At 33.2% G+C, this 72,089-nt stretch overlaps 2 protein-coding genes and 1 long non-coding RNA gene across 3 annotated transcripts; 1 reads left to right on the top strand and 2 right to left on the bottom strand.

The window, feature by feature from the left end:
* Window positions 1–4,705: 4,705 nt before the first annotated feature.
* LOC104647602 (uncharacterized) lies at window positions 4,706–8,839 on the bottom strand. The gene is made up of 3 exons (XR_003246980.2): window positions 8,693–8,839; window positions 8,229–8,414; window positions 4,706–5,025 (listed from the first exon to the last, which is right to left on the bottom strand). It is a non-coding gene; the product is annotated as an uncharacterized lncRNA (long non-coding RNA).
* A 34,630-nt stretch (window positions 8,840–43,469) lies between these two features.
* Window positions 43,470–45,019, bottom strand: LOC138348438 (serine/threonine-protein phosphatase 2A 65 kDa regulatory subunit A beta isoform-like). The gene is made up of 4 exons (XM_069297630.1): window positions 44,851–45,019; window positions 44,211–44,350; window positions 44,061–44,127; window positions 43,470–43,901 (listed from the first exon to the last, which is right to left on the bottom strand). The coding sequence occupies exons 1-4, from the start codon at window positions 44,869–44,871 to the stop codon at window positions 43,671–43,673; spliced, it is 459 nt and encodes a 152-aa protein (XP_069153731.1). The 5' UTR covers window positions 44,872–45,019; the 3' UTR covers window positions 43,470–43,670.
* Window positions 45,020–46,741: 1,722 nt separating this feature from the next.
* On the top strand, window positions 46,742–47,593 carry LOC104647706 (uncharacterized). Its single transcript, XM_010323343.2, has one exon. The coding sequence runs from the start codon at window positions 46,742–46,744 to the stop codon at window positions 47,591–47,593; it is 852 nt and encodes a 283-aa protein (XP_010321645.2).
* Window positions 47,594–72,089: the final 24,496 nt, after the last annotated feature.

The following is a 72,089-nucleotide window of genomic DNA, read 5'->3' as shown; positions in this document are numbered from 1 at the left end:
AATAAATCAACATCCATTATTCAAAGAAGAATTAACAAACAAAGACGGTAAATCACTACTCAGAATTCATTTAGTTGTCGCTTTACTCCCCCCAAAAAATCGATATAAAAGGGAAAAAAAGACAAAAAAAATATGATACAAACCTGTTGAATCCCAACAACCCCGTGATGAATCAAAATGAGTACAAATCACTTTTCATGTTGCTTTGAAAAAAATTTTCCCAAAACAATCGTAAAAAGAAATAAGAAAAAAATACAAAAAAAAGAAGTATCGTTGAAGAATATTTAAACCGATTGGAGAAATATAAGTGTCCCATTTTTAAAATCAGTTGTAATCCCTTAAAATATGGAAAACAGTATGTAAATATCAATTATGTGATTATATATTAATTATCTTTTAAAAATTTAATATTGAATACATATTTTAATAGTTGTTAATTGTGGTAAGAATTTTACTATTACATATTGAAATCTAAAACCTCCTGTTACGACTAATAATAAGTTATATTAAGTATGTCATTTGTTAATTTTTTCCAAATTATATGACTCAAATGAAGTCAATTACATTAGGGTCAGTCTATTATTGACAAGATGAACCCGTCTCATGTTCTTCAAGCTCAAAGTCCTTTAAAATTATTTGGAGACTAAAATATCCTCAAGCCTAGCTCACAACTATATAAAAGTGTCTAATAAGACTAGAAAGAAAAAAAATAGAGAAGTTTTGTTCTTCGGTGGTGATCCCTAAGCCTTTCTCGTACAAAATAGTCTTTGTCTCCAAGTGGAGAGCTGCAAGTTGTCATACCTCCACGATTGTAATCAAAGCCCGACTCCACATTTGTGGCGAAATTCCAACAAGTATGCCATTAATTCAAGAGCAAAGTAAGCTCTTGAGTTTGCGGTCATGAGTAGAAGAATCAGTGAATCACATGCTTTTTTATAAAATTTTACAAAAATTGTAACCCCTGCATAAATTATTAAAATCAAATATTATTACTAATCGCCAGTTTTCTCGTCTTGAATATTATTTTTCAAGAATAAAATTTGGTTGTTTATAAATTTGGCACGCCCATTAAAAAAAAATTTACTTCTCATATCTTCTCTTCAACAAACAAAGTTCAAGTACCCTACAATGGATTCAAGGAAGGTCAAATTGAAATTCGCATCCGCAAGAACTATTGAATCTGAATTCTCTACTATAGTGGAAAACATCCTAGTTTTACGGAGGTAAGTATGAGATCAAACAAAGAATCAATCCAAATAGCTAGCACAACAAGCCTCACAAGTGTAATCTGAATCTACTATTGTCTTTGATTCATCTTCAAAATGTGTGAGATCCCACGCAAACACCACAAAATAAGGGGATGACATTGTCTAAATGGTCAAGAAGGTCCTTGCCAAACTTAATTTATCTATATCTAAAAAGTCCTTACTCTAGTTGATTGTGATGTCTCAGACACTAGATCTACTCGCATAATAAGTTTGCATCTAATCTCCAGAAATCTCCATGTTATTTATCATCTAAACATGATACATACAATGATGATTAATGCTTCATATGTAGAGGAACAACTAAGGAGCTTGAAAATAGCTATTGAATAATTAACCGATTATGTTTAAGATCAAGGTGCTCAAATTGTTAAAAATAAAAGATAAAATTGAAGACGGGATGAAAGAAGAATTTAGTCTTGCACATGAGAAGTGTCCGCAAACACAAATTGATTAGTCGTCTAGCAAAACAAATGGAACATTCTAAGGAGATCCAAGTTTTCTCTGAAAGGATGACTTCGATAAGTCAAATAAAGGAGTTCATCATGGCTACCATCAAGGATAAGTATGAGGTTAGAATAGAATCCTCTTTTATATATGTAAATTGTACATTATAAATTGATAACTTGAAGATGTTTGTCGATTGTCAACCCAAATATTCAGCTATTTTATGGTAAGGGCAATCAAAAGTAAAGGGTGTCACACTTCCATCGAAATGTGCAACAATGCTGGAAAATATCGTGAATACCCCTTTAAACATTTGTTCATTCCCTTAATAGTGATGCTTTTGATTGGTACACAGACCTCGAATATGACTGCATTAATAGTTAGGAGCAAATGAAGCAAAAATTTATCAATTGTTTTCATAACACAATTAGAGGATGGTAAGTCCATGCAAGCACGGGCCTTAGGTAAATAAAAATTATTGTAATTCAATTAATTTAAATAATACTTATTAAATTAAATTCATTTGATTTGAATATGAAAATAGTTCTATAATTTCATGTTCAGGTTAATGAGTTGATGAGTGTACGATCTATCATAAATAAAAGGTTCAAATTTCAGTATGTTTTATTTTTAACATTAATTACTTATTACCTAAATTAGTTTTCAAGACTTAATGCTTGTTAGAAAAAAAATTTATGAAATATAATTGACGAAGAAGATGGCTTTGAGGTGTTGACACCCAATTTGACCATCCACAATATAAATGAATAACCGAACTTCTAAAATTTCAAATGATTTGAAATAATTGATTTTATAAAATTCAAAATATTTTTCAAGTTATTTTAAATAGTTTTGTCGCTCTTTTATAATTTTTAAGTAATATATATATATATATATATATATATATATATATGTATGTATATATATATATATGTACGCGCACACACGCGCACACACGCGCACACACGCGCACACACGCGCACACACGCGCACACACACACACACACACACACACACACACACACACACACACACACACACACACACACACACACACACACACACACACACACACACACACACACACACACACACACACACACACACACACACACACACACACACACACACACACACACACACACACACACACACACACACACACACACACACACACACACACACACACACACACACACACACACACACACACACACACACACACACACACACACACACACACACACACACACACACACACACACACACACACACACACACACACACACACACACACACACACACACACACACACACACACACACACACACACACACACACACACACACACACACACACACACACACACACACACACACACACACACACACACACACACACACACACACACACACACACACACACACACACACACACACACACACACACACACACACACACACACACACACACACACACACACACACACACACACACACACACACACACACACACACACACACACACACACACACACACACACACACACACACACACACACACACACACACACACACACACACACACACACACACACACACACACACACACACACACACACACACACACACACACACACACACACACACACACACACACACACACACACACACACACACACACACACACACACACACACACACACACACACACACACACACACACACACACACACACACACACACACACACACACACACACACACACACACACACACACACACACACACACACACACACACACACACACACACACACACACACACACACACACACACACACACACACACACACACACACACACACACACACACACACACACACACACACACACACACACACACACACACACACACACACACACACACACACACACACACACACACACACACACTTGGTATAGTTTATGAATATTCGAAAATCATCTCCAAAAAGATTTTGTTAAATATTTGGTTAATTAGTCTACTTATATAATATTTTATATTTTAATTTATTTAGCTTATAATTAGGTTAATTAATTTATTTCGTTAAAATTAAGAAGCTCGTTAATTAATCTATATTAATTCGTTTTGTTTAAGTCTTAGTCAGATTTCCTAATTAAACTTAATTTGGCTAATTTCTTAATTCGATCGGCTATAATTAGGGGTGCATATCGATCGGTTCGGTTTTGAACATTATCGGTTTTGCTTATCGGTTATCGGTTTGTAGACTAGCTAAACCGTTAAAGAACCATTCCGTTATCGGTTAATCGGTTATTGGTTAATCGGTTGTCGACCCTTATCGGTTCGGTTATCGGGTTAATCGTTAACATATCACACATTTTTTAAAAATAAAAATCACATGAAGAACAGGAAAAAGGTCCCGCAGGCTGCAAGGCTGCAACGGTGCAACTAAAGTGACAACATACTAGCAATTAGCAAACACTTACACTGCCTTTCTTTTACTTGCTAAAGCACAAAGTCACACACTAAAACACAAACAAAACAGTACATGATTTAATATTCATCGCAACCTTTTTATACTATGGTAGGTGAGCATGGAACCCAACAATCTGGTGGACAAAAGCAAAGACTTGCAATAGCAAGGGCTATCTTAAAGAACCCAAGAATACTACTCCTTGATGAAGCTACAAGTGCACTTGATGCTGAATCAGAGAGTCTTCACAGTAAGGCTATCACTATCAGTAATTCAGTATGCATTTATGCTCAGTGCTCACCCAACTCTCAGCAGTCAGCACAACATAACATTTTCTACTATAAAACACTCGACGCAACAGCCACAGCAGTCAGCACAACACAACATTTTCTACTATAAAACACTCGACACAACAGCCACAACAGTCAGCACAACACAATATTTTCTACTAGAAAACACTAGACACAACAGCCACAACAGTCAACAACTCCCCAACAACTCACACAGGCGCAATCAAAATTTCAAAAATTCAAAATAGCAGTCACACAAACTGAAAATTTAGTCCAAACATAGTACTAATATTTCACATTCAAGTAAACAAAATAATAGCTAGTAATCAATTCTTGCGAGTTAACGATTCTGGTTTCTTGTTTCCAAACAATGTTTGACATGATTTCTTAAGGAGGCAGTTCCATTATAGTGCGAATGGTAATAAGCAACACGACCACAATGAATACATTTCACTGTCCACGATCCATCTTCTTTTTCTTCAAGTTTTTCATAGTGATTACAAATAGGTGATCGAGCATTAGAACCATGAAGTTGAGGCATGATGAAATCTGATGAACAAAGAAACAGAGAAAGCATTAGATATTTTAATGATTAAAAGGAAAGATTAGTCAAGATAAAGTGATAAACTGATACAGAACACCAAATTCTACTGGGAGCTTTGCACAAATATTTGTATCAACCATAATATTACATACTCATTACTCATTAGTCATCAGAAAAGAGAAGTCAATCATAAATCATGCATAAAGACAAGATAATAAATAACACATGTATGATGTAATATAAGAGACCACCTCAATAGTAAGACATCTACCTTCCTTTTCCTTTAGTAGAGTTAGTGAAGGAAACCTCCAATTTTACATGTCATCAATGCAAAGTTCGTTTCCAAGTTTTGCCAAATCTAAAGGCAAATATAACAAGCCATGGATCAAGACTTAAAAAATAAAAATATAGAATAAACTATTCACAGTTTTACATCAATGAGGTTCTTTTTTTACCTTCTTCAAGTTGCTCAAGAAAATCTAAATCTTCCTCAATACTTATGGGTTGTGGCTCACTTCGAAGCCAATCTTGAAGGCACACTAGAGCTTGTACCAATTTAGGAGTTAATGAACTCCTAAACGAATCAAGTATGCGTCCCCCAGTACTAAAAGCACATTCAGACGCCACACTTGAAACGGGAATAGACAACACATCTTGAGCCATCTCAGAAAGAATTGGAAATCTAGGGGAGTAAACTTTCCACCAAAGCAATACATCAAAATCTGATTTTCCAACTTCAATTTCTTCATCAAGATACTTAACTAATTCTGACTTTGAACTTGCTCCTCCTTTTTCAATGCATGTTTTTGTAATTCCTCAAAAAAAATTCCAAATTCTCCTCCAGACCTTGAATCAGAAGTATCCACCTCAGTTGAAGAAAATTGGCCATTTTTATCAGAATCAACAGGCTTTGTATACTCATTAAACAAAGATTTCATGTATGTTCGCACACCGATTTCTAAAGCAGCCCCTTTTTCTCCAAACATCTTCCTAAGTGCAAAGCCAAGAGTGATAAATTTGTGACGAGGATCCAAAACACATGGTATAAAAACCATTTTATTCATTTTTTCAGTATCACCCCAATATTTATCAAATTTCTCCTTCATATTTTCCGCCATTTTAGCCAAAGCATGATCTTTATTTGATATCAATTGATTCAAGTAAACACCAACTTGACAAATTTCAAGAAAATGAAGATTTGATGTAACATATCGTGATCCAGATATCTTCAAAGTAAGATTAAAAAACATTTCAAGAAATTTTGTGATTCGCTTTACGCTCTCCCAATCACTACTCAAAAGTGTACCTGTAGAATTTTTATCCACCATATCAACAAACTTAAGATGTAGTGTCAAGCCAATATCACGATCGGCGTACTCTACAATTGCACCTTCATATTCAATTACCCGCTTCAACATCATGTAAGTTGAATTCCACCTTGTAGGAACATCCAAGCATAAAGACTTTTTAGAGAGATTTTCATCTTCACAACATTCTTGAAACTTTTTCCACCTAGCAGGAGATTGTCTGATGTATCTCACTGCTTGCCTAACTCGTTCAATAGATACATTTGCTTTTTTTGTACCGTCTTGAACAATAAGATTTACAATATGAGCCATACACCTTATATGAAGGTGACTACCACCCATTAGGTTGGTCCTCCATTTAGTTAATTGCTTAGACAACTCAGTTATTGCCACACTATTTGAACCAGCATTATCAACTGTAACGGTGAAAATGTGATGCAATCCCCACTCATGTAAGCACTTACTAATAGACTTTCCAAGATCTTCACCTCTACGACTAGTGATTGGACAAAAATTGATAATTCTTTTATGCATAGTGATTGGACAAAAATTGATAATTCTTTTATGCAAAGTCCAATTTTTATCAATCCAATGAGCAGTAATGACCATATAATTAATTCTTTGGATGGAAGTCCAAGTATCAGTGGTTAAAGACACCCTTTGTTTTGTTCCCTTAAAAACAGCCATCAACTTATTTTTTTCTTCATCAAAAAGATTAAAACAATCACGAGTCACAGTGGTACGAGAAGGAATGTGGAAACAAGGTTGTGCTACTTTCATAAATTGTTTAAAACCTTCTTTTTCAACAAATCTAAAAGGAAGTTCATCAATAATTATCATACGACACAAGACCTTTCTACACTCTTCCTGATCAAATTTCCATGGAACAACAACTACATCACCCTTGTTACCACCTATCATTGGTTGAAATGCTAATCTTGATTGTCTAATATCAATGTTATAAGGCATCTTAGGGAATTTGGATATATGAGTAAGCATTGACGACGTACCATGTTCTTTTGTATCAGCAAAATACTCTTTCTTACAGTAGTTGCAAACACCCTTTTCATTTCCATCAGAATCAGTTTTATGAGAAAAATGATCCCACGCACGAGATCTTTTTTTTCTCTCTTTCTTTACTAGAGACTCAACAATTTGACTTTGATCTATTGCATTTGAATTAGAAGCTCCACTTTCACCAACAACCTTATCAGTTATGACATTTTCAGCCATGATACTTTCACCAAAAAGTGCGAAAAGATATGCCATAATCGTTTATTGAACTATTTTTTATAAAATCTAGATGAAGCAATGAATTATTGAAACCTTGAAGGAACTAAAAAAAGAGTAAGCAGCTTTATTCAAGCAAAAAATACCAAGTACAATCAGTTGGCTAATTAGAGTTGTTTTGCGACAGGACATAGGATTTTTTGACACAGAACTGAATATTGGTGAAATTATGCATGGAATTTCGAGTGATGCACCCCTAAATCCAAGAATTAATGGGAGAAAAGGTACATTTTTTGCCTAATGCTAAGTGCTAACAGATAAGTTTTCACTTTTTATAGTGCTCCCAATGCTAAGAAATAATCTTCTTGGGTTAAATTAAACCCACAAAAATGCATTTGGCAAAGAACAAGAAGACATCTGATATCACGAAGGATACAAACTACACTTCGTTAAACAAGTTAGAGTTCCAATTTGTGAACTACTGATCATATTGCCCCATCTAAGCTCAGCACACATACCATAATCAATTAAATTGCTTCACAAATCCACATGTTCTTGTAAACAAATAATGCAGCATGAAATCATATACAACACAGCGCGAAGGGTAATAGATACAACACAGCGCGAAGGGTAAACAAATAATGCACCATGAAATCATTGTTAGTCGTTACCCTGTGAGACCGATATGCACCCCTAGTTGTCTCCTCGCCGGAAGCCTGACGGCCTGAGTAACTCGTTGGTTAGTTGAGTTCCATCCTCGCCTCACCAGAGTTTCGAAATTGGAGACTGGAGAGTGGAGACTGGAGAGAGTGGCGGAAGCAGAAGGACGAAGGTTTCTCCTTTCTAGACTTTGTAACCTAATTGTGAATTAGAAAATTAGAAAATTTAGGGGGAAATAGTTGGGTAATCGGGTGACCCGGGATATTTCCTTCCCAAACCCGTCACCCGAACCGGTAATCCAATTAAAATAATTAGTGAACCGGTCCCCAACCCAATTACCCAATAGCCCGACCCGTTAACCCAATAAACCGAAAATCGGTTCGGGTTAATGGTTTTACCCGTTTTTTCACAGCCCTAGCTATAATTGTAATCAAATGGATCAAATTCTCAATGTCAATGAAATCTCTTTTCTTACCTCACTTTAAACCCATTTGGAGATCAATTTTGGTCTTTTTTAGTGTCATTTCCAGCAGCCCAGTTCTCTTCTTTCTCGTGCAGTCCAGCAGAACGAAGAAACCGAGCGATTCAAGCGACAAAGCGAACTGTACAAAATTTCAACCTTATCCTTCCGTACCAAGAGTGTCTCCTCTCTCCTTATCCTTTCGTACCAAGAGCGTTCGCAAATCAGTATATGTGTCTTTATCTCCGTCCTTCATCATCCTTTGCTCGAATCGGACGGTCCCCTCTTTGAATCCTTTGAGAACTGTACAAAATTTCAACCTGTTTCTTTCAGGGAATTCGAATTTGAAATTTTAAATTCAATCTATTTCCCTCCAAATCAAATATTATCTTATTCTTTTTAAAGTCCTCACTCTCTCCGTTCTAAAGGTTGGAGATGGTTGATTTTAAGTTTGGAAAAGTTTGAAACAAAGTTGGAAAAATTGAAGGGACACAGTGAGAAAGAACTAAAGAAAGAGTTGTTCGTTTACGTTAAGACGATAGTATTCAAATAACTATTTTTTGATTTGTTCGCTTAGGCTATCCAAGTTTTCCATTGGAGTCCCTCTCTCATCACTGCTCATTAGTGTCTCAACTTGTTAGTCTCAAGTCTTTCTTTGCTCTGTTCGTTTATTGGTCGAGTCTAATTGAGCAGGTCTTGTAAAATGTGTTGGTGATAGGAGTTTCGTATTAAGGGCCTTAAGTCTCACTGTTTGAAGCATCTTATAGTTACATGATTGTTATGTTAATTAGATTTTAGTCTCATTTGTCTGATTCAATATCAGTTTCATAACTTCCTTTACTTGATTTATGTCTCGTGGTTGCTTGGAAAGGCTGAAACCTTACATCTTTGTCCAGTGACTTCATTGTTTGACAATTTTATTTTATTTTTGTAATTTTTTTTCAGATCTGTTATGTTTCATTTTGTAGTATTTCGACTTTAGCATAACTTTGGTCTCTTTAGTAATGGTATTACTGAGTTATGTTGTGATTTTGCTTCAAATATCTCGTTTATTTCGAAATTGTTAAGTGTACCACTTTGAGATTGAGATTGTGTTTTATGATTACATTAATGTTTATGAAGTTGGATGAGGAGACAAGACTGTTTTGGCTTAATAACATGACTATTGAATACTAGTTTGTTCTGATAATATAGATGTAAAATCTTGTTTTAGAAATTATCTTTTTTAAAAAAAAAAAAATAGACTTGGGCTATGATTCTAAACATTTTTTACTATCTTCCTCTGTTATTTTTAGTAGTATGTCAAAAGATTTGATACCCAGGGCATGATCACATGCTCTTAACTAACCAACCTTCACTTTGTGTATTTGGATATATGCTTCACTTCCCTGTTATGTATGCTGGTAGTTTTCTTTAACTATTTCTTATTTCTTATTAATTATTCTCATGGTATAGTAGTTTCAAGTGTGAATGCTAATGTTTCACTCTTTATTTGCATGTGATATCAATTCGAGTCCACTTTTGCATTTCTATGAGTTAAACTTTTCTTTGAGTCACCCTCATCTTGTTTAAGTGAAGGGGGAGAAATTACAGGGGCAGGAACTGATTTACAGGTCTTGGAATAGTCCAAAACGGACTATATAGATGTGAATATACACCGGGATACATTGATATACAGAAGTATATGTGATATACAAGGCAAAAATCAGCGTATACATGGTTATAAAACGGAATTACGGGTGTTCGGAGATGAAATATATTATATTCATTTAATTTATGTGATGATATGCAAAAAACACGTCAGTATACAGACTATATACATGAGTATACACTCAGTACACGTGCAGATTTTTCTGATGGAGAAATGGGCTTAAAGCCCAATATTTTACAGCAGGTTCAGTAGAAACTTTTGGGACCTATCAAGCCATTTTGGACAAATTTTTTAGAGTTAGGACAGGTGGGTCAAAGGCCCAACTTAGTTGAAATTGGGCAATTGACCCAAGTTCAAACATTTTCTCCTTTTCCCTCTTTACTTATTTATTGTATTTGACTAACACTTTTGGTTTTAATTTTAATTATATTCCCAAGATACCAATTTCTCTTCATATTCAAAAATAAAATAAAATAATACAAAATATTTATTTTTGTTATAAACAATTTGTATTGTAAAGAATGTCTAATTATGTGGAGTCCTAGTAGGATATGGTTAAGAATCCTACTTGGGGACCATGTAAGGTTTTCCCTATAAATAAAGGATTTTCCTTTATTGTAAAGAAGATTGATAAAAAGTTTATGAATCCTGAATATACTTCAAGAGAAATAAGAAGTCTTTTCTCTTCTCCCTACTTTCTTGTTCTTCTAAATTTATATAGTTTCATAACACGTTATCAGCACGATTGTTCTATTCTTTAAGAATGATGAAGAAGCGGAAAAAGTGCAAAAGACATCTTGCATAAGTTATGCAATAAAGTTCTTATATCTTTAAGGTATGATTTGTCTTTATGTTCTAATTATTTATGTAACAGACTTGGAGGTACCATCTAAAGTAAGTATTTAAAGAGACTTGTCAACTTTCTATACATTTAATTTTAATCGACTGAGAAGAAAATTCTTTAATTTATTTTAATAATTAAATAACCACAATTTAGTGAAAGATATGTTTTCAATCTTCATATTAGGTACGTGATCTATTAAACTATATCTATTAACTGCTAGTGTTGATTATAAGAAATCAATATTCTCAATTTTGTGTGTAATTATAATATGTGATCATATTAATGATCATCAAAAGTGATAAATTTGTAATTATTTTAAAGGCTTGAGGTTGAGCCTCATTGTGGGTAAGACGATAAATTTAAGTTTTATCGCACCAAAAAAAGATAAGACGATGGATTCAAGTCCAATTGCACCAAGATGGTAAGACGATAGATTCATGTCTAATCGCACCAACAGGGTAAGACATCAGAATTCTTGATGCTTTGTGATGAAAGATGTTGGATTCAAGTCCCTCATTGATTTATGGCATAAGACGTTGAGTTTGAGTCTCAATGCACCGTATTGATGATATTATGATGACTAAGGGAAATAACGAGTTTTTGATAAAATTAGTCATGAAATATATCTCGTTAAGCAGATCCATTCCCTAAAGTGAATGTAGCGGTGCATAAATGTCTAAAAGAAGACAATTGATTGAATGATGCACATGAATATTGAATGAGGTACTAAGTTATCAGAATTTGATGTACTTAGATGATTGTGTTCCATTCATGAAGAATGAGAGTCTTTGATAAATGGTAAAAATACAGATCCACTCTTTAGAGTGAATGAGGTGATAAGCCACCATGCTAGACGTGAATTTTCTTGTACTCCTTGTTAACAAGGCAAGTTAATTGTGAGACCATCATAAATGAAAGTTGAGATTGAATTCATTCAATGATGGAATCACGACTCACCTAAAGGGTAAAGCAATTGAGAAGAAATAAATCTAAAAATTACTCTTGGAGTAATAAAATTGAAATTTACTCATAAAATAGTAAATCATAAATTTACTAAAGCAAAAGGCACATGGCGTAGTAAACTTGGAGTTTACGAGTACAACTAATTTTATTAGTTGGCATGAATAATTTGGTCATCCCAAAGATATGCATACTGAGTAATGGACATATATTGAAAAAATGAAGATTCTTCCAGAATTCTTTACGCTGCTTGTTCTCGTGATAAAGTTGATTGGATCAACTAAAGTTGGGACTAAATCCCTAAATTCTGAAAAGTATAAAAGGTGAATATGGATCCATTTACCTATCATGTGATATAATAAAAAGATGCATCAATAAGATAATCACATGTGGCTTTGTTGTCATGTCAACAGTAGTTTGACATTCACAAAATTGTTTGTGCAAAAATAATTGAGTTAAGAGCACAATTTCAAAATATGTAATCAAGATAATTTATCTTGGTAATATTGATAAATATTCAAGATGATGTGACACTAAATGTCTCACATAGTGAATCATTGCTTATGAAAATAAAGTTTCATGTGTTGATCTGAAATATGATATTACATGCAAACATAATTGTATAAATCAAACCAATAAGTTATGATCAATTTTTTTGTTAATTGGTTTATGGTCAGGGACCAAATAGTTTTCATCTGATAATTTTGATGTGCAATATATGATTAATGAATATACTATGATGCACAAAGATAGATTCTCCAAAAGATTGAGATATATGTTAGGTTGTCTAACATAAGGGGCAGAATAGAAGCAACAAAAAAGTTGTAAATACTCCTATTGAATGTCCCTTAAGGATAAAGTCTATGACATACATGAAGCATGATAGACTAATCAATTCTAAATAAAATAATCCTTGAAAAAGGGGGAGGATCAAAGAATCAAAATGATCATAATAAGGAGACAATGTGCTCTTGGAGAGCCTACGACATAACACTTTATGAAACCTCATGAGAGGGATAGCTACCTAAAAATAATGAAGTGATGAGATCTCAATAAGTTTTGTCGTATTGTGAATCGATACAAAATGATATATCGTTGACGATATCTTTGATACAATAGCGCGCAATATTGTAAAAGATTATGAGGATATGAATTCTACATCTATTAAAGCACACGTGTATAGAAATAATAATCAAGTGAAAAGTGGAATGATGCATCTTGGTAAGCGTAAAACTTATTTGACTTGCAATCTAGTCACTAGAATATATCATACATTTAATATTGAATGTTATCACTTGACAAATTTAATATGAAAAGTCATGAAGGATTCAAAATCTAAAGTATGTGCAAGTTTTTGGAGAACTTGTTTATAATCTTTATAAGAATTAAATCGATTCAAAATGCATGAAGCATATACAAATATTGTTGTGCAAGTTGATAACTAGAATTGAAACTCTTGAAGAGTTTTCAAAAGACAATAGATTATTTGCTTAAAGAAGTTAAAGTAAGGAACTTGCAGAAATCTTTGATCTTGAAGGAAAGATTCATAAAAGTAGATAGAAGAAAACATATTTTGTCAAGATTTTTCTACTCATGAGCTCCCAAGAATGGTGATATCAACATGCAAGAGGTATGTTCAAGTAACATTATTGTTGATTTATTCACCAAGTCTCTATTAACTACAACTTTCAAGAAGATGATGCACAAGCTTGGAAAACGAAGATTCTAGTCTCCGAATTGATGTTCTCATAAGGGGGAGTTAATACGCGATGTACTCTTTTTCTCTCACAAGGTTTTGTCCCATTGGGTTTTCCTTGTAAGATTTTTAATGAGGCATCCATAATACGTATTATTGGATATGTGTACTCTTTTTTCTTCACTAGATTTTTTTCCCACTGGGTTTTATCTAGTAAGGTTTTAACGAGGCACATAATCTATCGACATTCAAGGGGGAGTGTTATAAACAATTTGTATTATAGTGAATGTCTAATTATGTGGAGTCCTAGTAGGATATGGTTAAGAATCCTACTTGGGGACCAAGTAAGGTTTTCCTATAAATAAAGGATTTTCCTTTATTGTAAAGAAGATTGATAAAAAATTTATGAATCCTGAATATACTTCAAGAGAAATAAGAAGTCTTTTCTCTTCTCCCTACTTTCTTGTTCTTCTAAATTTATATAGTTTCATGACAATTTTATATATATGTTTACTACTTAGCTTTTATTTTAATATTGGTCTTGTTAACCCTTATGACTTTTTCCCTTTAGAAATTCCCCTATTTCCTTTTCCCCTCAAGGTAATATAATAAATGAAATAAGTAAAAATAAATAAGAAATAATTTTTTTTTGAATCAACTTAACTTAGTCAAAAATTTGGAAATATTTGTAAAAGGTCATTTTTAATTAAATCGCCGGTCAACAGCAAGTTAGCAGGCAATCCGAGGGCCTAACACCTTCTCGGACTATACATTGAACTTCGAATCCTTTTTCAATTGATTTTATCTGTTTAAATCTTTTTTAAATAACTATAAGTTTTTCTTGATTTTTTTATTAAAAATTAAGTGGTACTCTGTTAATTCAGAAAATCAATTTCTCTTAAATCATAAGATTAATTGATTTTTTGAAACTTATTTATCTTTTTTTATATATATTTTTTCGAGTAAAACATGAGACGTGTAAAATTACTTTCTTTAAAGAGATATTGCCCGTATATATATTGGAAAATTACACACAAATCCCTCAGGATACAACAAAATGTTTTATTTATACATGCAAATTTTTCTTAACAACTTATAGAGAGTCTTTATTTATAGAACTTAAGAGATGATTTTTCATAAGAGTCGTGTTCTTTCATGATGACTTTTTATAAGAGTCATGTTCTTTCATGAACAATCTATTTAATTTAATACTTTCATATATTAGAAAATATCCAACAATACTAACATCAATTATTAGGGTAAGTGTAGTAAAATATCCATGTCAATCGTTATTTTCTTAATAGATAAGTCAAATTCAAACGTGATAAGTATAAAGTAAATGAAAAAGTATTAAAAAGAATTGAAAGGTAAATTAGTAAAAGATACTCTTCAATAATCATGTCAATCGTGGTTTTTTTAAATAAATATATCAAGTACGAATGTAATAAGTACAAAGTAAACGAAAAAAATTATTAAAAAGTAAATTTTAAAAAAAATTGTTTAAGATTTTTTAAAAAGTGTGTAGATAAAAATATGAATAAACAATAGGAAGGAATAAAGTATTAAAAAGAACTAAAGGGTAAATAAGAGATTTTTTGTATTCATGATTTTTTAAAAAGTGTGTAAATTAAAATATGAACAAACGATATGAAGAAATCAATTTTCATTAAAAAGGGTATGTAAGGCCAACTTCGATTTGTGTTTACCTTAAATGATCTCATTCTCTCTTTTCTCTTGTCTTTGTTAGCGACTAGTCATTATGATTTGTTTGCTATTTAGTTTTCAGCCCTCTGTATGTGTCCATCTTCCTTATGTCATGTCGTTAGAAGTATTTAGTTTCGGATTAGGAGTTGTGTTTGGTTTAATATAGTTTTCACCTTTGGATTATTCATCTCAAATCAGAATGCTCACTATTTGCAAATAGAGTCAGCATGAATGGCGAGTTTCTTGTTCTATGCTCCAATTCGTATCTTGTTGGAATAAATAGGGTCCTTTACGTTGTTTGTTTTCTAGAAATAGGTGAAAGATGAAACCTTGTGAATCATTGTAGAATTAAGATTCTATCAAATTCCCCCTTTTTGATGAAGACAAACCTGTGTAATGCAACATATATTTCCAACATATATCTTCCCCTTTTTGACAAATTCAAAAAGAGTCCAACAGCGGCTAAACAAAACCAAATATCATCCATAGCAACAATTGAAGCTCAGCCAGTTGAGCATAACAAAATATTCTGGCAACAAATCGAAGAGTAACAACACAGAGTTTAAACAACTAAGAGAACCAGGTTCAAACAAGATGATTTTTCAAGTTGAAGTTTGACTAGGCTTGGTTGAAGCCGAAGCAAGCATATCCAGAACTCTGTCAACCATTGCATTGTTGGCAAGTTGCTGCTGCACCAACTGATCTTTCAACATGTGAATTTCAGCATTTGAAGTATGAAGTTCAGCACGTAGATTCTGGTTTTCTAACGCAAGAGTGGCATATTTTTCTTCAGCTACTTTGAGTTCCCTGAGTAACTGAGCAACAGGATCAGATGTACGTGGAGAAGCATTTGCAACCTGCTCCAACTCCATGGGAATGCCACAATCAGCAAGAATGGTTTGAGTGAACATATCTGCACGAGTCAAAATTCTACCTTCTCCCAATGGTACTTCAAATGCATCAAACACTCTAGTTAACAGATTTTCAAAAGCTAATTGATGAGAACCTAGTTTAGGATCAACAATTCTAGCAAGATGTTTGATAATCAGCGTGGGCCAATCAATGCATTCTTTGCACTCAAGAGCATTCATAAGTCCCATGTCTCTTATGGAGGCAATGTGATGTTGGTGACCTCTAGGCAGTATCACCTTATGTACTATCTCAAAGAGGAGCTTATGCAATGATCTCATAATGCCCTTTAAAACAGTTTGTGCCCTAGAATTGACTCTACCTTGAGAGAACTTAGTTGGCAGGCTAGAATGTTCATCAAAACCCCAATGATACTCATTAATCCCCACAGATGGTATATGCAAGATTTCCCCAAGTTTGGTTGCATAAAAAACAATGTCAACTCCCTTCACACTAGACGATACCACATATCCTTCTAAGATTGCCAAATTTGTATAGAAATATACCACTTCTTGTTCATAGATCAAATTAGGTTCAAGAAATAACTCCTTCCACCTCTGAAACCTAAGTAGTTCACAAACCTGCTTGACTACATCCATTGATAGTATATCAGGGTGAAAGGTTCTACCCCTAAGCACTGTCTTGGTTTGAAAATACTTTTTCTTTCCCACTTTGAGAAATTTATCTACATTTCTTTTTGTAGATTTTGATTGCGACTGAGGAGTTTCAGAATGTTTACCCTCAGAGACATAATCAGTTTCATAATCAAGATTCATTGGAGAAACAGATGAGTGAAGATGAGACTTACCCAGACAACGATGCTTCACGCTAGATGTTGCATCATCAGTTGGTTTGACCACATTCGCACTCCGAGTCACTGCCTGTGTGGACAAACCTATTTAACTGCAATGTGCTTTCTTGGTCGTCTTGGTTTTTTAGGGTGAAGTGTACTCAGAAGAATGTCATCATTGATTGGAGAATGTGGAGATGGTGGTGGATTTTGAGGAGTGGTTTTGTGAGATGGGGAAGTAGAGGGATTTTTTGGGACAGTGGTTATGGGATTTTCTAGATTTGGTGGTAATGGGGTTTCTTGGACTGGTGGTGGTGGTGATTCTATAATGGGTGGTGGTAGAGATTCTGCAACTGGAAGTGGAGATGTTTCTTTAACTGGTGATGGTGGAGATGTAACTTTTGGTGGTGGAGATGTAGACGGATCTGATTTGGGTGAGGGTATAGATGGTTTGGTTGGGAGTTGGCTTTCTTCCCCTTGATTAAGCACAGTATCAACGACGGGGTTCTCTTCCCCCTGAGAAGATGCACTGTTAGATGAACTTCCGTCATCTGAGTAAGCAACGAGTGGATTCACCATGGTGATGGAGAGGATTTTTTTTTTGAAGAATGAAGGTGATGGAGAGGATTTTTTTTTTGAAGAATGAAGATGAGAAAAAAGTTGGTTGCTTGTTTAGAGAGAGTGCTTTATTGGGAACGGTTTTGATGTTGTATTCGAGGGGTTTGAGTAATTATGGGGGATTGATATCGAGGAGACGTGTGCTTTGACGGTTGCACCTGCTTTTCAGAGACGTGACATAGGAGAGAGAAGATGAAATTGTTTTCCCCCCTCTTTTATTTTTATTTTTGACAGCTAAGTGTAAAGCAGTTGTAGAACCAACTTGACTGAACCTGGTTCATATCTCCTTAGAACTTGGTTGGACAGAATTCAATCTAAAAAGATGAGCCCTAACTCAAGTCTATTTTTCTGAAATGATTCTCTTTCCAGTGCCTTGGTGAAAATATCAGCAACTTGATCCTCAGTTTTGCAAAATTTCATTACTATGTTTCCTTTTTCAACATTATCACGAAGAAAGTGATGTCTAACATCTATGTGTTTGGTGCGTTTGTGTTGAACTGGATTTTTGGTCATGTTCATAGTACTTGTATTATCACATAGAATAGGAATACAACCTGTTTCTATGCCAAAATCTTTAAGCTGCTGTTTATCCAAAGAAGTTGGGCACAACATGAAGCAGCTGCAACATACTCAGCCTCCGCAGTAGATAGAGCCACTGAATTTTGTTTTCTAGTTGCCCAATATATTAGACATGGTCCTAAAAAGTGTGCCATCCCAGAGGTACTTTTTCTATCAACCATATGTCCTGCATAATCTGCATCAGCAAATCCTTTTAAATCAAAAGAGTCCCCAGTTGGATACCAGAGAACCAGGTTCATTGTGCCTTTTAAATATCTCAGGATTCTTTTGACAGCTTTTAGATGTGATTCCTTGGGACAGGACTGAAACCGTGCACATAGACCAACACTGAACACTATATCAGGTCTACTGGCAGTAAGGTATAGGAGTGATCCAATCATACCTCTATATTTAGTGTCATTTACTGGTGAACCTGGTTCATCTTTATCAAGCTTTGTTGTTGTCCCAATAGGTGTGTCATTTGACTTAACTTCATTCATATCATACTTCTTCAGTAATTCCTTGATGTACTTTTGTTGATGGATAGATGTTCCAACTGGAGTTTGCTTAATTTGGAGTCCCAAAAAGAAGTTTAACTCTCCCATCATACTCATCTCAAACTCACTATTCATTAGTTGAGCAAATTCTACTCCCAGTAAGTCATTGGTTCCTCCAAATATGATATCATCTACATATAATTGTACTATGAACAGATCTTCACCTTGTTTTCGAAGAAACAGTGTATTATCCATTTTTCCTCTTGTGTATCCATGTGTGAGAACAAAAGTGGACAATCGATCATACCATGCTCTAGGTGCTAGTTTTAGCCCATAGAGTACTTTGTCCAGTTTATACACATGATCAGGATACATGGTATTCTCAAAACCTGGGGGTTGTTTCACATACACCTCTTCTTGCAGATAACCATTTAAGAAGAGACTTTTGACATCCATTTGGTAGAGTTTAAACTCCATGTGAGCAGCATATGCGACTAATATTCTGATTGCCTCAATTCTTGCTACTGGTGCAAAGGTTTCATCATAGTCTATATCTTCTTCTTGGTTGTATCCCTGTACAACTAGCCTAGCTTTGTTGTGTACTATTTGTCCTTGCTCATCGAGCTTGTTTCTGAACACCCACCTTGTTCCTATTACCGTCCTGTTTTGAGGTTTTGGAACCAGGTTCCATACTCTGCTTCTTTCAAACTGATTGAGTTCTTCTTGCATGACACTAATCCAACCAGAGTCTAATAGTGCTTCCTTTATATTTTTTGGTTCAATTAGGGACACATAGGCAGAGAATGCACACACGCTCCATAATTTGGATCTTGTAGAGATGCCTGAGTTAAGAGGAGTAAGAATGTTTTGCAAGGGGTGAGAGCTTTGATGTTTCCAACTGTGAGTTGGAATGTTTACTGGCTCTTGAGGTGCAGAAGAACCAGCTTCATTAGTAGACTTATCTCCTATTTCAGGTGTTTTATGAGAGGGTGTAGATTCTTCTCCCCATATTTTTGGTTCTGATGGCTTGGAGCAGGTTTCCTCATTCTGTTCATCCTCTGAATTTCCTTCAACTTCACTACTATTTTCATTAAAGACAACATGAACACTTTCTTCTACACAATTTGTTCTTTTATTCAGTACCTTGTAGGCTTTGCTTTGTGATGAGTAACCCAGAAAAATTCCTTCATCACTCTTGGCATCAAATTTTCCCAAATTGTCCTTGTCATTGTTGTGTATAAAGCATACACACCCAAAGGCCCTAAGATGTGCCAATTTTTGTTTTCTTCCTTTTAGCAGCTCATATGGTGTTTTGTTTAACACTGATCTGATCATACATCTGTTTATTAGATAACATCATGTGTTCACTGCTTCAGCCCAATAGAATTTTGGAAGTTTGCTTTAGATTAACATTGTTCTTGCAATATCTTCCAGTGTTCTATTTTTCTTCTCAACTACACCGTTTTGTTGTGATGTTCTAGGTGCTGAGAAGTTATGCTCAATCCCATTTGTAGTACAAAATTGTAGGAATTGTGAGTTTTCAAACTCCAGCCCATGATCAGATCTAATGCTAATTATTTCTTTGTTGAATTTTTTCTGAACTAGCTTTGCAAAAATTTCAAACATAGTGAATGTCTCATCCTTTGTTGCAAGAAACAATGTCCAAGTGAATCTGGAGTAGTCATCAACTATTACAAACACATATCTTTTTCCACCTCTGCTTTGTACATGCATTGGTCCACACAAATCCATGTGAAGCAGTTCTAGTGGCTTGGTAGTACTCACTGTCAACTTTGGTTTGAAGGATGATCTAACCTGTTTTCCTTGAATGCAGGTTCCACATACTTGGTTGTCCTTGAAACTTTTGGTTGGCAGTCCCCTAACCAGGTCTTTAGATATGAGTTTATTTATAGTTGTCATGCTAATGTGTCCCATTCTTTTGTGCCATAGCATGGAGCAATCAGAGACTGCACTTAGACATTTAAGAGTATCTTCCTTGGAGTCAACAATCTTGGCTTTGTACACATTCTTGTGTCTCTTACTAGTAGAACCAGGTTCCCAGTCACTGAGTTTGTTACTCTGCATTCCTTTTCTGTAAAGAGAACATTGTTTCTGTTTCCTTTATCGCATATTTGAGATACACTCAATAGATTATGTTGTAGGCCATTCACATAGTATATGTTCTCAATTGCATGAGTATCCATTGATCTAACCTTTCCAATTCCCTGAATTTCACCACTTTTTCCATTACCAAAGGCAACGTTTCCTCCTTTAATGTTCTTGAGTGAGAGGAAACTGCTTTTATCTCCAGTCATGTGTCTGGAACATGCACTATCCAAGTACCATTGTTGTTGCTTCCTCTTCACTGATCCCTGCAGTTTTAATTTTGGGGATTATATTTTGGTACCCAAATCCACTTTGATTAATGTTTAGAGAATGGATGGATAAGATTTCTTCTGGCCCATCTAGGAAGAAATTTGAATATAGGAATTTGTTTTTGCTCATTGGTTTTCTCATGATGAGGTTTTCTCAAAGATTTCAAGTTTTTTTTATGAGCAGTTTGTTTTCTTTGATAGTCATGACTTTTATGTCCTACCAGCCCACAGTGCATGCATAGACAATCTATGTTGGGATTTTTTACTTGAGAGCTAGTTCTATCAAAACCTATCCCATGTCTCTCAGATGTGCGATTCTTGTGAATGTTGTCAAGCAATATGGAGGACCTGGTCCATCTCATTCCATTTTCAGCTTCAATTTTAGTTACAAGAAGCTCTTTGGAGAGTGCTTCATTCATTTTAGTTACCAAGTCTAGTTTTTTACTTAGTTCAATATTTTTGGATAAAAGATGAAGATTTTGTTTTTCAAGATTCTTGTTTTCTTCTCTTAGTGATGCATAGTCTTCCATTATCAATTCCCTTTTTGAGTCTATAGTTTTATATGCATCAATTAGAGTGTAGAGTAAAGATTCTAGCTCCCCTTTTGTGTATGAGTTTAGATTGTCTTGTATGTGATGAAGACTAACCTTTTCATTCATATCTTCTTCTTCTTTATCCTCTTCAGAATCTGATCCAGCCATGAGTGCTAGTATGGTTTCCTGTGATCGGCAGGTTTCCTTTTCTTCCTTGGTTTCCACTGCTACAAGAGCAAGAAAGTCATAATCATCTTCTTGTTCTAGTGCAAGAAGGGACTTGTTTTCTGTCTCATCACCCTCAGACTCTTCATCAGATGAATTCTCCATTGCTGCAAAGGCCTTTTTCATTGAGATATCTGCCTCTTGAGTTGTCATTCTTCTGTTTGAGGGGACAAACTTATCTTTCTTGATGTCTTTGACCTTCTCAAATTTTGCCTTTTTCTGCTCTAAAGCCTAAAGTGGACAGAATTTGATGAAGTGATCCGGGCTCCCACACTTATGACAAATCAGGTCTTTAGTGTTTTCAGATGGTTTTTGAGTAGTTTTCTTTTGAAAGGCCTGCCCTCTCGTTAGCATTCTGGTGAACCTTTTGGTTATGAGGGCAATATTTTCATCTTCAAAATCATCTGATGTAGAAGCCTTTAGAACCAGGTTCCTTTCCTTCTTTTTTCCTCCAATTTCCTTTTCCTGGTTTTTCTTGAGTTCGTATGTGATGAGATTACCAATTAACTCATCCATGGCCAGTGAATCTAGGTCGCGGGCTTCAGTGATAGCCTCGACTTTGCTTTCCCAAGTTTCAGGAAGGACACTCAAGAGCTTCCTTACTGCCTTTCCATTAGGAACAATCTCTCCTAAGGAGTACATCTCATTGATAATGGAAGTGAATTTGGTGTGCATATCTTGAATAGTCTCCCCTTCAGCCATCCTGAACAGCTCATATTGCCTGTTCAAATTATCAATTTTGGACTTCTTGACTTGCGTTGTTCCTTCATGAGCGGTTTGTAGTGTTTCCCATATGACTTTGGCATCTTGACAAGACGAGATTCGATTGTATTCGTCTGGTCCTATGCCACAGATCAGAATTTTCTTGGCTTTGGCATTGTTTTGGATTGCAAGCTTGTCTTTAGCATTCCATTCTTTTCTTTCCTTTGGGATTTTAGTGATCCCATCAGTTGCAGTTTTCATAGGTATAGTTGGTCCATCTAGAATTACTCCCCATAGATCAGGGTTTTCGCCAATAAGATGGTCCATCATACGATTTTTCCACCATCCATAGTATTTGTCATTGAATAGTGGTGGTCGTGTTTGTGAAGCTCCTTCTTGTGGGTAGATGGTGCTTCCATTGAGTCTTTTCAAGGTGTGAATCTTTTATCGAAAAGACCTGCTCTGATACCAATTGAAGAAACCTATCCCCTAGAACAAGAACCAGGTTCTTGTAAATTGCTTTTAAGTAAAGACACAAACACTTATTAAATTAAAAATCTTCCTCACTCAAGGAAGGAAAAACCTTGTTTTATTAATTCAACTATAAGATTTTGTGATTACAACTCAATAATCAAAAAGCCTTACAACTACTACCTCTCTCGATTGACTACAATCGACTTCTACTCTTAAAAGGTCAAACCCACCTTTTGTTACAACCCTCACAGAAACTCAACCCTACAAGAAGCCAAACCCACTCCTTGTACAATAACTCGTAACTTACAATCAAGAACGAAACAAGAAGATAGTCTTACACGTTTAAAACTTCTCACTCAAGAACTTTTTAAACTTAGCAAACCTATCGATCTTGAAGACTTCTGCTCGATGAATAAATCTCACTTTTCTCTCTATGTGAAGTCGTGGTCTTCTATTCTGCGTATGTCCTCTTTTTATACATATTCCTGCTGCCTTGATTCCTTATCAAATAAGGTAAGGAAATTGTATTTAAACAAGGATTACTTCTTTTGTACAATCCCTTTTATATACAACTTCCTTCCTTAATTATTAAAGTTTCCTTATTTGTATTAACTTGTATCTTTAATAATTAAGGTTTCCTTATTTGTATCAACTTGTATCTTTAGCATTAATTGGACTGTGTCAATATGCTGCATTTTCATGACAATTTCTGCGATCTCTAGCTGCGTTATTTTACTGCTTGTGGCTGCATCAATTTGCTTTGCTTGCATTTCTTGTCTATCATCAAAACACTAATTTTATATCAACTTGTAGAATTAGGATTCTATCAGTATGGTTATTGTCTAAGTGGTCTGCTGCCTAGCCGTGAGTTGTTGAGTATTTGATTAATGGTGGCAAATAGTTCACTTTAAGTTTGAGTCTCATATATTTTATTTCATACATGTCAGCTTATGGAATTGTTTTTGTTGATATTACTTTGCCGGTATTAGTCTAATATGGCCCTTAGGATGTTTAAATGGGAGGTGTATTTATTATACAGTAAGTAGTGGTGCCTCTGTTGTTACTAATGTAATTTTCTTCTTACCAAAGGTGTGTTTTCTTCCATCTTTTTTTTTGTTTTTATGTTTGTTATGGGAAGATTAAGTACTTTGGCAGTGGCATTCTTTGATGCTTTAAGTTTATCTGATTTGTCTATCCATGAATAAAAATCATGTTTTGGCTATTTCTTTATTTCAAATATTAACTCTTTTTTTTTAATTTTATTTTGTTTATGAATCCCACGAAGTCCTTTCGTTGCATTCCCAAATTCGAGCCATAAAGGCTCGAGTCTCTTTGTCTTTGAGTCAGCCAGGCTGCTGTAGCGTAGAGCGAGAAACCTTAAAATGGAGGCTGGAATTGTAGCTTGCAAGTTCCGTAAGCTAGAACAAGTGTTGGTATGTTGTTGCATACAACGATATATAATCCAAACACATGATACACGTGTGAAAATCGATATTACAGGGGAAAATATGCAAAATTAAAGGCGTGCAGCTTTAATGCAGTAGATATACTGCTGGAAATTTATTTTGTAGCCCCAAAAGGGCCTAAAACGTAGTGATATATCATCTGTATACACTGGTATACAGATGAGGTATATCACATACGGGTGAAAAAGCATGGAAACGCAGGAAAACAATACAGGGCATACAGTTCAACGAAATTCAGGTTTCAGAAGGTCAAAATCGATGGTACACGGCCCTATATACGCAAAAAGCCTCAAGTCTTTTCCTTTAGAACTGAGTTGCTGAAAAATGGGCCCAAGCCCATATCTTTGGATAAATTTAGAAAGATTTTTTTTTTCAAAATGTCAATATTGTAATATTTAAGAGGGCTCATTAACAACACTTTTAATATTTAGTAGAAATATAAAACTTTTGTTTGTTATGTATCTTATTTATGTTTTTATTATTTGTTTTTATTTAAAGAATATAATTATTTAATAACAAAAGGGAGAAAATCAAGGGAGAGAATATTTCAAAAAAAGGTATGGATCACTTAATTTTCTCATCATTTACATTTTCAAATAAAATTTAAACTTTGTTTTTTTTCCTCAGAATTTTTATCTTTTTAAAATTATATTCATTCCACAATATATTCTATTTATATTCATTATAGTTTTTAATTAGTTTGTATTCATTTCAATAGGTATGCCAAATGTATCCATATAGTCATTTAAGAAATATATTTGTATTCATATATTTTTTTTCCTCTGCGGTTATTATTTTCTTCAAAAATCTTGTATTTATTCATTTCAATATGTATTTTATTTGTATTTCTATTTATTCTAGTTTTTATTTAGAATTTTATATAATAATATATAAAATACAAAATATTAGTATGATGAAAAAGTGAGAATGAAATAAAAATTGAAAAGAAATAATTGAATATTTGGTGTAATCATTCTTATATAAAATACAAAACTAGTTAACATACCTTTAGAATAAATACAAATTAGAAAAAAATGTCAAATTCATAAACTATGCAACATAATTTATGAATGAATACAAATATTAATTGTATACATACGATTTTAAATATAAATTGAGAAAGGATACAAAATTCTGAATTTTTTTTATATATATAAAAAGAAACTAATAGGATTTTCTTCTTCATGTAAATAATATACATATCTAGTTAGTATACATTTGGAATGGATTCAATTAGGACCAAATACAAAATTCATAACTAAATAACATGAGATTTTGAATAAGTATAAATATTAATAGCACACATACTAATTTGAATATTAATTGAAAAAGGATATAAAAATCTAAGAAAGAATTTCAAATATAACTATATAAAAATTTCATAGAGTACAACACAGATCCAACAAAATTTCATTAATAAAATCTGAAATACTATAGTCATTTAAATGTATTCATAAATTATTGAATATCTACAAATGTGAAAAAATATAAAGAAATGATAAAAATAATATATTATCAAAATTAACAAAAACTGAACCTAAAATACAATAATAAAATAACAACTGAATATAAAATACAAACTAATAAATATTGCACAATGTACATAACAAGAAATTTACAAATATATTTATTACACGTTGTTGAACAAATTGTTATTTAACTTCAACTCAACATGCAAAAATCTAAACATGTAAAAAATAATTAAATACCTCTTCATCAACAATTTGGTCTTCGTCGTCATTTTTTTTGTACCCTACGAATTACGTTTTCAATCTGAATTTGATCAAGACTTTATTCTTGTTATCTCTCTTCCCTAATTTTAGAAGCAGATCTTACAATATCTGCTATTTCTTGATTAACACATAGATTAAATGATGGAAAATCACTAGAAATCGTTTTACTAAGATGAATAGTGTCTCTTGAAATCATTCTTTGAAGAGTGTTTTGTAGTTCTAAACGAGAAGAATCCTACTTTCACCAATGATTTAAACAACAATAAAATCAGAAAATAAATTAAAAAAAAAAAGAAGATAACGATGAAATACCTTAATTAGAGAAATTTGTATGAATCCAGATTTAAAGATAAAAAAAATATTTCAGTAGAAGATAATAAAAGAATTGGAGTTGAAGAGAAGAAGGAATTGAAGGTTGAATACGAATATGAACATGAAAATATGGAGAGGGAATTTTATTTATTTTTTACTTATGCGATATATATCGAAGAGAGAGACATGGGGAAATTTACAGATTTTGATTTTTTTAAAATTAAAATAATTTGGGAAAAGTGAACTATGGATATATATAGAAATGTAAATAAATTAATATTTTTAGGAGATAAAATAGGGGTTTAATTAGGATATATATTCTTTTTCAAAATAATGACATTTTGACACTTAACTAATATTTCAAAGTAACGAGTTTATATTAATTAAGTTATTAATTTTGACTAGTTTGATGATTTTTCCATTTAGGAGGGAATATGACATGTCTCAAATTTGGAATATGAGCCAAGGGCCCAAAGTTTACTAGTTCTTCCCTCTATTATTAATTATTTGACTATTATTGTTATATTGACTAACATTTTGATTGATTTTTTCTTTTTTAAAGGATGGCCATTTCTTGCTACATTTATACATTCATAAATATTTATTTTTACTATTTAGTTTATTTTATAGACTTTGTTAGCATTTAAATTTATTTCCCTAAGATATTCCCTCTAATTATTTTCTCTTTGAAATAGTGAGTAATATTAAATAATGATAAATAATAGCAAAAGAAGTATATAATATATATAATAAGTAAATAGTGAATTTCATTATAACTTCGTTAAAATTTGTAAAAAATATTTTAGAAGGTCTTTAAGTCAAATCGCCGGTCAATTGTGAGTTAGCGGACATTTTGAGGGCCTAATACCTTCCCGGAATGTACATTTGAACTTCGAATCCTTTTCAAGTGATTTTTATTTGTTTTAAATCTTTTGAAAAATAATTTTAAGTTTTGTTGATTTTTTACTAAAAAATCAAGTGGCTACTCTGTTAATTTGGAAGGTCGATTTTTTTTAAATCATAAGATTAATTATTTTTTCAAAACTTAGTCATTTTTACTTTACTTGTATATTTTCGTAAAACAGAAATGTCGATTCTGCTGGAGACTAATTAAGTTCTAACGAAAATGATTTGACTATTTGGACTAGTTATATTTATTAAACTATTTATATGTGATTAAATTGCTTAAATTTTAAATTGACATTGCATATCATGACATATGTCTGATGTATGTATAGTATATTAAAGGACAGTTTGCGGAATAATTCTTGTTTTATCTCTCAGATCTCTCTGTGTGATAATATTCCAAAGTATCAATGCAATTTTTATATTGAAGTCCAAGACCTTTCATGAATCCAACCCTTGTTTGACTTGATTTTGAGTTGGTCAAACTTCTTATAATTCCAAGTTAGGGAACTCCTTTTATTCAACAATGATAACCTTTCAATGTCTTGAACTCCAAAATTGTTATCTCATGTATTCATGTAGGTAAAAAAGAAGCAAAAAATATGAAATTGAAATATAGAAAATAAAATAATTCGAGTCCAAAAAATAAATTTACTGTGTATCTTTGAGAAATTTAATCTCCTTAAGTATCTGAGATTGCAGAATAATTTCTCCTAAAATAAAACGAAATAATCATTGAATAAGTAGTGGTAATGTGAGAAATCCTCGCTATTTATATCCATTTATAGGTGTGAACATACATATTTAGAATAAATAGGTCATTTCCAAGTGAATTTTAATCTCAATTAATTAAATAAATTTGCCAAAACAATTATCAATCAATCACGAAGGCGTGAGTGGATACCCTCGACTTAAACCTTTAAAAGCATAAGGAAGTGTTTCCTAATATAAGGACAATCATTTTTCTTTCTTCTGTCAATATGAGAAAATGACTTTTCATTTCCCTTCAAATTGGTTTCCCACATTTTCCAACTTCTTATTCACATCTTGCTTAAACCCAATAAATTTCTTATACAATTGAACTAAGGCCAATTACAATTCTCTAAGGTCTTCTTTTGTGCGTAATGAAAAAACTTTTTCTTGCATCAACAAATCAGTCTCCCACAAGTTATTTCGTTCATTGATTTAACGCTATTTTCAAGTTCTAATATACATTCATTATTGTCGTCTTTCTCTTTCTCTTTGTTTTTCAAAATAATTTAATTCAAAACACCTACTAACACAACTTCTTAAATTCATTATATGTTAAAATTTAGAGTGTATAGAGGAACTTCAATGCTCTTGTTGCGTGAATGGATGAAACTACACTTTGTGTAATAACATTAAATTATTCTCTATGCTTGGATTAGGGGTGAACATAAATATCGGAAAATTAAAAATCCAAAAAATAGAACTGAATTAAATTAATTTGGTTCTTTTCTTCTTCAAATTTTTGGTTCGATTCGGTTTTATATTTTTGAAAGTTCGATTCTTCGAATCGGTGTTCAGTGTAAGGGTCTCAAAATTTTGGTGCACCAAAACATTAAACTTTTATTTTATAATATTAAAATCAAAATATTCTTTAAACATATATATGGATATTCTCTTAACTAAAAAGTAAAATTTCAATCAACAATTAAATCATTCATGAACAAATCAAACACCAAATGTACAATTCAATAGTTAACTCGAATATTAATTTCCAAGAGAAACTCAAATATATTTCTATCAATGTTCCACAGTAATATGCATCATTCCTTAATATAGTTTTAAATTTCTAAATATCTTATATTTTATCCTTATTTTCTTTTTCACACCAAAAATGATTTTAAAACACCGAACTAAATCAAACAAAAGTAGAAAAAATTGAACCGAACCGAATTAGTTTGGTTTAATATACGGTGCACACTTTTCCGAAACTAGAAATTAAAAAATCGAATCAAAATTTGATAAAATCGAACTGGAGAACCCGAACGCTTACCCCTAGCTTGAACATTAGAATATGGAATCATCAAAAAAAAAAGTATAAAAAATAGCAGTATAGTTTGCAATATTCTTTAGTTTATTCATGCATGACCTTTTATGTTTGTTACAATTGAAAGAACGTCTACCATGAAATAAAGACTATATTAAAATTTAGAACTTTATATTTCTTATGAGAGTACGATTCTTGAAAAATAAAACACTTGAAAAAACGTTGAAAATGTTCTAAACAAACTAAAACATTTAATTAGGGGCTTGTGGACTCCGAAGGAATTTTATTTAAATCTATATCTATTGAATTTTCACGCAACCTTTTGCCCCTGACATTACCTGTAGTTGAGCAACAATCCTCTGGTGGTGTTTGGGGCATATCTGTCGTGGATCTTGTTTGTTGCTCTAATGGTAAATCATTTGACGATGTTATACCTAATATATTAAAATTTCGTAAGAAGAGAGGTGCTTGTTGTTTCATTGAATGAGACTGGAAATGACTCATAAATTCTTCATGAGTGTCACCGATTTGAGTACATATAGGGCAACGAAGAAGAGTAGAGTGAGAACTCAATGTTCGAAAGAACATAACAGTATACGCATCTGTGTTAGACATGTTAATATATGTAATTGAAAAAATTGAATATTTTTTAAAGAGATATCGAGCTTTCCTTTTAATTTATTCAAAAAGAAAGAATGATACTGAGTGATGCAACTCAATTCTTCAAAATATATGAAGAATTTATAGGCCAGTACGTCAGTTGCACATAACTATATGTGGACCGCGCTCATGCCAAGATATATAATAAATTTATTAAAATAATAATATTAAGGTTAGATGACAAAAAACAAATAAATTAAATAGAATTAAAAAAAATCATTAGTGTTAAAAATAATTTATATTCTCTCTTTAAAAAAAATAGAGACCAAAATAAAATTTAGAACTAGTTAGTGAAAAAAATAATTTTTTGGTTACTATATTATTTTTCTTCTATAAGAAAAAAATTGTAAATTTCCAAACTATCATATTATGGTCCTTCACTAATTTTCTTTTCATAAGAATTACACAATTTAGATCTTGATTCTTTAAACTAGACATCAAAGTATTCATTTTGAAGATAAAGTATATCAAACTTGGCTTAAAATAAGAAATTTAGAACTATATACATTATAACATAATTATATTTAAAAAAAACATAGACCAAGAATGAAATTTAGTACTAGTTGGTGTATTAACTTTTTTTTGGTTGGTCTTTTATTTTTCTTCTATAAAAAAAATGTAAATAAAATACAAATTACCATATTGTGGTCATTCTTTTATTTTCTTTCCATGAGAAGAAAATAATTTTAATGTGTATTCTTTAAGCTAGATATCAAACTAATTAATTTTGTGAAAATGTATAAAAGAATTATACTATAGTATATTATGGCTAGTGTTTAATGTTTCTTCCATAAAATGAAAAATATTTAGATTTTGTAGCAAAAATTATTTTTTTTTAAAAAAAAATGTATGAAATTTGATTTAAAAGAAAGAACAGAATTTAAATGTTTGTTCTTTAAATAGGATATCAAACTAATTAAATTTGTAAAAAAGTATCAAAGTTGGCTTAAAATAAGGAATTTAGAACAATATAAATTACACATCTGCCAAAAATGAAATTTAGAACTAGTTAGTGTAATAGTATTTTTTTTGGATAATCAAACGATTGTAAATAGATTATAAACTACCATATTATCGTTATTCTTTTTTTTTTCTTCTCATAAAATGAAAACAATTTGAATTTGTATTTTCTAAGCCATATATCAAATTGATTAATTTTGTAAAAATGTATCAAAAATTATAATATAGTATATTGTGGAAATTATTTAAATATTTAGATTATTGTAGCTAGATTTAAAATTATTTTAAAATTTTTAAGGAATATGATTTAAAGTAAATACTAACATAATTATATCTTTATTCTTTAATATAGATATCAAACTATTTAACTTTCTAAAAATTGTATCAAACTTGGCTTAAAATAAGAAATTTTGAACTACATAAACTATAATATAATTTTTTTAAAAAAAGATATTAAAACATAGACCAAAAGTTAAAATTTGAACTAGTTAGTATTATAATATTATTTTGTTAGTGTTTTATTTTTCTTCTTTAACAAAGAAATAATTGTAAATAATCACAAAATACCATATTGTGGTCATTCTTTATTTTATCTTTTTTTTAATAAAAAAATAATTTAGATCTGAATTCTTTAAAATAGATATTAAACTTATTAATTTTGTAAAAATATATCAAACATTATAATATGGTAAATTATGGCTAGTATTTAATTTCTCTTCCATAAATAGAAAAAAATATTTAAGTTTTGTAGAAATTTTAATTTTTTTAATGTACTAAAATTTGATTCAAAGTAAAATAAAAATATAATTTGGATCTTGATTTTTTAAACTAGATATCAAAGTAATTAATTTTGTAAAAATGTATCAAATGGCTTAAAATAATGGATTTAGAGCCACATAAATTATAATATAATTTTTTAAAAAAAAATTAAAACATAGACCAAAAATGATATTTAGAACTAGTTTGTATAATAATATCTTTTTTTGTTAGTCCTTTATTTTTCTTCTATAAGAAAAAAAATTTGTAAATAGATTACAAGCTATCTTATTGTGGTCATTCTATTATTTTCTTTTCATAAGTAGAAAATAATGTAAATTTGATTTTTAAATTAGATATCAAACTAATCAATTTTGTGTAAATGTATCAAAAATTATAGTATAACATATTATGACTAGTATATAGTTTTTCTTCCCTAAAAATATATATTTAGATTTTGTAGCTAGATTTAAAATTATTTATTCTTTTTTAAATCTATGAAATTTGATTTAATGTAAAGAAGATAATTTAAATCTTAATTCTTTAAATTAGATTAAAATAAGGATTTAGAAATACATAAATTATAATATAGTTTTTATGAAAAAATAAATAAAACATAGACCAAAAATGAAATTTAGAATAAGTTAGCGTAATAGTAATTTTTGGTTAGTCTTCTGTATTTCTTCTGTAAGAAAATATAAATGTAAATAAATTGCAAACTGTCATATTGTGGTCATTTTTTTTTTTTTTTTTTATACATAAGAATATAATAATTTAGATCTGAATTCATTGAACTAGATAGTAATCTGATTAACTTTTTAAAATATATCGAATTATAATATAGTATATTATGGCTAGTATTTAATTTTTCTTCCATAAAACAAAAAAATATTTAGATTTTGTAGCTAGATTTAAGTTCTTTTTAAAACAATGTATAAAATTTTATTTAAAGTAAAGAACAAAGAGATTTTAATTCTTTAAATTAGATGTCAAACTAATTAACTTTGTAAAAATGTATCAAACTTGGCTTAACATAAGGAATTTAAAACTACATAAGTTATAATATAATTTTTACATAAAACCAAAACATAGACCAAAAATGAAATTTAGAACTAGTTTGTCACGACCCAAAACGTGTCGTGAGTGGCACCCACATTTATCCTCCTATGTGAGCGAACCAACCAATCTAAACCTCAACATTTCAAACATAATAAATAGGAAACAATGCGGAAGACTTAAAACTCGTTAACAAAATCAATAATCAACTTCTCAAACTCAAACACTTATTATTATCCCCAAAATCTGGAAGTCATCATCACAAGAACATCTATCCTCAAATTACTAATTCTAAGAGTATCTAGAAAGCTAGAATAACTAAAAAGCTAGTCCATGCCGGAACTTCAAGGCATCAAGACATGAAGAAGAAGATCCAGTCCAAGCTAGAAGCGTTAGCTCACCCTGAAATCCGGTATAATGAAGACTGGCTAGAATTGTGGTTGAGTTGAAGACGACGGTACGTTTGCTGCACTCCACAATAACAAGGAAAGAAACATACAAGTAGGGGTCAGTACAAAACACGAGTACTGAGTAGATATCACCGGTCAACTCAAAATAGAAAACAATATATATCAGATAATATCATAAAATCAACTACAATACTCAACAGGTAGCAACAACAAGTACTATAATCATTAATAAGTACGCCAAGTACACCCATGAGGACGCAAGCCTCCATACCATACTCATTTGGGAAATAAGTTCATTAAATTGAGTATATTAACATCTTTCAAGATTCATTATCTTTATTTCTCTTGTGTCGGTACGTGACACTCCGATCCCCTAATTCTACGTGTCGGTTCGTGACACCCGATCCCCTAATTCTACGTGTCGGTTCGTGACACCCGATCCCCTAATTCTACGTGTCGGTTCGTGACACCCGATCCCCTAATTCTACGTGTCGGTTCGTGACATCCGATCCCCTAATTCTACGTGTCGGTTCGTGACACCCGATCCCCTAATTCTACGTGTTGGTTCGTGACACCCGCTCCACTAATCTCATTCTATTAATTCATCAAACCTTCTTTTATACCAAGGCATCATCAATCTCATTACTTTAGTTCATCAAGCCTTCTCTTATACCAAGGCATCATCAATCTCATTACTTTAGTTCATCAAGCCTTCTTTTATACCAAGGCATCATCATTAACAAGGTAAAATTTAGGATTAGAGATTCAATAGACTCATCATGCTTATTCATCACAATTATATAATCACATCATGTAAGCACACAATTAAGCATATAGAAGGTTTTATAATACTACCCAACACATATCATTCGCTATTAAGAGTCTACTACGAATAGCATAAAAACCATAACCTACCTCCACCGAAGAATTGTGATCAAGCAAGCTAATCCTCAAGATCTTTGCTTTCCTCTTCGTTCCTCTCTCTCGATCGTTTCTCCCTCTCTTTCTGTTCTTTTATTTTCCTTATTCAAACCCTCTTTCTTTTACCCTAATTAGCATATAATTAAGTATAAAAGATGGTGAATTAACCCATTAATTAATTCAAGGTTATCTCTTTTAACTCTCAAGTAGTTAAATTATTAACATTAACCCACTAAATTTATAATTATAGAAGGAATAGTCCAAAACGTCCCTTAAAACATTTAAAGAAATCTGACCCAGCCTAGGATTACGCAGTCTATGACGGCCCGTCGTTCTGCGACGGTCCGTCCTGCTGCTTCCGTCACAAGGTTCAGAGACTCGATTTATTAAAGAGTCTGTGACGGCCCGTCATGCTTGTTACGGTCCGTCCTGCCACTTCGTCACGAAGTTCAGAGATTCGATTTCAGTACCCAAATTTCAGAATTCTAAGTGTTTTGGAACGAGACCCCCTCGACGGTCCGTCGTGGGTTCCGTCGTCTCAGCCAGTTTTTCCAGAAATAAAATTTGCTGCTCAAAATGACTAAACAGGTCGTTACAATAGATACCAATTTACCCATCGTTCGTCCTCGAACGATCATAAGAAGAAAAACAAGGGCGAAAATGAGTACCTAAATCTGTAAACAGGCGTGGGTATCTTTCTTGCATATCTGCCTCCTTCTCCCAAGTGGCTTTTTCAACTGGTCGATTCTTCCATTGAACTTTGATGGATGCAATCTCTCTTGACCTTAACTTGCGGACTTCTCTATCTAGAAAAGCAACAGGTTTCTCCTCATAAGACAAATTCTCATCAAGCAAAACTGAATCCTAACGGATAATGTAGTTTTCATCCCCATGATATCTTTTCAACATAGACACATGAAACACCGGATGCACTCCTGACAGTCCTGGAGGCAAGGCTAATTCATAAGCCACCTCCCCTACTCGCTTAAGTACTTCAAATAGTCCAATATACCTTGGGCTTAGCTTACCTCTTTTACCAAACCGCATCACCCCTTTAATGGGCGAAACCTTCAGCAAGACTTGCTCACCCTCCATAAACTCCAAGTCTCTAACCTTTCGATCTGCATATTCCTTTTGCCTACTTTGCGCCGCTAAAAGCTTTTCTTGAATAGATTTCACTTTCTCCAATGAATCCCTCAAAAGGTCAGTACCCCAAGGTCTAACCTCAAATGCATCAAACCAACCAATGGGAGACCTACATCTCCTCCCATACAATGCTTCGAATGGAGCCATATCAATACTTGAGTGATAGCTATTATTGTATGAAAACTCCGCTAAGGGTAAGAAGTTATCCCAATGACCACCAAATTCTATCACACATGCACGAAGCATATCCTCCAACACTTGAATCGTTCGCTCAGACTGACCATCGGTCTGAGGGTGAAATGCAGTACTAAGGTCCAACCTAGTACCTAATTCAGCATGCAATGTTCTCTAAAACTTAGAAGTAAACTGCGTACCTCTATCTGATATGATGGAGAGTGGAACTCCATGCAATCGAACGATTTCTGAGATATAGATTTTGGCTAACTTCTCTGCATTGTAGGTCACCTTAACCGGAATGAAGTGAGCAGACTTAGTTAACCTATCAACGATTACCCAAATGGAGTCATACTTACTCATTGTCTTTGGAAGACCAACCACGAAGTCCATTGCAATTCTCTCCCACTTCCATTCAGGAATGGGCATTCTCTGAAGTGTTCCTCCGGGCCTCTGGTGTTCATACTTTACTTGCTGACAATTTGGACATTTGGCAACAAAATCAACAATGTCGCGCTTCATTCTACTCCACCAAAAGTGTTTCTTTAGGTCACGGTACATCTTGGTTGCACCAGGATGTATAGAATATCCGGAACTATGAGCCTCTGTAAGAATAGTGTGGATCAAATCATCAACACGGGGCACACATACTCTTCCCTTAATTCTCAAAACACCTTCCTCACCCATTATTGCTTCTTTAGCCTCTCCTCGCAACACCATATCCTGAATTCGGCTTAGTTTCTCATCATCAAACTGTTTTCCTTTAATCTTGTCAAGAAAAGAAGATCTTGCCTCCACACAAGCCAACAATCCTCCCATCTCATTTACTTCTAACCTCATAAAGTCGTTAGCCAGAGTCTGAACCTCTCTAGCCAACGGACGTCTAGAAACTTGCAAGTGAGCTAGACTTCCCATGCTCCCTGTCTTTCTACTTAAGGCGTCTGCCACAACATTAGCCTTTCCCGGATGATACAAGATAGTGATATCGTAGTCCTTCAGTAGTTCCATCCATCTCCTCTGTCTCAAGTTCAAATCTTTTTGGGTAAAAACATACTGTAGGCTACGATGATCCGTGTAGACTTCACACTTAACCCCATATAAATAATGTCTCCATTGCTTTAATGCAAACACTATCGCAACCAATTCCAAATCATGGGTCGGATAATTATGTTCATGCACCTTTAATTGCCTTGAAGCATAAGCAATTACGTTCTTCTCTTGCATTAGCACTGCACCCAAACCCGAATAGGATGCATCACAATAGACAATGAAATTCTTACCTTCCACTGGCAGGGTAAGGATTGGTGCAGTAGTCAACAAGGTCTTGAGTTTCTGAAAGCTTTCCTCACATTCGTCCGACCATACAAATGGAACATTCTGCTTAGTCAAGTTCGTCAATTGGGAAGCAATGGAAGAGAATCCCTTGACAAATCGACGGTAATAGCTAGCTAAACCAACAAAGCTCCTTATTTCTGACACATTAGTAGGTGTTACCCAATTCTTCACTGTCTCAATCTTAGAAGGATCCACCATCACTCCATCCTTAGAAACCACATGCCCCAAGAAGGACACTGCATCTAACCAAAACTCACACTTGGAGAATTTGGCATGAAGCTTTTTCCCCCTCAACATTTCCAATACAATTCTCAAGTGCTCCTCATGTTCCTTCTTGCTCTTTGAGTATACCAATATATCAACAATAAATACGATCACAAAGTGATCCAGATTTGGCTTAAAAATCTCGTTCATCAAGCTCATGAAAGCAGCAGGGGCATTCGTAAGACCAAAAGACATCACTACAAATTCGTAATGCCCATACCTGGTCCGAAAAGCAGTCTTTGGCACATCCGTTGCCCGTATTTTCAATTGATGATAACCGGATCTCAAGTCAATCTTAGAGAAGACACAAGCACCTTGTAACTGATCGAACAAGTCATCAATGCGAGGAATGAGATACTTGTTCTTAATAGTTACCTTGTTCAACTGCCGGTAGTCTATGCACATCCGAAAACTCCCATCCTTCTTCTTCACAAATAACACCGGAGCACCCCAAGGAGATGCACTTGGTCTAATGAAGCCTTTGCTCAACAACTCTTGAAGTTAGGCCTTTAACTCTCTTAACTCAGCGGGAGCCATTCTATAAGGGGGTATAGAAATGGAGTGAGTACCCGGTTCAAGATCGATGCAGAAGTCAATATCTCTATCCGGTGGCATACCAGGAAGTCTGCAGGAAACACATCTAAAAACTCGCGGACTATCGCAACCAACTCGATTGAAGGTACTTGGGTAGTATCATCTCTGAGGTGTGCCAAGAAAGCTAAACACCCCTTACTAACCATTCTCTTAGCATGAAGAAAGGAGATGTTACGAACCGGAGTGGAAGTGTAGTCGCCCTCCCACAATAACGGATCTGTCCCAGGCTTGGCTAACGTTACAGTTTTAGCATTACAATCCAAGATCGCAAAATTCGGAGAAAGCCAAGTCATACCCAGAATTACATCAAAATCAACCATTTCTAAGATAACCAAGTCTACATAAGTATTGCTCCCCACAAAAGTCACCAAACAAGACCTATATACTTTTTCAACTATCACAGACTCACCCACCGGAGTAGACACACGAATAGGTATGTCAAGCAATTCACAATGTAAATTAAGACCAGTAGCAAATGAGGAAGATACATATGAAAATGTGGAGCCGGGATCAAATAATACAGAAGCCATACAATCACAAACCAAAAGATTACTTGTGATAACAACATCTGATGTCTCCGCTTCCGACCACCCAGGAAAAGTGTAACAATGGGCCCTATCACCTGTTTGCCCGTTGCCCCAACCATGTTGCGCTGCAGTAGTTCCCATTTGTCCGTCACCCCGGCCGTTTTGGTGACCACCATTACCTCGGCCACCACGTACTCCAGAATAACGGCCTCTACCATGACCACCTCTACCTCTAGCTATTGGGGGTTTATAACTCTGTTTTGGACAATTCCTCCTAATATGTCCAGTCTCCCCACATCCATAACACTCTCTGGAGTCAAGCATAGGTCTCTCAGAGAAGTGTTGACCGGTCTGAGGTGGACCCCCAACTACAGTCTGTAGTGAAGACTGAATTGGTCGGACTGAGTAACCTCCTGAACCCTGTCCTCTAGAGTAAGAACCATTAAACTCTCCTCCATTTCGAAACCTTTTTGATGTTGATGCCATGGTGAAGTCATCTGGCTTCACTCCTTCCACCTCTATGACGAAGTCTACCACTTCTTGAAAGGATTTTGCCGTAGCCGCTACCTGTAAGGCTGAAATCCGCAATTCTGACCTCAACCCCTTCACAAAACGGCAAATCCGATCTTGTGGACTGAAACAAAGTTAGGTGGCATACCTGGACAATGCACGAAACTTAGCCTCATATGCAGTAACCGACATCCTACCTTGCTCTAGGCTCAAGAACTCATCTCTTTTCCTATCCCTCAAAGTCCGGGGGATATACTTCTCCATAAACAAGCTAGAGAATGATGCCCAAGTCATAGGTGGTGCCTCTGTTGGTTGACACTCAACATGTGACCGCCACCACATTTTGGCGTTTCCTTGAAACTGATAAGTCACAAACTCAACACCAAACTGTTCTACTATACCCATATTGTCTAGTAGCTCATGACAGTCAACCAGAAAATTGTAGGCATCCTCAGATTCAGCACCCTTGAAGACTGGAGGTTTCAATTTCAAGAACTTACTGAAAAGTTCATGCTTATCATTTGTCATTATAGGCCCTAAAGTCAGACGAGGAAACGTGCCTATTTCCAATGAGACATCCATGTGGGGAGCCACAGTAGCTGCATGTTGTACCTCCGGAACCGGAGGTGTTGGTGCAGAAAACACTGGAGGTGTCTGGCCCTGATCAGATAACCCGCTAAGATAAGCAAGAACCTGATTGATCATCTCTGGGGTAGGTTGGGGTGGCAATTCCTCATTCTGCACTTGTTCATTCTCCCCATCCTCACCCTCTCTTACCACTTCCTCAGTTGGTGGAGGAGTCACCGCCCTAGTACCAGATGGGGGTGCTCGTCCTCTTCCTCTAGAGGGCGTCCTCCCACGACCTCTTCCACGGCCTCTTGTCACTACTCCTCTTCGAGCTACAGCCCCAGTGGCTGGCTCAAACGCTTCTTGTCTTGCCGGTGTTGGTGTTGGCGTGGTGTGTGCTCCAGTTCTAACCATCTGCGAAATAGAGTGAAGATGGTCAGATACCAATTTGTATCACCTAGATACCGATTGGATTCAAGTAATAGCACGAAAGAAAGAAAGAATGGAATTTTCCTAAAGTCTTATAGCCTCTCAAAGAAAAGTAAAGGCGTACCCCTACCGTTCCTTAAGACTCTACTAGACTCGTTCTTGTGTGATGAGACCAATGAACCTAATGCTCTGATACCAAGTTTGTCAGAACCCAAAACGTGTCGTGAGTGGCACCCATATTTATCCTCCTATGTGAGAGAACCAACCAATCTAAACCTCAACATTTCAAACATAATAAATAGGAAACAATGCGGAAGACTTAAAACTCGTTAACAAAATCAATAATCAACTTCTCAAACTCAAACACTTATTATTATCCCCAAAATCTAGAAGTCATCATCACAAGAACATCTATCCTCAAATTACTAATTCTAAGAGTATCTAGAAAGCTAGAATAACTAAAAAGCTAGTCCATGCCGGAACTTCAAGGCATCAAGACATGAAGAAGAAGATCCAGTCCAAGCTAGAAGCGTTAGCTCACCCTGAAATCCGGTATAATGAAGACTGGATAGAATTGCGGTTGAGTTGAAGACGACGGTACGTTTGCTGCACTCCACAATAACAAGGAAAGAAACATACAAGTAGGGGTCAATACAAAACACGAGTACTGAGTAGATATCATCGGTCAACTCAAAATAGAAAACAGTATATATCAGATAATATCATAAAATCAACTACAATACTCAACAGGTAGCAACAACAAGTATTATAATCATTAATAAGTACGTCAAGTACACCCATGAGGACGCAAGCCTCCATACCATACTCATTTGGGAAATAAGTTCATTAAATTGAGTATATTAACATCTTTCAAGATTCATTATCTTTATTTCTCTTGTGTCGGTACGTGACACTCCGATCCCCTAATTCTACATGTCGGTTCGTGACACCCGATCCCCTAATTCTATGTGTCGGTTCGTGACACCCGATCCCCTAATTCTACGTGTCGGTTCGTGACACCCGATCCCCTAATTCTACGTGTCGGTTCGTGACACCCGATCCCCTAATTCTACGTGTCAGTTCGTGACACCCGATCCCCTAATTCTACGTGGCGGTTCGTGACACCCGCTCCACTAATCTCATTCTATTAATTCATCAAGCCTTCTTTTATACCAAGGCATCATCAATCTCATTACTTTAGTTCATCAAGCCTTCTCTTATACCAAGGCATCATCAATCTCATTACTTTAGTTCATCAAGCCTTCTTTTATACCAAGGCATCATCATTAACAAGGTAAAATTTAGGATTAGAGATTCAATAGACTCATCATGCTTATTCATCACAATTATATAATCACATCATGTAAGCACACAATTAAGCATATAGAAGGTTTTATAATACTACCCAACACATATCATTCGCTATTAAGAGTCTACTACGAATAGCATAAAAACTATAACCTACCTTCATCGACGAATTGTGATCAAGCAAGCTAATCCTCAAGATCTTTGCTTTCTTCTTCGTTCCTCTCTCTCGATCGTTTCTCCCTCTCTTTCTGTTCTTTTCTTTTTCTTATTCAAACCCTCTTTCTTTTACCCTAATTAGCATATAATTAAGTATAAAAGATGGTGAATTAACCCATTAATTAATTCAAGGTTATCTCTTTTAACTCTCAAGTAGTTAAATTATTAACATTAACCCACTAAATTTATAATTATAGAAGGAATAGTCCAAAACGTCCCTTAAAACATTTAAAGAAATCCGACCCAGAATGGGATTACGCAGTCTGTGATGGCCCGTCGTGTCTGCGACGGTCCGTCCTGCTGCTTCCGTCACAAGGTTCAGAGACTCGATTTATTAAAGAGTCTATGACGGCCCGTCATGCCTGTTACGGTCCGTCCTGCCACTTCGTCACGAAGTTCAGAGATTCGATTTCAGTACCCAAATTTCAGAATTCTAAGTGTTTTGGAACGAGACCCCCTCGACGGTCCATCGTGCCCATGACGGTCCGTCGTGGGTTCCGTCGTCTCAGCCAGTTTTTCCAGAAATAAAATCTGGTGCTCAAAACGACTAAACAGGTCGTTACATAGTTAGTGTAAGAATATGGTTTTTGTTAGACTCTTTTATTTTTCTTTCATAATTTTTTTTTTAAAAAAATAGATTACAAACTACCATGTAGTGGCCATTCTTCTATTTTCTTTACATAAGAAAAAAATAATTTTAGATTTAGATTGTTTAAGCTAGATATCAATCTAATTAATTTTGTAGAAATGAATCCAAAATTACAATACACTTATATTATGGCCCATATTTTATTTTTGTAGCTAGAATTAAATATGTTAAATTTTTTACAAAATATACAAAATTTGATTTAAAATAAAAATTTGAATTTAAAGTTCAAATGTAAATATTAAAACATAATATACTATGACTAGTCTTTTATTTTTATTTGGTAAGAGAAAAATAATTTAGATCTTAAAGAATTGAATTTAAAATTTAAAGTTAATAACATTATATAGTTTATTCTTATCAGCCTTTATTTTTATTCGGTAAAAATGATAATATTTTAAATTTTAAAGTAAAGAGCTGAATTTAAATTAAAATAATAGCTTGGTTTATTATGATCGATATTTTATTTTTATTATGTATACCAAAAATAATTTAAATTTTAAAAATAAATATCATAACATGAAAAATTACAATTGTTATTCAATAAATATTTTCCTCCATGCCAGACGCACCATTGTCAAATAAAATACCCAAATAAAAATGAAAAATGAGTAATAATGTGATGGGACTTGCACACTAAAGTTTTTGGATTAAATATGAAATTCATGATATGTAGATTAAGTCAAATGTTTTTTATTAATAAAGTTGGATTAATGTTTAAGTAGGAAAAAAAATTACTCATATATATTTAAGACCATACATTACATTCTATGAATCTATTAATTAATAATTAAAAATATAACAAATTAATTATTAGTGATAACATATTCAAATTAATATATTATTAAATTAAAATTATTTATTATTTTATTTTAATATTTAAGGCAAGTAAGAAAAAGTAAAAATTATGCGTGTATAGTAGATGTTACAGTTAAAATCAAATTAACACAATTTAGGAGGCATAGTGAAATTCAAACCTCTCTTCATAACATTCTCCATAAAGATTTCATAACATACTTTTTTTCTTATTCATTTCAAGAAGTAAATTTCATAGAAACCCCCTTAATCTTTTGAGTTTAAATAAGATTAATATTCATTTAAGGACAGACGATCTCTGATATAGTAGTCTTTCAGCAAAAAAGGAGCCTAGAAAAATAACCATTAAATAGAGAAAATAATCTTACAGTAAATTGGCACTTAATGTATACAGATGTTTAACAACAAACTACACGCTGTCCTACTTAACATATTACACATAGGATTTCATACAAAATGCAAACTCACACGTAGGATGTCACATAGGACGTGTTGCTTAATTCTTCAATTTTTGAATAGTTTAAGTGTCAACTACACAGAACACCAAATATAACAGCCTTTAGTAACTAGAAAGAATCTAAAAGAAAAAACATTTTATTCGACAACACTAATTAGTTAGTCTAACAGCCAATTTACATGTATGTACTTGAGCTTACTGTAGGGAGCATTTCATATTTGACACATCCTAAATATATATTCGTATTAATAACACTATCTCAAACAGATGTATTTCATTTTCTGCCTTCCCTTAACTGTTTCTTGGTGTGACGGCGTAATCCCAGACGTCCAGAGAGTATTTGACAACAGATTTCTGGTATTGAACCCCCAATAGATAAGTATCTGTAGCTTGACATCATGACACCATCAATTGACTGAAGTGCTTGACTTGCATAAAAACGGACATCGACATCAGGGTCCTCAGCTAGCTCTACTAAACTAGAGCGAATCATTTTCTCTGCTACCTGGCAATTATAAGAGGCTTAGAAAGTCGGCACTAAGGTATAGTGAGGATATGCAAGTGTAAACTTTCTTCAACAAACAACAACGTAAGTTAGCTCAATCGCTATTTCAACTAAACCAAGTAACCAATCCAAGAAAAGAAGGTAGATGAGAGTTCTCACTGATTGGTCAACAACAGGGATAAGGGACTGCAACACCTTTGCAACATTAAATTTGACATTGGGCACTCTGGAGAAGAAATGAAATTGGACCATCAGATCTAGGAACTGATGCATATAATGACTTTAACAAGAATTGAAAAGCAAAACCACCTGTCCTTTGCTACAGTAATAACCACTGGCAGCAACTTAGAACATGTTATCTCAGAACCCATCACAGGTGCAAGTAAAGATATTGCCCTTAGTATTGTCATCCGGTATAAATAATGTGAGTTATTAATAACACCCAAGACCTGCAAAGAGATGACATGTTTAAACCACTAAAAACAGGAACAAGCTTGATATCAGACATGGTCAAACCAAGAGAACGAATAATGCAGAATATTAATCATATCCAGGAACTGCAAACAAATGACCATGTCTTGACCAATGAGAAACAGATAACAAGCAGATAATATACATGATCAAACCAAGTCTCTGAAACTAAGCTTGGCCATGATGAATTATTACAAGAGTCTCAAGGACCCACAAAATCCAGTATTAACCCTTCAACCTGACAAATTTCATTTTTTTTTCTTTTGCCTATTACTTTCTGGAGGGGGTGTCATAGTGGATACACAGTTGATCCTAGGGGGATACTTCAGAAGTGATTATCAAAAGAGAAATCAACTCACCTCTCCCTACCATTCTGCCTAATATCCATGCATCAACAGCAAAAGAAATTCTCACGAGAGTTATTTGGAAATTATGCAAGATAACCAGCACTTCAGCTTTGAAATAGCATCTAACAAACCTGAGGAATTATATGCTGCATTGCCCACTCTGGACCAAGTTCTTCCGCGAGACGCTTCAAGTTATTAGCTGCAGTGTCTCTGATTGAATAAACCTGAACCACATATGCAAATCAGTAAGAGAGAATCGAATGCTTGATGCAAGCATTTTTCTTTGACAGGTATCAATGATGGCAGAGAAGAGAAGAAGTCACAAGGGCTTCATTTCTTTGCATTTAATGGAGATCTTAATCATTCAGAGATCTCAGTCATTAAGTTTGTTTTTAATGTTTGAATTCTAATCATTAAGACCATTAAGAGTGCTTCTTTAACAACCACTTAATGAGTCTGGATAGATCTGAATGATAAAATTTGTATCAAAGTCTTAATATCGTTAAAATTTTTATTCAAAAATTTCTACAAAGATGGCAATCACCAATTCCATCCATTCACTACTAGTGTTTATAGAATATGATTATAATCGTTTGATATGATTTTCACTTAATTTTCTATTTCATTCTCAAAAATTTATGTAACTTTTTTGCTTCAATTCTAAGTCATGGAAAAAATAAATTAAAATCTCATTTTATGACACTACAAAAGGTCCTAGATTATAGCAAAATCATAGCTTGAGTCTAGGTGTTCGCAAACGAAAAAGACAAAGCCTAGTGTACCTATTAACAAACCAAAAAGACAAACTCTGAACAACAATTTTTTTTATTGCAAATATATTAAAAGTTCAAGTTATTTATTTTTCATATTTTGATGTTTTTTACTTTTCAGAGTTTGAATAATGGTTTTTATAATTTTTATCAAATGCTATATATTCTGCTGTCTTTGTTGTATGAATCATGAATGAACTTGAAATATGTTCATAAATAGGTATAAAATCAACATTTATTTTTTGTTAGTAACTATGATTATGAAGTATGCATTACACATAGTGTGAATTATTATTGGTGGATGTGAATATGAAGTAGGTATTAAATGTGCATTCTAATTACTTAGCTTATGATTTTAGTAAAATGTATGAAATATACATTAATATAAGTTCCTAATTCTTTTTTCAAACATTATAAAACTAGCACCCAATTAATTTCAACTAATTAAGTTCAGTTCATCGGTACTTATTATCAATGTATATACCAAATTTATACACTTTCTGAATAATTTATTAATGAATAAAAAAATATGTTTATTACCAATTATATTATCTACAATATATAATTTATCTGTTATAAAACAGTTTTCATTCACATTTTCTACCAGCCATATTTTGTGAATAACCCTACTACTGCATTTATAACTCCTCAAATTGTATAAAATCAGATCTAAATAGATTAAATTTGTTGTAAATCCATTGTATATGTGGATGATCCATTAGAGTTATCTAACAATTAATTGGTTTCATGTATTAGTGTTTCCAATGTGATAAGATATCAAGGTGATATGAACCTTGATGATAACTATGTAAAATTTCAAGGTGACCTTTGACTATGATATCTCAACACTATAAATAGAGATATCATTCACCATTGTATGATATATTTGAATAAGAAAATTATCTCCTCTATCTTATACTTCTTGTCTTTTTCATCTTATATTCTGAGCTTACTTTAAAATACGTTATCAGCACGAAATTGCTACTTGCAAAGGTATTATATAAATATTTTTATTTAATTCACATATTCTCTCATAATTTTCATTATGTCGAATTTAACCAAACTTGAGTTTGTGGCATTAGATATTTCTTGAAAGAATTATCTTTCATGGGTACTCGATGCTGAGATTCACTTGGCTGCTAAAGGTCTTGATGCCACTATTACTCAGGAAAATGAAGCATCGAGTCAAGATAAGGCGAAGGCTATGATTTTCCTTCGTCATCATCTTGATGAGGGCCTGAAGATTGAATATATGACGGTGAAAGATCCACTTGAATTGTGGACTGATTTAAAGGGGAGATATGACCACCTAAAAGCAACAGTGTTGCCAAGAGCTCGTTATGACTGGATGCATTTACGGTTTCAAGATTTTAAGACCGTAATTGAATACAACTTTGTTGTATTCAGGATAACCTCCCAGTTGAAATTATGTGGGGAGACTATAAAAGATGAGAACATGTTGGAAAAGACACTTACTACTTTCCATGCCTCAAATGTGATATTGCAGCAGCAATATCGTGAAAAGGGTTTTCAGAAATATTCTGAACTAATCTCATGTCTTTTGGTGGCTAAGCAACATAATGCTCTTTTAATGAAAAATCATGAAGTTCGTCCCACTGGAGCTGCTCCATTAACGGAGGCAAATGTGGTGGAAGCACGTGATCAATCTGAAGTAAAAAGAGATGATCATCGGGGATATAATAATGCACAGGGACGTGGCAAAGATAAAAGACGATACACTAATCGTCAAGGTGGTGGTCATAATAAAAGGGAGAACAAAATGAGTTCTCAAAATAACCCCTCAAAAAGTAATTGTCGTCGTTGTGGCATGAAAGGCCATTGGAAGAATGAATGTCGCACACATGAACATTTTGTAAGGCTCTATCAAAATTCCTTTAAAAAGAAAGGAAATAAAAGTGGTGCTTCCTCTTCCAATGCTCGAGCTGAGTCATATATGAATCTTAAAGATGATGATAAGCCGGGAACATCTCAGAAATATGATAAGGATGTTGAAGCAAATTTGGCTTTAAAGGATGATGTTTTTGATGGTCTTGGTGACATTACTCATATGGAGGTTGATGACTTCTTTGGAGATCGAAACTGATGTTTGATCTTTTAGCTGGGGAATGAAGTCTGTTAATATTTTACTTATGTATTTTTAATTATTATGTTATTCCTATTGAAGTATTTAAATTTCCGTTGTTAATTTTGTTTCTTCCTTCTTTTGATGTATTTTATTTTAATAAAAATTAATAGATATCCCAGTTGTCAGTTGGATTCAAGATGAGTAATGGAGATGTATGCCTTCGTGATAGTGCTACAACGCATACAATATTAAAAAAAAGACATACTTTTCTAATATGGTTATGAAAATGACATATGTCAACACAATATCAGGTAGTACAAAATTAATTGAGGGCTCTGGAAGAGCGACCTTATTACTACCTAGAGGGACAATATTAAGCATTGATAATGCATTATATTGCAGTAAGTCTCAAAGAAACTTATTAAGTTTCAAAGTTATTCGCCAAAATGGCTATCATGTTGAGACGGCTAATGAAGGAAAGGTTGAATACCTTTACATTACTACAATTAATGTAGAGAAGAAAATTGTGCATTAAAAATTACCTGCATTTTCCTCTGAGTTGTACTATACAAGTATAAATACAGTTGAATCACATGCCGTAGTAAACAAAAGGTTTACTAATTTTAATGATTTTATCATTTGGCATGACCGGTTGGGCCATCCTGGATTTAATATGATGTGCAAAATCATTGAGAATTCACATGGGCACACCTTAAAGAGCCCAAATATCCTTCAATCAAAGGAATTCTCTTGTGTTGCTTGTTCTCAAGGAAAGTTGATCATTAAACCATCAACAGTTAAGGTTGGAATTGAATCCCCTGCGTTTCTAGAACGTATACAGGGTGATATATGTGGACCAATTCAACCTGCATGTGGACCCTTTAAATATTATATGGTCTTGATAGATGCTTCTACAAGATGGTCACATGTGTGTTTATTATCAACTCGCAACATGGCTTCTCGAGATTGCTGGCTCAAATAATAAGATTGAAAGCACAATTTCCAGACTATACAATAAAGACAATCCGTCTAGATAATGATGGTGAGTTTACATCTCAGGCATTTAATGATTATTGTATGTCTACTGGTATAACAGTTGAACATCCAGTTTCACATGTTCACACTCAAAATGGTCTAGCAGAATCATTGATTAAACGTTTGCAATTGATAGCTAGACCATTACTAATGAGAACAAGTTATATGTGTCTATGTGGGGGCATGCTATTTTGCATGCAGCAGCACTTGTGCGCATAAGGCCGACCAATTATCATGAATTCTCCCCATTACAATTGACTTTTGGTCAAGAGCAAAACATTTCCCATCTTAGAGTTTTTGGAAGTGCGGTGTATATCCCAATTGCTCCACCACAACGCACAAAGATGGGGCCCCAAAGAAGGTTGGGGATATATGTTGGGTATGAATCTCCTTCAATCATAAAATATTTGGAGCCAATGACTGGAGATTTAATTAAGGCAAGATTTGCTGATTGTCATTTTGATGAATCAGTATACCCAACATTAGGGGAGAACATAAGTCATTGGAAAAAGAGATAGATTGGAATTCATCATCTCTATCTTATCTGGATCCTCGAACAAACCAATGTGAGCAAGAAGTTCAAAGAATAATTTATTTGCAGAACATTGCAAATCAGCTACCAGATGCATTTACTAATCTTCCAAGGATTACTAAATCACATATTCCAGCTGTTAATGCTCGAGTTTGAGTTGATATCCCGATGGGACAAATTGTTAAGGCAAATGAGTCTAGACCACATTTGAAGCGTGGTAGACCAATTGGTTCCAAGGATAAAAATCCTCGAAAGAGAAAGGAATAAATGATCAAGATGATCATGGGTTGAAAGAAATTTCTCAAGATGAGACCCAAGTCATAACACATGATGAGGAGGAGGTTCGAACTTCTGAAAATAATGAAATTTCAATGAATTATGTCTCGACGAGAAAGTTGTGGAACCGAAATAATGTTGTGATTGACAACATATCTGCCTATAATTTTTCTATTGAAACAATGCAACAAGATGAAGATTTTGAGCCAAAATCGGTTCACGAATGTAGACAGAGAAATGATTGGCCAAAATAGAAGGATACAATTCAAGCTGAATTGGCTTCACTAGAAAAACGTGAAGTTTTTGGACCGATAATCCGAACACCTGAAGGTATCAATCCAGTGGGGTACAAATGAATTTTTGTGCGAAAAAGAAATGAGAAAAGTGAAGTCATGAGATATAAGGCCCGACTTGTTGCTCAAGGTTTTTCTCAAAGACCTGGCATTGATTATGTGGAGACATATTCTCCAGTGGTAGATGCAATCACCTTCAGATATCTCATAAATCTGGCAGTTCATGAAAAACTTGAAATGCGTCTAATGGACGTTGTCACAACCTATCTATATGGCTCATTGGACCACAACATTTTCATGAAAATTCCTGAAGCATTCAAAGTGCCTGAAGCATACAAAGATTCAAGATAAACTTGTTCAATAAAGCTTCAGAAATCTCTGTATGGATTGAAACAATCAGGAAGGATGTGGTACAATCGTCTGAGTGAATATTTGTTAAAGAAAGGGTACAAAAATGATCCGATTTGTCCCTGCATTTTCATTAATCGGTTGGGGTCTGAATTTGTAATAATAGTTGTGTATGTTGATGATTTGAACATCATTGGCACTCGTAAAGATCTTTTAGAAGCTGTTGAGTGTCTGAAAAAAGAATTTGAAATGAAAGATCTCGGCAAGATAAAATTTTGTCTTGGCCTACAGATTGAGAATTTGTCAAATGGAATACTTGTTCATCAATCAACGTACACAGAAAAGATACTAAAACATTTTTACATGGATAACTCACATCCATTAAGTGCTCCAATGGTGGTAAGATCTCTTGACATCAATACAGATCCATTTAGACCTCAAGAGAATGATGAAGAGCTTCTTGGTGATGAAACTCTTTATCTTAGTGCGATTGGGGCACTAATGTACCTTGCTAACAATACTCGACCAGATATCCGTTTTGTAGTAAGTAAACTGGCAAGATTCAGTTCCTCCCCAACAAAAAGATATTGGAATGGTGTTAAACACATACTTCGATATCTTCGAGGAACCATGGACATGGGTTTATTCTATTCAAATGAATCCAAATCAGAACTAATTGATTACGCAGATGCAGGGTTTTTATCTGATCCGCATAAAGCTCGATCACAAACAGACTATTTGTTTACATGTGGAGACACGGTGAAGACACGACAATATCTTGGCGATCAATGAAGCAAACGTTGGTAGCCACTTCTTCAGATCATGCAGAAATAATAGCCATCCATGAAGCAAGTCGAGAGTGTGTCTGGTTGAGATCAATGACTCATCAGATTCAGGAAATGTGTGGTTTTTCTTTGAAAAAGAATATACCAACCACAATGTACGAAGATAATGTTGTATGTATAGCTCAATTGAAAGGAGGATACATCAAAGGAGACCGGACAAATCATATCTCACCAAAGTTCTTTTTCACGCATGATCTTCAACAAAATGGTGAGATAGAAGTTCAACAAATTCGTTCAAGTGATACTCTTGCTAATTTATTCACTAAGGCATTGCCAACATCAACTTTTGAGAAGTTGAGATACAAGATTGGAATGCGCCGTCTCCGAGATATCAAGTAAAGTTTTCATCAAGGGGAGCGAAATACGCGTTGTACTCTTTTCCTTAACTATGGTTTTGTCCCAAGTTGGGTTTTCCTGGTAAGGTTTTTAACGAGGCAACATTCAAAGCGTATTATGAGATATGTGTACTCTTTTTCCTTCACTAGGCTTTTTCCCACTGCGTTTTTCCTAGTAAGGTTTTAACGAGGCACATAATCTATGGATATCCAATGGGGAGTGTTGTATATCCATTGTATATGTGGATGATCCATTAGAGTTATCCAACAATTAATTGGATTCATGTAATAGTGTTTCCAATGTGATAAGATATCAAGGTGATATGAACCTTGATGATAACTATGTAAATTTTCAAGGTGACCTTTGACTATGATATCTCAACACTATAAATAGAGATATCATTCACCATTATATGATATACTTGAATAACAAAATTATCTCCTATATCTTATACTTCTTGTCTTTTTCATCTTATATTCTGAGCTTTCTTTACAATAAAATTTAGTTTTTTCACTTGTTTCAATTTATATATCAAATTCATACACTTTATGAATAAGTTATCGAAGTAGCTTTCATAAATATTACATACATACTTGTTTTAATACCAATTCGATACTCACATTATGTATATTCAATTGAACATCATCACAATTAGCTTATTGATTGTTTTTCTTATTTGGATACTGTTACTTGGTTTTTTTTGCAAGTATTTTACGAAAAATTATTAGTTGTGTTTTAGTGTTTCTTGATAGTGAAATACTACTTAGTTTGAATTTTGATGTATAACAATGGAATTAAATTGGATATTACAAGTAGGCTTCAATATTTCTGTTTTTTTTTAATGATTTTGTGATATCTGAATTTTATATTAATCATTGATTTTTTATGTGTAAATTTGAAACTTCTTTAATACATATTTTATTGGTAAAAAGTTATTGACAATACCCAATGTATATGTGTATATTTCTTGGAACCACAAAATATATTAATATCATATAGTCGAACTATTTTATTTTTTGAACACCATAATTCAAAACAAATTGATAAAATAGTTTGAGCAACTTTCACATATAACAAATAAAAAATTCATATTTGTATGCTATAACAAAGTTTGCATAATTGCGCTCCATAGCAAACATTACTGTATAATTCGCTATACATATACAGTTGAAGCAAATTGTATAAAACGAAGTGTATAAAATAAGAAAGAGAAAGACACTTGGGTAGAGAATTGTATAAAAACGAAGTGTATAAAACGAATTGTATTATTATAAGTGTGTAGAACGATTGTATACAACTTGAATTTGTATAAAATCAGAAAGAGAGAAAGACAAAAGATACTTGACAAGGAATATAAAATTGAATCGAATTGTATAAAATGAGAAAAAGAGAAATTAGATACAATTTAAAAATTGTATAAAACAAGAGAGAGACAGATTAAGGCAAAAGAAACTGGGCAGGGGAATATTTTTATTGTATAATTATAGGTGTATAGGACGAAAATATATGTACTTGCATGTGCATATACAATTTTCTCACGCTTTGTACAAACAGAAACGCAATTTATACTTTTCGCTTCTGTTTGTATAAATGAGAAAAGCGAGGGTGGCGAGCGTGATTTGGGAGAGTGGCAAGCGAGTTCTGGAAGAGGGGGGAGAGGGAAACAAAAATATATGTATTTATACAATTTTCTCTACTTTAGACAATTGTAAACAATTTTTATACACTTGTGTTTGTATAAAAAGTGAGGAAGCGAGCGAGAGGCTGGAGGAGAGTGGCGAGCGAGGTATTTGGGAGAGAGACGCCTGACAGTTTTTTGCAAACGTTTGCTATGGAGCACAATTAAATCAAACCCTAACTACTCAATTTATTTTAAGTTATTAGTTTGCTATATTATATACAATTTTCCCAAATAGTTTTTACAATAACTATTCATACCGTCTATTCATTAATTTTGACATGAACAATTATCTAATTTTGACACCACAAACTATTCATATACCATACCACACAAAAGTTTTCTGAAGTTGAATAATGTAGACCACATTTTAATTTTTATATATAAAATTTATTCTACTAATTATTGCACCAAATAAATTTATATACAAAAAATCTGTTTCATGATTAAAAAAAAGAAAATCAACATCCATTATTAAAAGAAGAATTAACAAACAAAGACAGTAAATCACTACTCAGAATTCATTTAGTTGTCGCTTTTCTCCAAAAAAAATCGATATAAAAGGAAAAGAAAGACAAAAAACTATGATACAAACCTGTTGAATCCCAACAACCCCGATGAAACAAAATTGAGTACAAATCACTTTTCGTGTTGCTTAAAAAAAATCCAAAACAATCGTAAAAAGAAATAAGAAAAAAAATACAAAAAAAATAAAGAAAAGAAGTATCATTAAAGAATATTTAAACCGATTGGACAAATATAAGTGTCCCATTTTTAAAATCAGTTATAATCCCTTAAAATATGAAAAACAATATGTAAATATCAATTATGTGATTATATATTAATTATCTTTTAAAAATTTAATATTGAATACATATTTTAATAGTTGTTAATTGTGGTTAGAATTTTACTATTACATATTGAAATCTAAAACCTCCTGTTACGACTAATAATAAGTAATATTAAGTATGTCATTTGTTAATTTTTTCCAAATTATATGACTCAAACGAAGTCAATTACATTAGGGTCAGTCTGTTATTGACAAGATGAGTCCGTCCCATGTTCTTCAAGCTCAAAGTCCTCTAGAATTATTTGGAGACTAAAATATCCTCAAGCCTAGCTCACGACTATATAAAAGTGTCTAATAAGGCTAGAAAGAAAAAAAAATAGAGAAGTTTTGTTCTTCGGTGGTGATCCCTAAGACTTCCTCATACAAAAAAGTCTGTCTCCAAGTGGAGAGCTATAAGTTGTCATACCTCCAGGATTGTAATCAAAGCCTGACTCCACATTTGTGACGAAATTCCAACAAGTATTCCATTAATTCAAGAGCAAAGTGAGCTCTTGAGTTAGCGGTCATGAGTAGAAGAATCAGTGAATCACATGTTTTTTATAAGATTTTACAAAGATTGTATCCCCCACATATATTATTAAAATCACATATTATTACTAATCGTCAGTTTTCTCGTCTTGAATATTATTTTTCAAGAATAAAATTTGATTGTTTGCAAATTTGGCACGCCCATTAAAATTTTTTTTACTTCTCATATCTTCTCTTCAACAAACAAAGTTCAAGTACCCTAAAATGGATTCAAGGAAGGTCAAATTGAAAATCCGCAAGAACTATTGAATATGAATTCTCTATTATAGTGGAAAACATCCTAGTTTTACGGAGGGAAGCATAAGATCAAACATAAAGAATCAATCCAAATTGCTAGTACAACAAGCCTCACAAGTGTAATCTGAATATACTATTCTCTTTGGTTCATCTTGAAAACGTGTGAGATCCAATGCAAACACCGCAAAATAAGGGGATGGCATTGCTTAAATGGTCAAGAAGGTCCTTGCAAACTTAATTTATCTATATCTAAAAAGTCCTTACGCTAGTTGATTGTGATGTCTCAGACACTAGATCTACTATATGTTTGCATTTAATATCCAGAAATCTCCATATTATTTATCATCTAAATAGTGATACATACAATGATGATTAATGGTTCATATATGAGGAATAACTGATGAGTTTAAAAATAGCTATTGAATAATTAATCGATTATGTTTAAGATTAAGGTGCTCAAATTGTTAAACTAATAGATAAAATTGAAGACATGATGAAAGAAGAATCTAGTCATGCACCTGAAAAGTGCCCGCAAACACAAATTGATTAGTCGTCTAGCAAAACAAGTGGAACATTCTAAGGAGATCCAAGTTTTCTATGAAAGGATGACTTCAATAAGTCAAATAAAGGAGTTCATCATGGCTACCATCAAGAATAAGTACGAGGTTAGAATAGAATCCTCTTTTATATATGTAAATTGTACATTATAAATTGATAGCTTAAAGATGTTTGTCGATTGTCAACCCAAATATTCAGCTATTTTATGGTAATGGCAATCAAAAGGAAAAGGTGGCACACTTCCATTGAAATGTGAAACAATGCTGGAAAACATCGTGAATACCTCTTTAAACATTTGTTCATTCCCTTAATGGTGATGCTTTTGATTGGTACACAGACCTCGAGTATGATTGCATTAATAGTTAGGAGCAAATGAAGCAAAAATTTATCAATTGTTTCTATAACACAATTAGAGGATAATAAGTCCGTGCAAGCACGGCCCTTAGGTAAATAAAAATTATTGTAATTCAATTAATTTAAATAATATTTATTAAATTAAATTCATTTGATTTGAATATGAAAATAGTTCTGTAATTTCGAGTTTAGGTCAATGGATTGATGAGTGTTTGATCTATCATAAATAAAAGGTTCAAATTTCAGTACGTTTTATCCCTAACATTAATTACTTATTACCTAAATTAGTTTTCAAGACTTAATGCTTGTTAGAAAAAAAATATTATGAAATATAATTGATGAAGAAGATGGCTTTGAGGTGTTGACACACAATTTTGACCATCCACAATATAAATGAATAACCGAGCTTCTAAAATTTCAAATGATTTGAAATAATTGATTTTACAAAATTCAAAAAATATTTCAAGTTATTTTAAATAGTTTTGTCACTCTTTTATAATTTTTAAATAATATATATATATGTTTAACATAATTTTGTATATAATTAGTATAGTTTATGAATATTCGAAAACCATCTCCAAAAATTTTTTGTTAAATATTTGGTTAATTAGTCTACTTATATAATAGTTTATATTTTAATTTACTTAGCTTATAATCAGGTTAATTATTTTATTTCGTTAAGATTAAAAAGCTCGTTAATTAATCGATATTAATTTGTCTTGTTTAAGTCTTAGTGAGATTTCCTAAATTAAACTTAATTTGGCTAATTTCTTAATTCGATTGGCTATAATTGTAATCAAATGGATCAAATTGTCAATGTAAATGTAATCTCTTTTCTTACCTCACTTTAAACCCATTTGGAGATCAATTTTGGGCTTTTTTAGTGTCATTTCCAGCAGCCCAGTTCTCTTCTTTCTCGTGCAGTCCAGCAGAACGAAGAAACCCAGGGATTCAAGCGACAAAGCGAACTCGACCCGTGTCTCCTCTCTCCTTATCCTTTTGTACCAAGAGCGTTCGCAAATCAGTACAGGTGTCCTTATCTCCGTCCTTCATCATCCTTTGCTCGAATCGGACGGTCCCCTCTTTGAATCTGTTGGGAACTGTACAAAATTTCAACCTGTTTCTTTCAGGGAATTCGAAATTTTAAATTCAATATGTTTCCCTCCAAATCAACTATTATCTTATTCTATTTAAAGTCCTCACTCTCTCCGTTCAAAAGGTTGGAGATGGTTGATATTAAAGTCCTCACTCACTGTTTGAAGCATCTTATAGTTACATGATTGTTATGTTAATTGGATTTTAGTCTCATTTGTTTGATTCAATATCAATTTCATATTTTCCTTTACTTGATTTATGTCACGTGGTTGCTCGGAAAGGCTGAAACCTTACATCTTTGTCCAGTAACTTCATTGTTCAACAATTTTTTTTCTTTTGTAATTTTTTTTTCATTTTGTAGTATTTCGACTCTAGCATAACTTTGGTCTCTTTAGTAATGGTATTACTGAGTTATGTTGTGATTTTGCTTCAAATATCTCGTTTATTTCGAAATTGTTAAGTGTACCACTTTGAGATTGAGATTTGTGTTTTATAATTACATTAATGTTTATGAAGTTGGATGAAGTAACAATAGCTCATTTGTTTGGACTATGATACCATACCTTAGCTTACTTTGCATTTGATATCACTAATTATCCTTAAAACTAGTGGGAGACAAGACTGTTTTGGCTTAATAACATGACTATTGAATACTAGTTTGTTCTGATATTATAAAATCTTGTTTTAGAAATCTTCTTTTTAAAAAAAAAAAATCAGACTTGAGCAATGATCACATGCTCTTAACTAACCAACCTTCACTTTGTGTATTTGGACATATGCTTCACTTCCCTGTTATGTATGCTGGTAGTTTTCTTTAACTATTTCTTATTTCTTATTATATCGTACTTTATTGAAAATATTATTCTCATGGTATAGTTTGAGTGTCAATGCTAATGTTTCACTCTTTATTTGCATGTGATATTAATTCGAGTCCACTTTGGACTCTATTCTTGCATTCTATGAGTTAAACTTTTATTTGAGTCACCTCATCTTGTTCAAGTGAAATGGGAGAAATTACGGGGGCAGGAACTGATTTACAGGTCTTGGAATAGTCCAAAACGGACTATATAGATGTGAATATACACTAGGATACATTGATATACAGAAGTATATATGATATACAAGTCAAAAATCACCGTATACATGGTTAAAAAACGGAATTACAGGTGTTCGGAGATGAAATATATTATATACATTTAATTTATGTGATGATATGCATAAAAACACGTCAGTATACAGACTATATACATGAGTATACACTCAGTACACGTGCAGATTTTTCAGATGGAGAAATGGGCTTAAAGCCCAATATTTTACAGCAGGTTCAGTAGAAACTTTTGGAACCTATCAAGCCATTTTGGACAAATTTTTTAGAGTTAGGACAGGTGGGCCAAAGGCCCAACTTAGTTGAAATTGGGCAATTGACCCAAGTTCAAACATTTTCTCCTTTTCCCTCTTTACTTATTTATTGTATTTGACTAACACTTTTGGTTTTAATTTTAATTATATTCCCAAGATAGCAATTTCTCTTCATATTCAAAAATAAAATAAAATAATACAAAATATTTATTTTATATATATGTTTACTACTTAGCTTTTATTTTAATATTGGTCTTGTTAACCCTTATGACTTTTTCCCTTTAAGAAATTCCCCTATTTCCTTCTCCCCTCAAGGTAATATAATAAATGAAATAAGTAAAAATAAATAAGAAATAATTTTTTTTTTGAATCAACTTAACTTAGTCAAAAATTTGGAAATATTTGTAAAAGGTCATTTTTAATTAAATCGCCGGTCAACAACAAGTTAGCGGGCAATCCGAGGGCCTAACACTTTCTCAGAATGTACATTGAACTTCGAATCCTTTTTCAACTGATTTTATCTGTTCAAATCTTTTTTAAATAATTATAAGTTTTTCTTGATTTTTTATTAAAAATTAAGTGGTACTCTGTTAATTCAGAAAATCGATTTCTCTTAAATCATAAGATTAATTGATTTTTTGAAATTTATTCATCTTTTTTTATATATATTTTTTCGAGTAAAACATGAGACGTGTAAAATTACTTTCTTTAAAGAGATATTGCCCGTATATATATTGGAAAATTACACACAAATCTCTCAGGATACAACAAAATGTTTTATTTATACATGCAAATTTTTCTTAACAACTTATAGAGAGTCTTTTTTTTTATAGAACTTAAGAGATGATTTTTCATAAGAGTCGTGTTCTTTCATGATGACTTTTTATAAGAGTCATGTTCTTTCATTAACAGTCTATTTAATTTAAGACTTTCATATATTAGAAAATATCCAACAATACTAACATCAATTATTAGGGTAAGTGTAGTAAAATATCCATGTCAATCAATATTTTCTTAATAGATAAGTCAAATTCAAACGTTATAAGTATGAAGTAAACGAAAAAGTATTAAAAGATAAATTAGTAAAAGAAACTCTTCAATAATCATGTCAATCGTGGTTTTTTAAAATAAACATATCAAGTACGAATGTAATAAATACAAAGTAAACGAAAAAAAATAATTAAAAGGTAAATTTTAAAAAAAAATGTTTAAGATTTTTTAAAAAGTGTGTAGATAAAAATATGAATAAACAATAGGAAGGAATAAAGTATTAAAAAGAATTAAAGGGTAAATAAGAGATTTTTTGTATTCATGATTTTTTAAAAAGTATGTAAATTAAAATATGAACAAACGATATAAAGAAATCGATTTTCATTAAAAAGGGTATGTAAGGCCAACTTTCGATTTCTGTTTACCTTAAATGATCTCATTCTCTCTTTTATCTTGTCTTTGTTAGCAACTAGTCATTATGATTTGTTTGCTATTTAGTTTTCAACCCTCTGTATGTGTCCATCTTCCTTATGTCATGTCGTTAGAAGTATTTAGTTTCGGGTTAGGAGTTGTGATTGGTTTAATATAGTTTTCACCTTTGGATTATTCATCTCAAATCAGAATGCTCATTATTTGCACATAGAGTCAGCATGAATGGCGAGTTTCTTGTTCTATGCTCCAATTCGTATCTTGTTGGAATAAATAGGGTCCTTTACGTTTGTTTGTTTTCTAGTAATAGGTGAAAGATGAAACCTTGTGAATCATTGTGCAAGAATTTATCGTCATTAAGTGTCACTATCTCTTCTTTTGAGTATGTGAAGAAACCTATCCCCTAGAACAAGAACCAGGTTCTTGTAAATTGCTTTTAAGTAAAGACACAAACACTTATTAAATTAAAAACCTTCCTCACTCAAGGAAGGAAAAACCTCGTTTTATTAATTCAACTATAAGATTTTGTGATTACAACTCAATAATCAAAAAGCCTTACAACTACTACCTCTCTCGATTGACTACAATCGACTTCTACTCTCAAAAGGTCAAACTCACCTTTTGTTACAACCCTCACAGAAACTCAACCCTACAAGAAGCCAAACTCACTCCTTGTACAATAACCCGTAACTTACAATCAAGAACGAAACAAGAAGATAGTCTTACACGTTTAAAACTTTCTCATTCAAGAACTTTTTAAACTTAGCAAACCTATCGATCTGGAAGACTTATGCTCGATGAATAAATCTCACTTTTCTCTCTATGTGAAGTCGTGGTCTTCTATTCTGCGTATGTCCTCTTTTTATAGATTTTCCTGCTGCCTTGATTCCTTATCAAATAAGGTAAGGAAATTGTATTTAAACAAGGATTACTTCTTTTGTACAATCCCTTTTATATACAACTTCCTTCCTTAATTATTAAAGTTTCCTTATTTGTATCAACTTGTATCTTTAATAATAAGGTTTTCTTATTTGTATCAACTTGTATCTTTAGCATTAATTGGACTGTGTCAATATGCTGCATTTTCATGACAATTTCTGCGATCTCTAGCTGCGTTATTTTACTGCTTGTGGCTGCATCAATTTGCTTTGCTTGCATTTCTTGTCTATCATCAAAACACTAATTTTATATCCACTTGTAGAATTAGGATTCTATCAAATTCCCCCTTTTTGATGAAAACAAACCTGTGTAATGCAACATATATTTCCAACATATATCTTCCCCCTTTTGACAAATCAAAAAGAGTCCAACAGCGGCTAAACAAAACCAAATATAATCCATAGCAACAATTGAAGCTCAGCCAGTTGAGCATAATAAAATGTTCTGGCAACAAAACGAAGAGTAACAACACAGAGTTTAAACAACTAAGAGAACCAGGTTCAAACAAGATGCTTTTTCAAGTTGAAGTTTGACTAGGCTTGGTGGAAGCAGAAGCAAGCATATCCAGAACTCTGTCAACCCTTGCATTGTTAGCAAGTTGCTGCTGCACCAACTGATCTTTCAACTTGTGAATTTCAGCATTTAAAGTATGAAGTTCAGCACGTAGATTCTGGTTTTCTAACTCAAGAGTGACATATTTTTCTTCAGCTACTTTGAGTTCCCTGAGTAACTAAGCAACAGGACCAGATGTACGTGGAGAAGCATTTGCAACCTGCTCCGACTCCATGGGAATGCCACAATCAGCAAGAATGGTTTGAGTGAACATATCTGCACGAGTCAAAATTCTACCTTCTCCCAATGGTACTTCAAATGCATCAAACACTCTAGTTAACAGATTTCCAAAAGCTAATTGATGAGAACCTAGTTTAGGATCAACAATTCTAGCAAGATGTTTGATAATCAGTGTAGGTCAGTCAATGCGTTCTTTTCACTCAAGAGCATTCATAAGTCCCATGTCTCTTATGGAGGCAATGTGACGTTTGTGACCTCTAGGCAGTATCACCTTATGTACTATCTCAAAGAGGAGCTTATGCAATGATCTCATAATGCCCTTTAAAACAGTTTGTGCCCTAGAATTGACTCTACCTTGAGAGAACTTAGCTGGCAGGCCAGAATGTTCATCAAAACCCCAATGATACTCATTAATCCCCACAGATGGTATATGCAAGATTTCCCCAAGTTTGGTTGCATCAAAAACAATGTCAACTCCCTTCACACTAGACGATACCACATCTCCTTCCAAGATTACCAAATTTGTATAGAAATCTACCCAGACGACGACGCTTCACGCTAAATATTGCATCATCAGTTGGTTTGACCACATTCGCACTCCGAGTCACTAGCCTGTATGGACGAACCTGTTTAACTGCAATGTGATTTCTTGGCCGTCTTGGTTTTTTAGGGTGAAGTGTACTCATAAAAATGTCATCATTGATTGGAGAATGTGGAGATGGTGGTGGATTTTGAGGAGTGGTTTTGTGAGATGGGGAAGTAGAGGGATTTTTTGGGACAGTGGTTATGGGAGTTTCTGGATTTGGTGGTAATGGGGTTTCTTGGACTGGTGGTGGTGGTGATTCTATGACGGGTGGTGGTGGAGATTCTGCAACTGGAGGTGGAGATGTTTCTTTAACTGGTGATGATGGAGATGTAACTTTTGGTGGTGGAGATGTAGACGGATCTGATTTGGGTGAGGGTATAGATGGTTTGGTTGGGAGTTGACTTTCTTCCCCTTGATTAGGCACAATATCAACGACGGGGTTCTCTTTCCCCTGAGAAGATGCACTGCTAGATGAACTTTTATCATCTGAGTAAGCAACGAGTGGATTCATCATGGTGATGGAGAGGATTTCTTTTCTTTTTTTTAAAGAATGAAGATGAGAAAAAAGTTGGTTGCTTGTTTAGAGAGAGTGCTTTATTGGGAACGGTTTTGATGTTGTATTCGAGGGGTTTGAGTAATTATGGGGGATTGACATCGAGGAGACGTGTGCTTTGACGGTTGCACCTGCTTTTCAGAGACGTGACATAGGAGAGAGAAGATGAAATTGTTTTCCCCCCTCTTTTATTTTTATTTTTGACAGCTAAGTGTAAAGCAGTTGTAGAACCAACTTGACTGAACCTGGTTCATATCTCCTTAGAACTTGGTTGGACAGAATTCAATCTAAAAAGATGATCCCTAACTCAAGTCTATTTTTCTGAAATGATTCTCTTTCCAGTGCCTTGGTGAAAATATCAACAACTTGATCCTCAGTTTTGCAAAATTTCATTACTATGTTTTCTTTTTCAACATTATCACGAAGAAAGTGATGTCTAACATCTATGTGTTTGGTGCGTTTGTGTTGAACTGGGTTTTTGGCCATGTTCATAGTACTTGTATTATCACATAGAATAGGAATACAACCTATTTCTATGTCAAAATCTTTAAGCTGCTGTTTATCCAAAGAAGTTGGGCACAACATGAAGCAGCTGCAACATACTCAGCCTCCGCAGTAGATAGAGCCACTGAATTTTGTTTTCTAGTTGCCCAAGATATTAGACATGGTCCTAAAAAGTGTGCCATCCCAGAGGTACTTTTTCTATCAACCATATGTCCTGCATAATCTGCATCAGCAAATCCTTTTAAATCAAAAGAGTCCCCAGTTGGATACCAGAGAACCAGGTTCATTGTGCCTTTTAAATATCTCAGGATTCTTTTGACAGCTTTTAGATGTGATTCCTTGGGACAGGACTGAAAGTGTGCACATAGACCAACACTGAACACTATATCAGGTCTAATGGCAGTAAGTATAAGAGTGATCCAATCATACCTCTATATTTAGTGTCATTTACTGGTGAATCTGGTTCATCTTTATCAAGCTTTGTTGTTGTCCCAATAGGTGTGTCATTTGACTTAGCTTCATTCATATCATACTTCTTCAGTAATTCCTTGATGTACTTTTGTTGATGGATAGATGTTCCAACTGGAGTTTGCTTAATTTGGAGTCCCAAAAAGAAGTTTAACTCTCCCATCATACTCATCTCAAACTTACTATTCATTAGTTGAGCAAACTCTACTCCCAGTAAGTCATTGGTTCCTCCAAATATGATATCATCTATATATACTAGGACTATGAACAATTCTTCGCCTTGTTTTCGAAAAAACAATGTATTATCAATTTTTCCTCTTGTGTATCCATGTGTGAGAAGAAAAGTGGACAATCGATCATACCATGCTCTAGGTGCTTGTTTTAGCCCATAGAGTGCTTTGTCCAGTTTATATACATGATCAGGATACATGGTATTCTCAAAACCTGGAGGTTGTTTCACATACACCTCTTCTTGCAGATAACCATTTAAGAAGGCACTTTTGACATCCATTTGGTAGAGTTTAAACTCCATGTGAGCAGCATATGTGACTAATATTCTGATTGTCTCAATTCTTGCTACTGGTGCAAAGGTTTCATCATAGTCTATACCTTCTTCTTGGTTGTATCCCTATTAAACTAGCCTAGCTTTGTTGCATACTATTTGTCCTTGCTCATCGAGCTTGTTTCTGAACACCCACCTTGTTCCTATTACCGTCCTATTTTGAGGTTTTGGAACCAGATTCTATACTCTGCTTCTTTCAAACTGATTGAGTTCTTCTTGCATGGCACTAATCCAATCAGAGTCTGGTAGTGCTTCCTTTATATTTTTTGGTTCAATTATGGACACATAGGCAGAGAATGCACACATGCTCTATAATTTGGATCTTGTAGAGATGCCTGAGTTAAAAGGAGTAAGAATGTTTTGCAAAGGGTGAGAGCTTTGATGTTTCCAACTGTGAGTTAGAATGTTTACTGGCTCTTGAGGTGCAGAAGAACCAGTTTCATTAGTAGACTTATTTCCTATTTCAGGTGTTTTATGTGAGGGTGTAGATTCTTCTCCCCATATTTTGTTCTGATGGCTTGGAGCAGGTTTCCTCATTCTGTTCATCCTCTGAATTTCCTTCAACTTCACTACTATTTTCATTAAATACAATATGAACACTTTCTTCTACACGATTTGTTCTTTTATTCAGTACCTTGTAGGCTTTGCTTTGTGATGAGTAGCCCAGAAAAATTCCTTCGTCACTCTTAGCATCAAATTTTCCTTAATTGTCCTTGTCATTGTTGTGTATAAAACATACACACCCAAAGGCCCTAAGATGTGCCAAATTTGGTTTTCTTCCTTTTAGCAGCTCATATGGAGTTTTGTTTAACACTGATCTGATCATACATCTGTTTATTAGATAGCATCATGTGTTCACTACTTCAGCCCAATAGAATTTTGGAAGTTTGCTTTAGATTAACATTATTCTTGCAATATCTTCCAGTGTTCTATTTTTCCTCTCAACTACACCATTTTGTTATGGTGTTCTAGGTGCTGACAAGTTATGCTCAATCCCATTTGTAGTACAAAATTGTAGGAATTGTGAGTTTTCAAACTCCAGCCCATGATCACATCTGATGTTAATTATTTCTTTGTTGAATTTTTTCTGAACCAGCTTTGCAAAGATTTCAAACATAGTGAACGTCTCATCCTTTGTTGCAAGAAACAATGTCCAAGTGAATCTTGAGTAGTCATCAACTATTACAAACACATATCTTTTTCCACCCCTGCTTTGTACACGCATTGGTCCACACAAATCCACGTGAAGCAGTTCTAGTGGCTTGGTAGTACTCACTGTCAACTTTGGTTTGAAGGATGATCTAACCTGTTTTCCTTGAATGCAGGTTCCACATACTTGGTTGTCCCTGAAACTTTTGGTTGGCAGTCCCCTAACTAGGTTTTTAGATATGAGTTTATTTATAGTTGTCATGCTAATGTGTCCCGTTCTTTTGTGTCATAGCATGGAGCAATCAGAGACTGCACTTGGACATTTAAGAGTATCTTCCTTGGAGTCAACAATCTTGGCTTTGTACACATTCTTGTGTCTCTTACCTAGTAGAACCAGGTTCCCAGTCACTGAGTTTGTTACTCTGCATTCCTTTTCTGTAAAGAGAACATTGTTTCCTTTATCACATATTTGAGATACGCTCAATAGATTATGTTGTAGGCCATTCACATAGTATACGTTCTCAATTGCATGAGTATCCATTAATCTAACCTTTCCAATTCCCTGAATTTCACCACTTTTTCCATTACCAAAGGCAACGTTTCCTCCTTTGATGTTCTTGAGTGAGAGGAAACTACTTTTATCTCCAGTCATGTGTCTGGAACATGCACTATCCAAGTACCATTGTTGTTACTTCCTCTTCACTGATATCTGCAGTTTTAATTTTGGGGATTAGATTTTGGTACCCAAATCCACTTTGATTTATGCTTAGAGAATGGATGGATAAGATTTCTTCTGGCCCATCTAGGAAGAAATTTGATTGTAGGAATTTGTTTTTGCTCATTGGTTTACTCATGATGAGGTTTTCTCAAAGATTTGAAGTTTTTGTTATGAGCAATTTATTTTCTTTGACAGTCATGACTTTTATGTCCTACCAGCCCACAGTGCATGCATAGACAATCTATGTTGGGATTTTTTACTTGAGAGCTAGTTCTATCAAAACCTATCCCATGTCTCTCAGATGTGCGATTCTTGTGAATGTTGTCAAGCAATATGGAGGACCTGGTCCATCTCATTCCATTTTCAGCTTCAGTTTTAGTCACAAGAAGTTCTTTGGAGAGTGCTTCATTCCTTTTAGTTACCAAGTCTAGTTTTTTACTTAGTTTAGTATTTTTGGATAAAAGATGAAGATTTTGTTTTTCAAGATTCTTGTTTTCATTTCTTAGTGATGCATAGTCTTCCATTATCAATTCCCTTTTTGAGTCTATGGTTTTATATGCATCAATTAGAGTGTAGAGTAAAGATTCTAGCTCCCTTTTTGTGTATGAGTTTAGATTGTCTTGTATGTGATGAAGACTAACCTTTTCATTCATATCTTCTTCTTCTTTATCCTCTTTAGATTCTGATCCAGCCATGAGTGCTAGTATGGTTTCTTGTGATCTGCAGGTTTCCTTTTCTTCCTTGGTTTCCACTGCTACAAGAGCAAGAAAGTCATAATCATCTTCTTGTTCTAGTGCAAGAAGGGACTTGTTTTCTGTCTCATCACCTCAGACTCTTCATCAGATGAATTCCTTATTGCTGCAAAGGTCTTTTTCATTGAGATATCTGCTTCTTGAATTGTCATTCTTCTGTTTGAGGGGACAAACTTATCTTTCTTGATGTCTTTGCCCTTCTCAAAGTTTGCCTTTTTCTGCTCTAAAGCCCAAAGTGGACAGAATTTGATGAAGTGATCTGGGCTCCCACACTTATGACAAACCAGGTCTTCAGTGTTTTCAGATGGTTTTTGAGGAGTTTTCTTTTGAAAGGCCTGCCCTCTCTTTAGCATTCTTGTGAACCATTTGGTTATGAAGGCAATATTTTCATCTTCAAAATCATCTGATGTAGTAGCCTTTAGAACCAGGTTCATTTCCTTCCTTTTTCCTCCAATTTCCTTTTCCTGGTTTTTCTTGAGTTCGTATGTGATGAGATTACCAATTAACTTATCCATGGCCAGTGAATCTAGCTCGCGGGCTTCAGTGATAGCCTCGACTTTGCTTTCCCAAGTTTCAGGAAGGACACTCAAGAGTTTCCTTACTGCCTTTCCATTAGGAACTATCTCTCCTAAGGAGTACATCTCATTGATGATGGAAGTGAACCCGGTGTGCACATCTTGAATAATCTCCCCTTCGCCATCCTGAACAGCTCATATTGCCTGTTCAAATTATCAATTTTGGACTTCTTGACTTGCGTTGTTCCTTCATGAGCGGTTTGTAGTGTTTCCCATATGGCTTTGGCATCTTGATAAGACGAGATTCGATTGTATTCGTCTGGTCCTATGCCACAGATTAAAATTTTCTTGGCTTTGGCATTGTTTTGGATTGCAAGCTTGTCTTCAGCATTCCATTCTTTTCTTTCCTTTGGGATTTTAGTGATTCCATTGGTTGCAGTTTTCATAGGTATAGTTGGTCCATCTAGAATTACTCCCCATAGATCAGGGTTTTCGCCAATAAGATGGTCCATCATACGATTTTTCCACCATCTATAGTATTTGCCATTGAATAGTGGTGGTCGTGTTTGTTAATCTCCTTCTTGTGGGGTAAGTGGTGCTGCCATTGAGTCTTTTCAAGGTGTGAATCTTTCATCGAAAAGACCTGCTCTGATATCAATTGAAGAAACTTATCCCCTAGACCAAGAACCAGGTTCTTGTAAATTGCTTTTAAGTAAAAACACAAACACTTATTAAATTAAAAACCTTCCTCACTCAAGGAAGGAAAAACCTCGTTTTATTAATTCAACTATAAGATTTTGTGATTACAACTCAATAATCAAAAAGCCTTACAACTAATACCTCTCTCGATTGACTACAATCGACTTCTACTCTCAAAAGGTCAAACCCACCTTTTGTTACAACCCTCACAGAAACTCAACCCTACAAGAAGTCAAACCCACTTCTTGTACAATAACTCGTAACTTACAATCAAAAACGAAACAAGAAGATAGTCTTACACGTTTAAAACTTTCTCACTCAAGAACTTTTTAAACTTAGCAAACCTATCGATCTTGAAGACTTCTGCTCGATGAATAAATCTCACTTTTCTCTCTATGTAAAGTCGTGGTCTTCTATTCTGCGTATGTCCTCTTTTTATAGATATTCCTGCTGCTTTGATTCCTTATCAAATAAGGTAAGAAAATTGTATTTAAACAAGGATTACTTCTTTTGTACAATCCCTTTTATATACAACTTCCTTCCTTAATTATTAAAGTTTCCTTATTTGTATCAACTTGTATCTAGCATTAATTGGACTGTGTCAATATGCTGCATTTTCAAGACAATTTCTGCGATCTCTAGCTGCGTTATTTTACTGCTTGTGGCTGCATCAATTTGCTTTGCTTGCATTTCTTGTCTATCATCAAAACACCAATTTTATATCAACTTGTAGAATTAGGATTCTATCAGTATGGTTATTGTCTAAGTGGTCTGCTGCCTAGCCGTGAGTTGTTGAGTATTTGATTAATGGTGGCAAATAGTTCACTTTAAGTTTGAATCTCATATATTTTATTCATACATGTCAGCTTATGGAATTGTTTTTGTTGATATTACTTTGCCAGTATTAGTCTAATATGGATGTTTAAATGGGAGGTGTATTTATTATACAGTAAGTAGTGGTGCCTCTGTTGTTACTAATGTAAAAAAAAATGTATTTTCTTCTTACCAAAGGTGTGTTTTCTTCCATCTTTTTTATTTTTATGTTTGTTATGGGAAGATTAAGTACTTTGGCAGTGGCATTCTTTGATGCTTTAAGTTTATCTGACTTGTCCATCCATGAATAAAAATCATGTTTTGGCTATTTCTTTATTTCAAATATTAACTCTTTTTTTTTAATTTTATTTTGTTTATGAATCCGACGGATTCCTTTCGTTGCATTCCCAAATTCGAGCCATAAAGGCTCGAGTCTCTTTGTCTTTGAGTCAGCCAGGCTGCTGTAGCGTAGAGCGAGAAACCTTAAAATGGAGGCTGGAATTGTAGCTTGCAAGTTCAGTAAGCTAGAACAAGTGTTGGTATGTTGTCGCATACAACAATATATAATCCAAACACATGATACACGTGTGAAAATCGATATTACAGGGGGAAATATGCAAAATTAAAGGCGTGCAGCTTTAATGCAGTAGATATACTGCTGGAAATTTATTTTGTAGCCCCAAAAGGGCCTAAAACGTAGTGATATATCATCTGTATACACTGGTATACAGATGAGGTATACCACATACGGTTGAAAAAGCATGGAAACGCAGGAAAACAATACAGGGCATACAGTTCAACGAAATTCAGGTTTCAGAAGGTCAAAATCGATGGTACACGGCCCTATATACGCAAAAAGCCTCAAGTCTTTTCCTTTAGAACTGATTTGCTGAAAAATGGGCCCAAGCCCATATCTTTGGATAATTTTTTTTTTCAAAATGTCAATATTTTAATATTTAAGAGGGTTCATTAGCAATACTTTCAATATTTAGTAGAATTATCAAATTTTTGTTTGTTATGTATCTTATTTATGTTTTTATTATCTGTTTTTATTTATAGAATATAATTATTTAATAACAAAAGGGAGAAAATCAAGGGAGAGTATTTCAAAAAAAGGTATGGATCACTTAATTTTCTCATCATTTACATTTCAAATAAAATTTAAACATTGTTTTTTTTCCTCAGAATTTTTATCTTTTTAAAATTATATTCATTCCACAATATATTCTATTTATATTCATTATAGTTTTTAATTAGTTTATATTCATTTCAATAGGTATGCCAAATGTATCCATATAGTCATTTAAGAAATATATTTGTATTCATATATTTTTTTCCCTCTGCGGTTATTTTTTTCTTCAAAAATCTTGTATTTATTCATTTCAATATGTATTTTATTTGTATTTCTATTTATTCTAGTTTTTATTTAGAATTTTGTATAATAATATATAAAATACAAAATATTAGTATGATGAAAAAGTGAGAACGAAATAAAAATTGAAAAGAAATAATTGAATATTTGGTGTAATCATTCTTATATAAAATACAAAACTAGTTAACGTACCTTTATAATAAATACAAAATTAAAAAAAAATGTCAAATTCATAAACTATTCTGATTTTTTTAATATATATAAAAAGAAACTAATAGGATTTTCTTCTTCATGTAAATAATATACATATCTAGTTAGTATACATTTGGAATGGATTCAATTAGGAACAAATACAAAATTCATAACTAAATAACATGAGATTTTGAATAAGTATAAATATTAATAGCATACATACTAATTTGAATATTAATTGAAAAAGGATATAAAAATCTAAGAAAGAATTACAAATATAAATACATCAAAATTTCATAGCGTACAACACAGATCCAACAAAAGTTCATTAATAAAATCTGAAATATCATAGTCATGTAAAATGTATTCATAAATTATTGAATATCTACAAATGTGAAAAAAATATAAAGAAATGATAAAAATAATACATTATCAAAATTAACAAAAACTGACCCCAAAATACAATAATAAAATAACAACTAAATATAAAATACAAACTAATAAATATTGCACAATGTACATAACAAGAAATTTACAAATATATTCATTACACGTTGTTGAACAAATTGTTATTTAACTTCAACTCAACATGCAAAAATCTAAACATGTAAAAAATATTTAAATACCTCTTCATCAACAATTTGGTCTTCGTAGTCATTTTTTTGTACCCTACGAGTTACGTTTTCAATCTGAATTTGATCAAGACTTTATTCTTGTTATCTCTCTTCCCTAATTTTAGAAGCAAATCTTACAATATCCGCTATTTCTTGATTAATACATAGATTAAATGATGGAAAATCACTAGAAATCGTTTTACTAAGATGAATAGTGTCTCTTAAAATCATTCTTTGAAGAGTGTTTTGTAGTTCTAAACGAGAAGAATCCTACTTTCACCAATGATTTAAACAACAATAAAATCAGAAAATAAATCTAAAAAAGAAGATAACGATGAAATACCTTAAACTGAGAAATTTGTGTGAATCTAGATTTTAAAGATAAAAAAAAATATTTCAGTAGAAGATAATAAAAAAAATTGGAGTTGAAGAGAAGAAGGATTTGAAGGTTGAATAGGAATATGAACATGAAAATATGGAGAGAGAATTTTATTTATTTTTTACTTATGCGATATATATGGAAGAGAGAGACATGGGGAAATTTACAGATTTTGATTTTTTTAAAATTAAAATAATTTGGAAAAAGTGAACTATAGATATTTATAGAAATGTAAATAAATTAATATTTTTAGGAGATAAAATAGAGGTTTAATTAGGATATATATTCTTTTTCAAAATAATGACATATTGACACTTAACTAATATTTTTAAACTAATGAGTTTAAGTTATTAATTTGACTAGTTTGGTGATTTTTCCATTTAGGAGGGAATATGACAGGTTTCAGATTTGGAATATGAGCCAAGGGCCCAAAGTTTAATAGTTCTTCCCTCTATTATTGATTATTTGGCTATTATTGCTATATTGACTAACATTTTGATTGATTTTTTTTATTTTTCAAAGGATGGCCATTTCTTGCTACATTTATACATTCATAAATATTTATTTTTACTATTTAGTTTATTTTATAGACTTTGTTAGCATTTAAGTTTATTTCCCTAAGATATTCCCTCTAATTATTTTCTCTTTGAAATAGTGAGTAATATCAAAATAATGATAAATAATAGAAAAAGAAGTATATAATATATATAATAAGTAAATAGTGAATTTCATCATTACTTAGTTAAAATTTGTAAAAAATATTTTAAAAGGTCTTTAAGTCAAATCGCCGGTCAATTGTGAGTTAACGGATATTTCGAGGGCCTAATACCTTCCCGGAATGTACATTTGAACTTCGAACCCTTTTCAACTGATTTTTATTTGTTTTAAATCTTTTGAAAAATAATTTTAAGTTTTGTTGATTTTTTACTAAAAGATCAAGTGGCTACTCTGTTAATTTGGAAGGTCGATTTTTCTTAAATCAAAAAATTAATTGTTTTTTCAAAACTTAATCATTTTTACTTTACTTATATATTTTCGTAAAACAGAAATGTCGACTCCGCTGGAGACTAATTAAGTTCTAACAAAAATGATTTGACTATTTGGACTAATTATATTTATTAAACTGTTTATATGTGATTAAATTGCTTAAATTATAAACTGACA

This window comes from Solanum lycopersicum, chromosome 5, assembly GCF_036512215.1.
Source record: "Solanum lycopersicum chromosome 5, SLM_r2.1".
NCBI lineage: Eukaryota > Viridiplantae > Streptophyta > Magnoliopsida > Solanales > Solanaceae > Solanum > Solanum lycopersicum.
The sequence above is the reverse complement of the archived record's forward strand: the minus strand, read 5'-3'. Positions and strand labels throughout refer to the sequence as shown.

What these genes read in the sequence shown, in the direction of transcription:
- LOC138348438 (XM_069297630.1), bottom strand. Translation starts at nt 44,871, where the DNA reads ATGCAGCATATAATTCCTCAG. An exon ending in TGCAGCATATAATTCCTCAG is followed by an intron (nt 44,351 to 44,850) that starts GTTTGTTAGATG and finishes ATCTCTTTGCAG; the next exon opens with GTCTTGGGTGTTATTAATAA. An exon ending in ATTACTGTAGCAAAGGACAG is followed by an intron (nt 44,128 to 44,210) that starts GTGGTTTTGCTT and finishes TTTCTTCTCCAG; the next exon opens with AGTGCCCAATGTCAAATTTA.
- LOC104647706 (XM_010323343.2), top strand. Translation starts at nt 46,742, where the DNA reads ATGACGGTGAAAGATCCACTTGAATTGTGGACTGATTTAAAGGGGAGA.